Source organism: Scaptodrosophila lebanonensis, unplaced genomic scaffold (genome assembly GCF_003285725.1).
Source record: "Scaptodrosophila lebanonensis strain 11010-0011.00,11010-0021.00 unplaced genomic scaffold, SlebRS2 tig00001410-arrow-pilon, whole genome shotgun sequence".
In the NCBI taxonomy this organism is placed as follows: domain Eukaryota; kingdom Metazoa; phylum Arthropoda; class Insecta; order Diptera; family Drosophilidae; genus Scaptodrosophila; species Scaptodrosophila lebanonensis.
Window position 1 is genome coordinate 1,555,734 of NW_022060738.1, and position 72,089 is coordinate 1,627,822.

Here is a 72,089-nt window from a genome sequence, read left to right on the forward strand (position 1 = left end):
CGCTCCTATTCGACCTATCTCCACTTCGGTAGTGCTTTCGCATTGCTTCAAAGTGTGCTATTCGTCTTATCTCTGCGTCCGGAGTGGGGAATTTTCATACAAGTCTCATTTAGTAGAAGCAGGTCACCTACAAAGGCAGCGTCTAGTTTCCAGTTCTGTTCGCTGGTAATCATTTTTATAGCCTGCACCTAAAGGGTAAAAAGCTATACTAGAAATTGTGTATTTTGGAATTTCCCTCTCTCCCCCATCTCCCACACAATCAGTGTTTGTCCAAAAATTTTTGTCTTATATTCGGTAAATACCAGTTAGTGATTATGAAGCCGTATGCCAAGTTTCATAATGATAGGCCGATTTAACAGGAAGTTATAGCCATATATGTATATATGAAAAAGCAGTGCGCGCAGCTGTTGTAGTTGTTACTGCTTTGCACAGGCACACGAGACATACACAGACACACACAAGCACACACATACACGCATAATTATTCTACACATATGTATGTACAGAGTATTTCAAAGTCGGGTCACCCGACTTAAGCTTCTCTACTTGTTTTCTTGTAAACTATGTGATCAAAGATTCAACAATTTGAGCAGGACTTAGGTTTTGCTTAGTTGCCAAGGAGCGGATTAGACATTTTTGGTCTTCCCAAACGTTAGTATTGCCTTGGTTGCAGACTTTTTGCCATAACTTTCTTCAATTTCAAAAAATTTTGAATTACTTTCTCTGATCGATTGATTTTCTTTGCAATTTGACAATTTTTAAGTCCACTGTCCTTATACGCAGCAATTGACGCCTTTTCAACTTTAGTCAAATACTTCCGTTTAGACATGACTCGAAAAAAAGCAAAAAGTCTATATCATTTAAATTACGTATATAAAAGCAAAAAATCTGCAAAATAGCGCTATTCAATTAAGAATTGCAGGCAAAATTTTATTTACCACACTTTTTTCGGCTAAACGAACTTCGCAGTAAATTCAAGAATTTTTTAATGCTTCCACACAAAACGTCGCTCAGATGCAAGTTTACGCATGCATTCAAATGAATGAAAATAGAAATGCTATGTGTATATACTAAGTTGTTATATCGTAAAACATGTGCTTTGGAAGATCTGTTATACAAAAACATCGAAAATAAGCAAAGAATAACATTCGGTTAAACGAACTTCACACTGTACATACATATACATTGACCCGTCTTGTCATGCTATTCAATACTTTGTGGAGTCTGAGTGTTTTAGATACATTCGCAATAAACTAGTGTATGTAAACCATGATTGAAAGTTAAGACATAATCAAAATAAATCTTTAAAGTATGTAATAATTTTAATCAGATTTTCTTTACAAATATTGTAAAATTTGACATACACAAAAACTTAAAACAACTTGAACAAACATGAATCCTTTTTATAAGTTACTATGTTTGGGCACAATTATACATATACATACGTGAACTTTTCTGATTTTTTATAAATATACATTAGAACATCTCGCATTCTATATGTCGAACTCATATTAATCTATTTAATTCTTTTACAATTTTAGTTATACGTGGGAAAACATTATTTTGTATAAAGTATGACTTTACTCTATGTAAATTTACTTTATTATATAATGAATATTATACTTATCGGCTCGGAATATTACAAACAATTCTTAAGTTTTTTTTAAATTTTATTTTAAAATTTAACTCACACTGCTCTTGAAATAGTTTTGACTATAATTCTTCAAATTGAAATCAATAACTATGTTTCCATGGAATTACTTGCCTACACAACCAGCAGTTTAAGAATTATCGGATCGATACTAGTATGCTCCATACTCTCTGATCCAAATTTGAGATATGATCAGCAAGACTTTAGTTTGTTTGAGTTTCATATGAAAGGAGTGTATTTTTCAAGTCAATAAGATTAAGCAATCCAGACATTGATGCAATTTTAGTATGCTCTATACTTAGTGAACGAAATTCTTTATTTAAATCTGGAAAAGTACAACTTTTTTTTTTCATTCGCTTATCTGCGTTTTTTTCTGGAGAGTAATTTTTTTGTGGATCAATATAAAAATCAACGTAATTAGCTGGTTCTGCAGATAAATTAACATTATAATTCGTATTTGAAGAAGTCGATTTTTTTATATTTTTGGATAATACTTTACTTTCCACTATATTGTTAAAAAACTGCCGTGGTGAATCTTTAAAACTTAATTGGTTATCACATATACATGAGTAATCATCTTCACTATTACTCCTTGCCTTTTTTTGGCCCGACAGTGGGATAAGGTTTAGCAAATTGGTTGAAGAAATAGATTTTAAGCTCACCGAATAATTTAAATAAATGTTGCTTAAAATGTTTGGGCAGGAATGAGAATTTTTTTGGCAGCCAACAGCTGGCGTCGAGACTGATATAGATGAAGTCGCAGAGTTCGAGAAGCAGTGATCAAAATTTAAGTTCTCGGTACTATTTCGATAAATTACGCTCGATGGCACAAAACTGTGACGAAAATTGGCTGGATCCGACCTAAAGTAGCTGTGAATCGATTGCATTTGGGAAGTTTTTATTTTATGTTTTTTAAAGTTAGTTGTTTTATGCTTATGCTTTGATGTTTTAATTCTTAAGCCAGCCCATCCATTAATTTTACTTGAATTAGTATTTGTATTAAATACTTCATCGTTGTCGTTTTCTAAAGATTTTTTTTCCTTTATGACACATGGCATGATAATATGGTCCAGTTGAAGTAGCTTCGCTTTAAAAAACCAACTATCTACCGTTGAGTGATTTGTGCATTTATCACTATCTTCTGAATTAATATTATTTTTCGTATTTGTATTAAATACTTCATCGTTGTCGGTTGACCAAACATTTTGATGAAACATCTCGGATTTCTTAGATACAAAATCATCTGACCAATAGTGATCCGTTGAGGGATTTGTGCAATTATCACTATCTTCTGATTTATTATTTTTTGCTTTAGATTTCGCATTTGATTGAAAACCTTTATAATGGGAAGAATGTGAAGGAAGTATTAGTCCAGTTGGTGATAAGAGCTTTACAGTCGACTTACTGGATTCCCAATCTTCTCCTATACCATAGTTCGGTTGTTCTGGAATTAGCTGATAATAATTACATGCGCCTTGATCAATGTTTTTTTTTGATGCATCAGTGGCCTTGGGCATATTATTAAAGGCATTTGTATTGGTGCTTTTTTCGCACGAAACAGTTACACCATTTTGCCAATGCGAATCGGTTGAACTGGCGTTTTGAACGGACGGTCGACTTAAAATGTGTTGTTTTTTTATGTCATTCGACGAGGTATTATGTGCGGTTGTTAAATTTGGTCTTGTATGCAATTGTTTGCGCTTGGGCGTAGATTTGATCAATTTTGCGTTAGATAAAGAACCCCCTTCGTAACGGTTGTTTTTCTAGAAAAATTGCAATTTTAACAATCATATATTAATGAGATGTTATTTTTTTTACTTACAGAGAATTCTATGAGTCCACCACTATGAATGGATAAATACTTGGCTTTACAGCTGTTTCCATCCAATTTAAAACTTGCAGTAGGTCCGGTGTATTGATTTGAAGGTGAGCTTAATCCAGATGCTTGTAACTTGCGGTCGCTTTCATGGCCATCAGAAATATTGCAAAAATCATTAGTTCTGTCGCTGTCCTTATTATTTACATCGGAAACAGATTCAACCGTCTTGAAATTATTTTCAGCTTCGAATACAATGCATACCTAAAATATTCAGAAGTTAATTTTTAGTAGTAACAAATTGATATGTAAAAAAACATACAGACGAATTGATAACCTCCTCCTTTTTTGAAGAAGGATAAAAAGAAAGAAATGCGACAATCGAGGGTCACTTCTTAAACACCTTCAGAAATTTCCTTCCCCCTCCCCCCCTCTCCCCCGCAATTTTTGATTTTCATAACTTCCTTTTAGATATTTTTTTTTGCACTCTCATCACGAAATACCAACCATTGGCCAAAGGCCAATGATAGCATCAGTACAACGGGGTACACCAAGGTATCTGATAAACAATATTGTTCCAGAAAATCGCATAAAACTCTTGGACCGGGCGGCATCGTCCTGGCCCAACTTCAACACTCTCTAAAGTACATAGTGTCATGGCTTCAAGTAATTTTCAGGAGCTGCTTGAGCGTCAACCGCTTTTTAATCGGCTGGAGAGAATGGAAAGTGATGTTCCTAAGGCCAATCAGCCTATATTCGTTACTACAAAAAACTTTAGATACTTATCTTTGACAGTCAATCAACCCAAAATTGTTGTCAAATGCCCAGCATTCCTACTCGTTAATAGAGAAAAATGTACATTTGCAGTTTTTGCAAGACCAAGACACGCAGATTATTGCATACCAGAAGAATAATTATAGAAATTTAAAAATGTTCCACATTTAAAAAGAATAAATAAATAAATTTCTGTGATCGAATATTCCTTATTTGAGATTCAAACTTTCGTAAAGGGTGTATGTTGTCACATATAAGCATGTGCGTACAGCAGCAACAACAACTGCTGTGGGCAGAACTGGGGCAAATTGTCCTTAGCAGACAGACACAATTTCACTAACTAAAGGTGTTTGCCAAATTTGAGTTAAAAATTCCAAGAATTACGCTATTATGGACAATTTTTAATATCTATCAGAACAAAAAAAAAACACGACCTGTCTGCCTAGGGGAACCTGGATACCAAGTTTGGTAATTCTCTTATACATCCTGAGATCCTTGCGCTCATATAGAGGGACATGGGTATATCGAGTCGTCTTCTACATTGATAAAAAAATATGTATATTTTCTTCTGTGTTTTACATACATTGAATAAATAAGACATGAATAACTAGCAACAAAAATACGTAATGTGAAAGGGATATATTTTTAAAATTTCCTCAATTACCTTGAAATTCTCGGAAAAAGATCTGTGTTCCTTGTCCTTATGCGCGTCGTCGATTTCACATTTTTTTAAAGTATACAAATATCTAACAGTATTGCCATTTGATTCGCAGACTGAAAAAAAGAGTTAAAAATGTTTATACAATATATGACAATTATGGATATTAATGTGAACGATAAACGATAGAGAATGCTACAATCTAGCAAGCGCGATAGATGGATGGACTATAGTATATGTGCAAAAACTTGAATAATTCTAAGAGTTTTTCCAAAGTTTATCATATCGTATTTTTATAATTTTTATAGATTTTTATAGCCTGTACCCAAAGAGTGAAAGGCTATACTAGCTTTGTGCGAATGTATGGGAGTAGGAGGCGTGGCAGACCCCACAAAGTAGCATGCACGCATATAAACACGCATAGGCACGTGATGTAAATGTAGGCTGTTAAAACTGAACATAAACATGTCTTCTAATTTCATTTAATCGAGTAATTAATTAATTCCATTTTTTTTTTTTAATTTTTTTTGTAATTTTTTTTTTTTTTTGTGAAGTTACTGTCGGGCTTGCTTAACTGTAGCGTTCTCTCTTGTTTAAATAATCTTTGAAGCCCGTTTTGGCTGTTGATTGCCAATATATGTACATATATCATAGCGTCCCGCCCCTGGTATTTAGTAAAAAGTTAAAAATTATATATTTTATAGCACACATACACCATTCATTTTGCTATGGTTACTAAAAAACATAATTTGGATAGTAGTTTTTTAATGTTATTATACCAACATACAGTTGCCCAGGGGTAAAACATTCTATTCATAGGTCGATCCCTACTAATTCGCAGGTTTGGACTTGGGACTTGGGCGGGTGATAATGGTCGCTACGCCTCGGTGGCACAGTAATTTCTTTTTGGAGGTTTGTTTTCCTGGAGATTTGATTAAAAACATTCCTCATTAAAAATATCATCTCTATATATATATAAAACAGTTTGTCCTGACTGACTGATTGGTGAGCAAAGTACAGCCCAGACGAAAAGAGCTATGAAGCTGAAATTTGGGCTCAAGGATCCTATCATACCCACTAAGAAGGGATTTTGGAAAATTCAAGCTCCAAAAAGGGAAAACCGATCAACTTAAAATTTTTTATTTTTTATTTTTATAATCTATAAAATAATACAAACAAAACTACATACTCGGATTTTCGAAATTTGTGGTGGAGCTTGAATTATTGGGGATTTAATATTTATTCACCTTTTCAAATGAAAAGTTTGTGTTATAAATTTAGTCCGATCGATTTAAAATTTGGGTAATGTAATCTACGTTTGCGTTCAAGGATTTTGAAAATATACATTTTACAAATGCAGGCAGAACGAACAATACAAAATATCACACAGTTGGGGACTACTAAGTATGCATACACACACACACACACATACAAGCAGCTGTTCGTGTAGTTGCGTGCAAACAATTTAAATAGCCAAATCAAAATGTGAGACACTAATGTGTGAATGTACACACATACATACATACACATCTATGTACATGTACACATCTATATATGTATGTATGTATGTATAGTATGTCTTACACTGACAGAGCAAGAAATGTTAATTAATTAAAAATTTTTTAACATTTTTAAAAGTAACTATACTCTGTACATGAAAGTAAATACCCCCAATTAGTTATTATGTATCCGTATGCCAAGTTTCACTATAATAGACCGATTTAACAAGAAGTTATAGCCATAAATATATTTGCGGCTGTTGTTGATGTTGCTGTTTAGTTGACTGCTAACATGTTTACACAGACACGAATAGATGCACATAGGCATACATACACTCACACAGACGCAATTGCTATGTGAATGTGCAATTATACACCATTTAAGTGAGTTCGAATACCGAGAAAGGTAAAATTGATCAACAATTTTTTTTTATTTTCTATAATTATTGTAAACATATGTACAGAGTATTTCAAAGTCGGGACATCCGACTTTTGGTATTAGGGTTTTCATTAGTAACTTTATGCAGCAACAACAAATTACAAAGAACGCAAATATCAAATAGTTGGGGACATCATATACACACACTCACACACAGAACAAACAACAATTCGTGTCTATGTGTGCGGTTTTCTAGGTACGGTTGAAAAAGTAAAGAGAAACATGCATGCATATGTACATACATATGTATGTTGTTTGATTGTAATAAATAATGTTCTATGGTTTTAAATCAAATTTTTAAAACTAAAAAAAAAAACAACTGCAAGTCATTGGCTCGCGCTTCGTCTTTCGTTTTGATCATTTACGCCTGTTAATTTCAAAGGCAAAATGTCAAAAGCTTACAGTTACCTTCGCTAGGCAACGACTGCGTAAACGATAGTAAAGCAGAAACCGAAAGCGGACCTACGCATATTCTTCTTCACGTTGCGGGCAGATGTACATATGTATGTTTGTATATCATTTGTTCTAATTGATCTCAATAAATTATAAGATGTTATTATTTAAATTTTCTGTTAATTGCATTCAAACTTCGATGGAATTATTGATTGTATCGACGGATTCAACTATAGATAGTTTTCATGCTCTAGCACATAGAGTATCCGACACATGCCCATCTCTAGCATCTCAGCTGTTCGCATATTTACAGCGACTTATCGTTTTAGTGTTAGCTAACAACACTACAAATGTATTCTGAACAAATCTAAGAGTCATTTACCGTTAAGCCTATTTTGCGAGTGTATTCAAAAGCAGAAACACACCTTTTAAATTCACAACCATCATATTTGGAATTGAAGACACAAATTAGTGTTGTATTAAAAAATGTAATACATACTTATATATGTATGTATATAGGCGGATAACGCCTGCATGAAAAATTTAAATGTATGTACATATGAGCGAACGCTCCAATTTTAGCGGGACGTCCCGATTTATAAATCAAAATTAAATGTCCCGCGTCGGACTTTTCGGGGATAACTCTACCGTGCGTACAACGTGCTGAGGAAGCACACAGTTAAGTCAGGACTGGCATTCCGCCCGATGCGTAACGAAGATATGTACATATGTATGTATGTACGTATAAGCATACATAGCACTTATTGTACTATATTTGCTATTTGGAAAATGAACTCTTTAAAAAACTTTAGAGAGCGTCGAAAGAAGAATATCATATAGTAAATAAACTTATAATTATAAGCACATTTTACTTAGCCCAGCAAAGACGGGCAAGACCTGCTAGGAGGAATATAAACTTTTTTATTTTTCTGAACACTCTACATCAAACCAGAAAGGAATGCTAAAGTCGAGGAGGCCCAAGTTTGGTTATTCTAGCTCTTATACTTTCTGAGATCCTTGCGTTCCTACAGACAGACGGACACGGCTATATTGACTCGGCTTGTCATCCTGATCAAGAATATATATACTTTGTGGGGTCTGCCACGCCTCCTTCTGTGTGTACACTCGCATAAAACTAATATACCCTTTTACCCTTTGGGTACAGGGCATAAAAAGATTGGTATATCCTATGTAAATATTATTAAATTAGCAAATTACTGAATCTATAGTTAACACGCTAGCATTCACACACAGCATCCAAGACAACCGCACAGAGATACCCACTTGGCCCAAATAAACAAGTAAAAAAGCTAAAGTCGGGTGTCCCGACTTTGAAATACTCTGTACATATGTTTAGAATAAATATAGAAATTAAAAAAAAATAGGAGAATTAAAAAAATGTTGATCGATTTTACCTTTTTTGGTATTCGAACTCACATATACAAAGCAATTGCGTTTATGTGAGTGTATGTATGTTTATGATCGTATATTCGTGTCTGTGTAAGCATTAGTCAACATAAGCACCAGCATCAACGACAGCAGCGCTGGAGCAGCAAATATATTTATGGCTATAACTTCATGTTAAATCGGTCTATCATGATGAAACTTGACTTGGGACTCAAAAAAATTAAACACACTTGCACAGCGTACACACATAACGCATCTTTGTGCACAATTTGGTGTCTCTACCTCTTAAAGTCTTTGAGATCCCGGTGTTCATACGGACAGACAGACAGACAGGACTAGATCGACTCGTCGCGTCATGCTGATCAAGAATATATATATATATACTTTGTGGAGTCTGCCACGCCTCCTTCTGCCTGTTATGTTTTCCGCTTCCGCAAACCTAATATACTTTGTACATTTTATGTACAGAATATAAAAATATACATATATATTTTTTGTTTCTGTTTTTTCGAGTCATACCTAAAGGAAAATCTTTGACTGAAGTTGAAAAGGCGTCAATTGCTGCGTATAAGGACAGTGACCTTAATAATTGTCAAATTGCAAAGAAAATCAATCGATCAGAGAGTAATTTGGAATTTTTTGAAATTAAATGAAAATTATTGCAAAAAGTCTGCAACCAAAAGCAATACTAAAGTTTCTGAAAAAAGGTCTTACCCGGTCCTTGGCAACTAAGCAAAAATGAAATATCCGACAATGAAATATCCTGTACCAAAATTTTTGGAGTGAAGTAATATACCCTCACAGACAGCAAAAAAAAAAAAAAAAAAAAAAAAAAAAAAAAAAAAAAAAAAAAAACCAAACGCACTCTTGCAGTTTGCGGGCACTGACTTGAAATTTTATCAGTAGTCGTATCAATTGTAGTATTGATTAAATTCATGAAAAATAAAAAAAAATAATAATCTGGTGTTGTTATTAGAAGAGTCCTCTACATAGGAACTTTGATAATGTGTGAACGGCCATGGCATGCTGATCGGCATGCTGATTAAGAATACATGTATATACTTTAGGAGGTAGGAGCCTATTAAATACTGTGCCCAATCCTAAAATATACTTTTTAGCCTACACGAGAAGAAGGAGTTGTACAAGTACCACTCCTTCACAAAAGATACAGGGTGCGCCATCTTTTATGCCGGTATGTAAACATTGAATATCTTTGAAAATAAACAACCGATTTTCAAGTATGACATATTTTTAGTTAATTTGGTTCTGTACAATTTCTTCAGTGTCACTTTTTCTAGCATCTCAGGTGGTATAGCGATGATTTCTGCACGATTATTTGCCTTGAGCTCGTCAATGGTTTGAGGCTTGCTGGCGTAAACTTTGCTTTTCCAATATCCCCACAAATAGAAGTCCGGAGGCGTCAAATCTGGAGATCTGGGTGGCCAATCAATATCACCTTTTTTTGATACCAGACGTCCAGGGAATTTTCGTTGTAAAAACTGAATTGTTTTATTTGCAGTATGGCATGGTGCACCGTATTGTTGAAACCAGTAACCGTACAGACCTTTTTCACTCATTTGCGGGCAGACAAAATGAGCCAACATCCACCGATATCGATTCCCATCAACTGTTTCGCCTTCTTTGAAGAAAAATGACTCAATGATGGTTTTTGCGCAGACACCGGCCCAAACAGTCACTTTTTGATCATGCAATGGTGTTTCATGAATCTCGTGTGGATTTTCCGTTCCCCAAATGCGGCAATTTTGCTTGTTCAGGTTCAGTGTCAACCATTCGAGCAACTGTTTGGCCGTATTCCAAGCGACGTGGACAGTCTGTCGGCAAAATTCTTTGAGTTAATTGTACTTTATACAGAAACAAATGCAAATCGTCCTTTAAAATGCGCCGCAAAGTGGTTCCACTGACGTTAAAATGCTGAGCACGGTGGCGATACGACACATTTGGGTCCTGGACAACACTCTCTCTTTCAGTTCATTGGAACGTCTTGGTCGTTGATGAACATGTGGACGGTCTCCCACTGTCCCGTGCTCAACAAAATTTGAAAACAAACGACGAATAGTGTTGTCAGATGGTGCCTGTTTGTCGCGATATTTTCGACGATATGCACGTTGAGTTAACACAACTGAACGACTATTTTCCATGTAAAGCGTCACTATTTCAGCGCGTTCTTTCGGAGTGAAGCGATTCATGATTAAAATTGTGCTGAACTGAGGTTTTCAACACTGGTCTACTCAAGTCAATTGGTTCACTAATGACAAAGTTATTCAATATTTACATACCGACATAAAAGATGGCGTACCCTCTATTAACACGACATCTTTTAATACGACATCTTAACTCTAACATCTTAATTTTGAAATCAATTTTGGCAGGTACATCCAGTTAGTACTAATGTGTCCGTGTGCCAAATTTCATCATGATAGGTCAATTCTGAAGAAAGTTATAGCCATAAGTAAAATCGCTGCCTGCAGCTCTGTCGGCAGCGCTGCCCGCAGCTGTTGTTGTTGTTGCTGCTTTGGTTCAACTTTGTGCTGCATACATACACGCATAAAAACACGCATAGATACGTGATGTAAATGTATGCTGTTAAAACTGAACATAAGCATGTATTCTAATTTAATATAATTAATTAATTAATTCATTAATTTTTTTAATAATTCAATTTAAAAAAAAAAATTTTTTTAATTTTTTCTTTTTTGTGGAGAGTACAGGCTATTTTACTGTCGGGCTTGCTCGACTGTAGCGTTCTATCTTGTTTTTACTTTAATTATGATTGAAAAAAATTTGATATGCAAATACTTTGATATGCAAATATTTTACTGTCGGGCTTGCTCGACTGAAAATAAATAAATAAATGTTCAATACTTACCAGCAGTTTCCCGTACAAAATATGTGTTAAACCAAAAGTGAAATATTATTTTGCGCGACGACTTTTGTAGTAGTTCTACTTTTATATCACCAGAAATTGTTAAAGATGGATCACTTATGTCTAATACGAATGATTTATTAAAATCAATTGTCCATGCTCCCAGTTGCTGAAATAAATACAAATTAATAACATGAATAAAATAATTAGTGTAGTTGAAATAGCCAAAACAAAATGTGAGGCACTAATGTGTGAATGTACACACGTACATATGTACACATCTATGTATGTATGTATGTTCATTCGTCTTGCACTGAAAGAGCAAGAAATGTTAATTAATTAAAAATTATTTAACATTTTTAAAAGTAATTATACTCTGTACATGAAATGTACAGAAGTATATTAGGTTTGCGGGAGCTGAAAAATGAAACAGGCAGAATGAGGCATGGCAGACCCCACAAAGTATACATATTCTTGATCAGCGTGACAAGACGAGTCGATCTAGCCCTGCCTGTTTGTCTGTCCGTCCGTATGAACACCTGGATCTCAGAGACTATAAGAGATTAAGGCACCAAATTTTGCACAAAAATGCCTTATGTGTGTATATCTCAGAGGCTATAAAACCTAGGAACACCAAATTTTAGTCCCAGATGTCTTATGAGAATACGCAGAAAATGTATATTTTGGAATTTCCCTCCCTCTCCCCTCTCCCATGCAAATCGTAACTCCCGTAATTCTTGGAATTTCGAACTGAAATTTTGGAAATACCCCGATTGATTTTTTTTGTGTCCGTGTGCCAAGTTTCACAATGATAGACCGATTTAACAAGAAGTTATAGCCATAAATATATTTGCTGCTGCAGCGCTGCTCAGATGTTGTTGATGATGGGGCTTTTGTTGACTGCACACATGTTTACACAGAGACGAATAGATCCGCATAGGCATACATACACTCACACAGACGCAATTGCTATGTAAATGTGTAATTATACACCCTTTACATGAGTTCGAATACCGAGAAAGGTAAAATCGATCAAACATTTTTTTTAATATTCTTAATTTTTTTTATTTTCTATAATTATTGTAAACATATGTACAGAGTATTTCAAAGTCGGGACACACGACTTTTCCTTTTTTACTTGTTTTTTTTCTTTGTTTAGTATATTTGGCATTAGGGTTTTCATTAGTAACTTTATGCAGTAACAACAAATTACAAAGAACGCAAATATCAAATAGTTAGGGACATCATATACACACACTCCCACACAGAACAAACAACAATTCGTGTCTATGTGTGCGGTTCTCTAGGTACGGTTGAAAAAGTAAAGAGAAACATGCATGCATATGTACATACATATGTATGTATGTATGCCTGTGTACGTACACTGTTGTTTGATTGTCATCAATAATGTTCTATGGTTTTAAATCAAATTTTTAAAACGAAAAACAACAACAACTGCAAGTCATTGGCTCGCGCTTCGTCTTTCGTTTTGATCATTTAAGCCTGTTAATTTCAAATTCAATTATTGATTGTATCGACGGATTCAACTATCGATAGTTTTGATGCTCTAGCACATAGAGTATCCGACACATGCCCATCTCTAGCATCTCAGCTGATCGCATATTTACAGCGACTTACCGTTTTAGTGTTAGCTAACAACGCTACAAATGTATTCTGAACAAATCTAAGAGTCATTTACCGTTAAGCCTATTTTGTGAGTATATTCATGTGATTTACAAAAGCAGAAACACACCTTTTACATTCACAACAATCATATAGGCGGATAACGCCTGCATGAAAAATTTAAATGTATGTACATATCAGCGTTGCCGAACGCTCCAATTTTGGCGGGACGTCCCGATTTATAAATCAAAATTAAATGTCCCGCGTCGGAATTTTCGGGGATAACTCGACCGTGCGTACAACGTGCTGAGGAAGCACACAGTTAAGTCAGGACTGGCATTCCGCCCGGTGCGTAACGAAGATATGTATGTATGTACGTATAACCATAATTAGTACTTATTGTACTATATTTGCTATTTGGAAAATGAACTCTTTAAAAAGTTTAGAGAGCGTCGAACGAGGAATATCATAACTTATAATTATAAGCACATTTTACTTAGCCCAGCAAAGGCGGGCAAGACCCGCTAGTGACATATTTCTTTTTAGGTGATTATTGCCCAAACAAATTTATACTTTTTAAAAAGGTAATTGAATTACCTTTAATTTCGTAACAGTAATGCAAAAAATCAATTTAAATAAGTCAACTTTCATAATACACAAAATATTTTTGACCATTATTAAATGGAACGGCAATAATATTTACTAATTAAACCTGAGTACCATCTTTTTTATTTTGAATAAAAGTTTTAATTCTTTTTTTAATAGTATTAACTAAATTTAGGCATTCTTCAGGCGTTAATAAAGTCCAACATTTTCTGAAATTTTGATTTTAATCCAGACAGCTTTCTTTTAATGATTACCCACAAGTTTTCTATTGGGCTTAGACCTGGAATTGATGATGTCCTATCTAGGACATCAATACCATTTTCTTGAACCTAATTATCGGTTGTTTTTGCGGGATGTGTAGATACAACATCGTGTTGAAAAGTATTCCCCACAGTCATAAAGCTGTGAAATGAGGTTAATTTGTAAGATAAACTTGTATTTTTCTGCATGTACAGTATCATACACCAGCACCAAGTATTGCTAGAAACTTGGTTAAACGCCTAAGACAACCTTTGTGACATGTGTCCTGACGCTTTTGTATTACTAGTGTTTGAGCATCACCGACAAACACATAAAATGGATAAATTGGATTCCGCACTAAAAATAATAGAGTTCCTCTGGCTTAGTACCCAGTTCTGTCTTTCTCTTGTCCATAGCAGCCTAAAGACATCAAAATTATTTGTTATGTTCAACAGGAGCTGCAATCATACCTTAAAGAAGCCATATTAAGTTCGTTTCATTTTCAGTCGCGTCCATTCATGTTTTACTGTTTTCCCAATATTTTCAGACCATTTTGCAGCTGTATTTCTCATTGTGATTTTGAATTATAGTCGACAAACTTCTTTTTGTCACGTGTAGTCAGTTTCGAGACTCGGCTTTCGTTTGCTGTATTACTGTGAATATTGTCAATCTTTCTATACCTTTGCACTTTACTTTGTACCGGAGACTTAGAAAGCATACGATTTTTTCTTACTTTGCCATAGCTGGCCAAATTGAATTTTTCTATATTTGAAGCTCGACCGTACTCACAAACTGGCTTACCTCGTGCCATCGTGTTCAAAAATTAGGAATCTTATTAAAAATTAAAACTCAAAGGCAAATATTTTTTATAGGTTGAAAAAAACATAGTCGTACCAATTAATAGTGGTTAGGGCTCGTATTAGGCAATGTATCGATTGAATTCTCCTTGCGAGTGAAATAAATATATTTGTTGACGTTCCAATAAGCTCATAACAGTAGCTTTTCCCATTATAACTCTAAAAAAATTGATACCCAGGATACCCAACATAACTAGAGCCATTTATGCAAAAATCAATTTTAAAAATAAATCGAATTTTTCTTTACTCTATACACAAAAAATAAGAAAAAAAAATTAACGAACAATTTAGGAAAACGGACTACAATGGCGTAGGCAGGCGGGCCGGGGGCCGTTGCTCACTCATTATTATGGCGCACTATTTCGCCTTAAAATGGAACTGAGTTGGATGTGTTGAAGTTTTTTTTATTAATCATATGCATAAATTATTATTTAAACGCATTATTTAACCAACTTTTTAATTCGTTCGTCCTCCTTTGGAAAAAGCTGTGTTCAATGGTTTCAAATCATTAATTATAGTTTTTAAAAAGAATAGCAACAACGGCCACTGCAAGTTATTTCACTTTTTTTTTATCATATACGCATTTTAATTGCAAAAGAAAAATGCCAAAAGTTTACAGTTAGACAACGACTAAGTAAGCGCATATTCTGCTACGCATATTCTGCTTCGCATTGCTGGCATATGTACATACATATGTATATGATTTGTTCTAATTGATCTCAATAAATTATAAGATGTTATTATTTAGATATTCTATTTATTGCATTCAAACTTCGATGTATCCATAGTATCGGTGGATTCAACTATTGAAAGTTTTAGCATCGGACGGACAAACGGACATGGCTATATCGACTATATCGACTCGAATGCGGCATTCGTACACATTCTAAGTAAAAACAAGATAGAACGCTACAGTCGAGCAAGCCCGACAGTAAAATAGCCTGTACTCTCCACAAAAAAAGAAAAATTAAAAAAAAAAAAATTTTTTTTTAAAAATAATTATTAAAAAAAATTAATGAATTAATTAATTAAATTAAATTAGAATATATGTTTATGTTTAGTTTTAACAGCATACATTTACATCACGTACCTATGCGTGTTTATATGCGTGTATGTATGCAGCACAAAGTTGAACCAAAGCAGCAACAACAACAACAGCTGCGGGCAGCGCTGCCGACAGAGGCAGCGCATGAGCAGCGATTTTACTTATGGCTATAACTTTCTTCAGAATTGACCTATCATGATGAAATTTGGCACACGGACACATTAGTACTAACTGGATGTACCTACCAAAATTGATTTCAAAATTCCGAGAATTACGGAAGTTATAAGAAAAAACACGAATTGCGGGGGAGTGGGGGGGTGCTTCGAAAAAAAACTCAAACTCGTACTTTCTCGGTCTTAGGAGAATATGGAAACCAAGTTTGGTTATTCTAGCTCTTATACTTTCTGAGATCCTTGCGTTCATACGGACAGACGGACAGACAGACGGACAGACGGACGGACGGACAAGGCTATATCGACTCGGCTTCTCATCCTGATCAAGAATATATATACTTTGTGGGGTCTGCCACGCCTCCTTCTGTGTGTTACATACATGCGCACAAAACTAGTATAGCCTTTCACCCTTTGGGTACAGGCTATAAAAATATGTCAAAACATAATTTTGTTTTCTCAAAAGGAGAAAGTTTTAACTCTTGACTAGCTCTATTATTGGTGCTAAGGTGGATTTTGGGGATCGGTTAGTTTTCCAGATAATTTAAAAAAACCAAGGCATTCGCACGCGACATATATAGAAGTCGCTTTCTCGGCGAACAGTTTTTAATGATTCAAAAATATTATGTAGTTTAATTATTATTTAATTTTAATCACTGTCGCACGCGACATTTTCTTCCATCATACTTTTTATGTTTTTTTTATACTTTTATGCAATTAGAAATACATAAGATGAAGGAAAAGGAATGATTGTTATATATATATTTTTGTTTTCCAAAATAAAAATTATAACAAATTTTCTTCAATAAAGAAAAACAAAAATGTGTATTCATCTACATATACTATATAAGAATAAGAGAAACTAACTTAACTTTACTTAATAGCATTACTTATGCCACATATATATTTTTTTAATGGAATATGCAGTCCTAGCTCCTTTTACCTGAGGGCCATCGCAAATAAATGAATGTAACTGAGATATACCTAGTATACTCTTCCCTTCCTTCCATTTTTCGTTTAACTTATAATCAAGGGACAACTTTTCAATTTCAGCAGAAGGCATAAAATATATTTTAGTTCTATTAATGTTGTTTTCTGCACATTGATAAAACGAAAGAGCATCCTCTAAAACAATGTTTTTCGATTTGGTTATTTGCCACACATTTTTTTTAATTACGGCACCAAGTCCATCAACTGCTCCCTTCCCGTGAGAACTTGCAAAAAAATTCCATTCGATAAACAAGCATCCAATATCTTTAATTATGTCAGTCAAGCTTGTCAACATATATTTATTTTTGAATTGACTGCAGCTTCCATTCGAATATATTAATACTAGCAGGTATTGCCCGTCTTAACCCGGCTAAAGCTCGTTTTCCCCCCTTTGGAGCTAGAATTTTCCAAAAGCCTTTCTTAGTGTGCTCCTACACTATGATGGATACTATGAAAGGATACTTGAGTCCAAATTTAAATTCACATTAGAGTCTTTTCGTGTCATATTGAGTCAATACGGCCACGCACAAACTCGGAATATGAAACACGGCATTCGTGTCAATGCCGTGCAGCGATGAGCCACGATCAAAAACCACTGGCACCGATACCATCAAAATGTCGAAGTTTGAATGCAATAAGCAGAATATTTAAATAATAAAATCTAATTATTTATAGAGATACATCTGCCCGCAATGCGAAGCAGAATATGCGTAGCTTCGATATTCGGTTTCTGCTTTACTATCGCTTACGCAGTCGTTGCCTAGCGACAGTAACTGTAAACTTTTGGCGTTTTCCCTTTGCAATTAACATTAAATGGTCAAAACGAAAGAAGAAGAGCGAGCTAATGACTTGCAGTTGTTGTTGTTTTTAGAGCATTATTTTATTTAAAATCAAACAACTGTGTTCGATTGCCCAATGTATACATTAATACGAATGCGAATGAATACATATGTATGTTTCTCTTTACTTTTTCAACCGTACGTAGAGAACCGCACACATAGACACAAACTGTTGCTTGTTGTGTGTGTGAGTGTGTGTATGTGATGTCCCCAACTATTTGATATTTGTTGTTGCTGCATAAAGCTATTAATGAAAACCCTAATGCCAAATGCACTAAACAAAGGAAAAATTACTTTTAAAAATGTTATATAATTTTCAATTAATTAACATTTCTTGCTCTGCCAGTGCAAGACGAATGTACAAACATACACATGTAGATACATATGTACATACATAGATGTGCACATATGTATGGACATTCACACATTAGTGTCTCACATGTTGGTTTGGCTATTTCAATCGTTTGCACGCAACTACACGAACAGCTGTTTGTATGTGTGTGTATGTATACTTAGTTGTCCCCAACTGTTTGATATTTTGTATTGTTTGTTCTGCCTGCTTTTGTAAAATGCATATTTTGAGAATCCTTGAATGCAAAGTTGTAGATTTAGTTACGTAGATTACATTATCCAAATTTTAAATCGATCGGACTAAATTTATAACACAAACTTTTCATTTGAAATAGTGAATAAATATTAAAACCCCAATAATTCAAGCTCCAACACAAATTTCGAAAATCCGAGTATGCAGTTTTGTTTGTGTTCTTTAATTGATTAGAAACTAAGTTTTAAGTCGATCGGTTGAAAAATGCGGATTTTTGGAGCTACTTTTCCCCCCTTTGGAGCTCGAATTTTCCAAAATCCCTTCTTAGTGCGCATCTACACCCTGATAGGATACTTGAGCCCAAATTACAGCTTTCTAGTTCTTACCGTTTGGGCTGTGGGCTGTTGACGCGGTTTCCTTTTGTGCCCCAAGAAAACCCCAATAATTCAAGCTCCAACACAAATTTCGAAAATCCGAGTATGCAGTTTTGTTTGTATTCTTTAATTGATTTTAGAAACTAAGTTTTAAGTCCATCGGTTGAAAAAACCGATGGAGCTACTTTTCCCCCCTTTGGAGCTCGAATTTTCCAAAATCCCTTCTTAGTGCTCATCTACCATGATAGGATACTTGAGCCCAAATTTCAGCATCCTACCTTTTACCGTGTGGGCTGTGGGCTGTTCACGCAGTTTGCTTTTGTGCCCCAACATTTTTTTTACTGAAAAAAAAAATATCAAAAAACCAAGTATACAGTTTTTCTTGGAATTGTTCTGAGAGTATACAAACTAAGTTTAAAGTTAATCAGATGAAAACTGTAGATTTTTCATACAAAAGTTGGAGCCTGTTTTCCCCCCTTTGGAGCTCGAGTTTTCCAAAATCCCTTCTTAGTGGGGACCTAGACTTCGAACGGATACTTGAGTCCAATTTCCTAGCCTTTAACGTTTGGGCTGTGCGTTGATCACCAATCAGTCAGTCAGTCAATCAGTCAGTCAGGACAAACTGTTTTATATATATATAGATTTTGCCCATACAGGGTGCGCAATCTTTTATGTCGGTATACAAACATTGAATATCCTTGAAAATAAACAACCGATTTTCAAGTATGAGATATTTTTATTTAATTTGGTTCTGTACAATTTCTTGAACTGAGGTTTTCAACACTGGTCTACTCAAGTCAATCGGTTCACTAATTACAAAGTTATTCAATATCTACATACCGACGTAAAAGATGGCGCACCCTGTACACGCTTTTAATTTCGAATAAAAGGTTTAAAACAAAAAAAAAATACGTTTTAAAGTGATATTTTGTATGTATATATATAAATAAGGTTGTTTTAGATTTTTTTTTTCAATTTATACATTTTGCACTTACGATGTCGCACGCGACAAACTTTAAATAGGTTCTGCGACCAAAGCGCTTACTATTTTGCGGCAAATTATTTGAAATAAAAAACTGTGTTTGCAGCTAATATTTGACGCTCCTTGTAGAAATACCTTTGACGCTCTGATAACAAATGTACTTTTTCGATGTCGCACGCGACATCTAAATATACCTTAAAGCAAAGCTAAAATTTGATCGTAATTGGCAATCGCATCGTTCCTTTTACATTTTTCTTATATTGCTTAAATATAAACCAATATTTTATAGAGCAAATATCAATGCATAATGTCTCTGATTAAGAACAGTAATCAAAACAAAACGTGCAACAGATGTGTTCAAAACTTAACTTTTGCAGTTGTTCGACTTTGCATTTGAATTTTTCGAAATGTGTTATGAATAAATGTAAAATTTGATTACATTAGTTAAATTTGATAGATTCTCTATACAAATATGTTAAAACATCATACTTTTACAGACTTTGAATTTTTTGGCTGCGGTTGACATTTCTAGAGACATGCCCATGTATACTTTGTGGGGTCTGCCGCGCATCCTTCTTCCTGTTACATACATTCGCATAAAACTAGTGTACCCTTTCACCCTTTGGGTACAGGGTATACAAATATTTACTTCCACTTTGCAGCATGTGTCTATGTCGGTATCTCCCCTACTCCGCATGGTTTTATTAAATATCGGTCAACAACATCCAATTTGATGTACTCATCCTATCATATAACGATCCTCTCTTTCACACTCGTATGCAGGATGATCTGAACTGCATGCAGAGATGGTGCTTGGTTAACCAATTGCACCTTAACTGTTCTAAATGTAAGTTTATGTCTTTTTATCGGTCCAGACCTCATCTTGTCACCTATACGATTGACAATGAATTATTGAAACGTATTTCTACTATCGAAGATCTTGGAGTACTGTTTGATTGTAAATTGAACTTCAATCTTCACATTTCTTTTATCGTAAACAGGGCTAAGGGCGTTCTTGGATTTTGTAAACGTTGGTCCAAAGAATTTAATGATCCCTATACCACTAAACTACTTTACAGTTCACTGGTACGGCATAGAATACTGCTCATGCGTTTGGTGTCCACAGTAAAAATCGCATCAGGATCGAATTGAGTCTGTTCAAAAATAATTCCTCCCAACCTTCGTTTGCCGCCTTACTCAACCAGACTTCTGCTTATTAATCTTCCTTCAGTGCCTAATCGGAGGACTCTCCTTGGAGCTGTAATTACTCCGGTAATTCTCTCCATTCCTATTAGGTCGTCTTATCTTGGCCTTTTCCTTAGTAGATGTACAACTGATTATGCGTCACACAATCCTTTTCAACTTATTATTATTTGCACCTGCTCTCAAACGACTTGTATCTTCCATTAATAAAAACCTCCATTTTCAGTCATCTTCGGAATATCTGACCAGGAACGGCTGTGAGACGGGGCATAGATTCCATTTTAATTATTTTTATACCCTGTACCCGTAGGGTAAAAGGGTATATTAGGTTTGTGCAAAGTATGTAACATGCAGAAGGAAGCATCTCCGACCCCATAAAGTATATATATTCTGAATCAGCATGACGAGAGAAATCGATCTAGACATGTCCGTCCGTCTGTCCGTCTGTCCGTCAGAAACTATAAAAGCTAGAATAACCAAAGTTGGCATCCAGATTCTCCTAGGTCCGAGAAAGGACGAGTTTATTTTTTTTTTTTTATTTTCCCCTCCTCCCCCGCTACAGAATTTCGTCAATAGCGTCCACATTTCAAATGCTACCTAAACCAAACTTTGCACACATAATTTATATATAATTATCTACTGTTGTTTAAAATTTTCAATTCGGTGAGTTCTAAGAAAAGTTATTAGCGAAACAAATTCTCTCCAGTGCAACCCCCCTAAACTGCAACAACGAGTTCGCTCTTCTTCTTCCTCATATGACTCAGTGACGGAAGTTTACCAGGTAAACAGGGTATTACACTGTCGATATTAGATATTATTGTAATTTGATTAGATTTTTACTTCTTAGGCTTTTCTAGATTATAAGATGATTTTTATAATCCTAACATATTTTTCTCCTATGTAGACAGCCATGTTTGTTGACATAAATAAATAAATAAAATATGCGTGTATGTATGCAGGACAAAGTTGAACCAAAGCAGCAACAACAACAACAACAACAACAGCTGCAGCGGCTATAACTTTCTTCAAAATTGAAGAATTGCGTTCCAAAGTAAACAGGACTTGTGACGCCAAAATAAGATTGTTGGCTATCGAGATCGATATCAACGAGAGGCGATATCTGGGACTACCGCGTAGCGAACGAACGGCAGCATCAACGTAATTATAATAAGTTAAATACTCGTTGTATATTAAATAAATGAATTGGTAATGTTAATTGCCAAAGTGGTGACCCCGACGTGATGAATATTTGTTATTACAATAATATACAATTATAATCTGTAGCAGCGCCACAACATAACAATAATTCTCGCTTGGCAACATACACGACAGACTGACAAAAAAGTGACGCCACAAATGCAGCGATATAATTTACGCAGCGGGCAACAACATCCAAGCGAAATCGTCGACGATGATCATTTTTTTGAAACCAACGAAAACATTATGGCATCTGAGGATCTTAAAATTCAATTGGATGCCATGGAGAACATCATGCAACAAATTAGTGCTGCCGTAATGCAACAGGTAGGCTCATATTCAAATTCACAGCGTGTGCACGTTCCAAAGTTTAACAAGTCGAATCCAGAGCTTTGGTTCGCGCAACTGGATACCGCCAAAGAGGAGGTTAATTTTCTACTCGACCAAGGCATTTGTCGCCCATCCAAGAGTAGTTGGGCCAGCCCTCTTCATATGGTTTCCAAGCGAAATGGTGGTTGGCGAGCTTGTAGAGATTGTCGTAAACTTAATGCTATAACGGTGCCCGACCGCTATCCAGTAGCACATGTTCAGGATTTTGCGGAAAAGCTTCATGGCAAAACTATATTCACGACCCTTGATTTGGTACGCGCCTATTACCAAATTCCGATGGCCGATGGGGATATCAAAAAAACCGCCGTATGCACACCATTTGGGCTCATAGAGTTTCTCTATATGCCTTTCGGTCTGAAAAACGCAACGCAAACATTTCAGCGTTTTATGGACAGCATATTTAGGGGCATCGATTTTGTCTACTGTTATATAGACGACATCCTGATCATATCAGCAACTCCAGATGAACACGAACAACACTTACTGACGGTTTTCTCCATACTTCAAAATAATGGTTTGAGCATTAATGCAAAAAAATGTCGAATCGCCAAGCCAGAAGTAAAATTTTTAAGTTACACCATTGACGAAAACGGAATACGACAGAAGATCGAATCAATGCCATCATTAACTACAATCGACCCGAAACAGTCTGCAAACTTGGCCGATTCCTGGCCATCGTTAATTATTATCGACGATGAATTCGCAATGCATCTGCACCACTTAGCGAAATTTGTCGTGGTATGAAAAAGAATGACAAGAGATTAATTGATTGGACTTTGGATGCAACAAAAGCTTTTGAGATATGTAAGCGTTCCGTAGCAGAAGCCACCGTTGTATCACATCCTGCTGATAATGTATGCCTTCTCTCAGAAGCCTGCGAAAGCTTCACCCCGCCAGCTTGGACACCTCGATTTTATCTCACAATACTCCACGAATATAATGCATGTATCTGGTTCAAATAACACAGTGGCCGACGCATTATCACGCTTAAATGCCATTTCAATGCCCACAGCAATGACACTCGATAAAATAGAAGAAGCACAGAAGAACGACAGCGATCTACAGGATCTTTTACAAGGTAGCACTAGCCTTAAACTGCAGCGCATCAAATTTGATAAAAATGTTTCGGTTTATTGCGACATATCAACTGGAGAACTTAGACCGTACATTCCACAACCATTGCGCCATTGTGTCTTCGCTGCCGCCCATAATGTCTCCCATCCGAGCAGCCGATCCACTATTCAGCAGATACACCGCAAGTATGTTTGGCCCCTTATGAAGAGGGACGTATCATTGTGGACACGAAATTGCTTGCCGTGCCAACGTGCTAAAATCCATCGTCATAACAAAATGATGCCAGATAAAATCGCAATGCCTGATAACCGTTTTGACCATGTACATTTAGACATAGTCGTTATGCCTATGGTGGATGGATACCGTTATTGTTTGACGATGATCGATCGGTTCTCCAGATGGCCTGAAGCGGTCCCTTTGAAAGACATGTCTGCTGACACGGTAGTTTCGATGTCCTGGTCAAATTGGATCACACGGTTTGGCTGTCCCAAGACGATAACTTCAGACCAAGGCTCACAATTTGAGTCCGCGCTCTTTGGAGCATTATGCGATTTGGTTGGTAGTGAGCGCATACACACGACGGCATATCAATCAAATGGAATGATTGAAAGATGGCACCGTTCGTTTAAAGCTGCTCTTATGCGTACACCAGAAACATCTTGGCTTGCGCTCTTGCCAACAGTTTTACTCGGTCTTAGAACATGCTACAAAGAAAATCTGGGTACATCAACGGCTGAAATGCTCTATGGAACAAGTGTTCGTCTCCCAAACGAATTTTATGACGACATGTCAAAACCACTTCACCCAAAGGATTTTATTGAAAAATTTAGAGAGCATATGCGTTTGATTCGACCAGTTTCAGCAGCGCATCATTTGAGCAAAGACAAAAGTAAGTTCGTGCTCAAACATATGGATGATTGCTCTTACGTCATGTTGAGAACCGACTCTGTGCGAGAACCTTTGGAACCACCCTATTCGGGGCCATATGAAGTGGTCGGGCGTCCAACAGATCGTGTGTTTGTCATAAAAATTAACGGCAACGATGTGGCTATTTCAACGGAACGCCTCAAGTCGGCTTTTGTCCCGAAGACTGATGACACTACTCATATCTCACACAACCGTAAAGTGTTGCGCACATTTTCGAACACTCGCAAAGTCAGTTTCGCTCCCAACTCGGTCACTGGGGAGGGGGTAGCTGTGGTAACGCCAAAATAAGGTTGTTGGCTATCGAGATCGATATCAACGAGAGGCGATATCTGGGATTACCGCGTAGCGAACGAACGGCAGCATCAACGTAATTATAATAAGTTAAATATTCGTTGTATATTAAATAAATGAATTGGTAATGCTAATTGCCAAAGACTTTTTGAATCTAGCGCCCCCTGGTGGCGCAATCTATATGTGCAGAGTGCACGAGTGGTTTCAACGTTTTCAAAGTGGTCGTGAGGACATAAATTACGATCAACATGTGGGCCAATCAAAATTCGTGATCACCGAAAATTCCATCGAAACTGTAGGTGAATGAATCAAAAATCAGCCGAAATCATTATTGAAATTAATGGAAATTGAATTGAATATCTCCAAAACATCGATTTATCGCATTTTGACCGAACATTTGGGCTTACGAAAGGTGTGTGCACGGTTTGTTCCGCACAAATTGACTGACGACCAAAAATTGCTCAGACGATCGACGCTTGTGACCGATTAGTTGACCAAAAATCATATTTTAACCATTAACCACTCGCCGTATTCATCTGATATGGCACCGTGCGACTTCTACCTTTTCGGAAAGATGCATTTGCCCTTGTAGAGGCTTGTAGAGGCCCTTAAAAAGGCTTGCACCGGCATACTGGCGGCCATACCGGCCAACGAGCTAAAACACTCGTTCGACATGCTTTTGGATCGTGCAAAAAGCTGTATTGAAGCAGAAGGAGACTTTTTTGAATAAAATAAATTGAATTGGCCGAAAAAAACCAATTGTTCTGTTTTTTTTAAAAAGTCCGGATTTCTTTGGAACACACCTTGTATATGCCAAATTTGAGTTCAAAATTCCAAGAATTACGGGTGTTATAAAAAACACGAATTGCGGGGGAATCAGAATAAAAAAAAAAAAAAAAACTTGACCCGCCTAGGGCTCAGGGGAACCTGGATACCAAGTTTGGACATTCTAGCTCTTGTACCTTCTGAGATCTTTGCGCTCATACAGACGGATGGACAGGCGGGCATGGCTATATCGACTCGACTTGTCACCCTGATCAAGAATATATATACTTTGTGGGGTCTGCCACGCCTAATTTTGTCTGTTACATACATTCGCACAAAACTAGTATAGCCCTTCACCCTTTGGGTACAGGCTATACAAATTCGATCGATTTTACCTCTCTCGGTATTCGAACTCACATAATCAAATCGTGATTTTCTCTAACTCCTTTGATTCTTGGAATTTCGAATTAAAAATTTTTGCAAATGCACCCAGTGAGAGATTATGTGTCCGTATGCCAAGTTTCACTATGATAGATTTAACAAGAAGCTATAGCTATAAATATATTTGCTAACATGTTTACACAGACACGAATAGATGCGCATAGGCATACATACACTCACACAGACGCAATTGTGTAATTATACACCCTTTGCGTGAGTTCGAATACCGAGAGAGGTAAAATCTATCAAAATGTTTTTTTAAATTTTCTTAATTTTTTTTATTGTCTATAATTATTGTAAACATATGTACAGAGTATTTCAAAGTCGGGACATCCGACTTGTTTTTTTTAAATATGTGGTCCAAAGACCCTTGTATGGAATATTTTATATTTAATTTAATTAATTAATTAAATTAATGAAATTTTTTTTCTTTGGGTTTGTAAAGGGTATTTAAGAGTTGAGCCTGCTCGACTTTAGCATTCGTTTCTTGTTTATATAAACTATATATAGCATGTTAATAATACGTACTTGTGTCCTCACTTTTTCCGTTGTTGAGTCCACTAAAACTGATAATGAACATTGTAAGGTGCCAAGGCCATAAAGGCATCTAGCCTCCTCAAATCGAATTTGGGATACCTAAAAGTAAAACTGTTATAAAATCGTTTTCGAAAATTTCTTATTTACAGAATACGTACGTGTAGGCTAGTTTTTTTATATGGAACACTTGAACAGATTAAATGAGAAAAATACTGGACATATCTACGTTGTGAAGGAATTGTCACACCTTTACGATCTTTCGTACGTTTTTCATCATACCAAGCTAATGCTTCGTCAGCAGTTTTCTGTAGCCCACTATATAGGAGATAGGCACATATCATAGTACCTGAAAATAAAAGTTATTTAATATAACAAAAACTAACTGAATAATACATACGTGTGCTGTAAGAATGATCATATAATTTAAAAAATATAATTATAGTACATTTTGTAAAAGAGTTGCGTAGCAAACGCAGGGTGCATAGTGGTCCCTTTGTTAGAATAGAATCGGTTGTATCTTAAGAAATCAGCAAGCTAAATATAGGAATTGCATCCAGTGATGTAACTAAATTGCAAAACCCAGACAAACACAGACCTAAATTGTGTAAAGAATTTTTTTTTCCGAGTTAATTGACGTGCCCTGCCAAATGGAATTCACTATCCCTGCTGTCGGGTCAGATAAATTAATCTCCGAAATCGGAAAGCTCAAGGCGTCAAATGTTTCCAACTAGGAAATGCGCAGAAATCATCATAATAAAAAAACCTGGGATTAGCTTATTGGCGGTTTTTACCAAAGTAGTTGAGGGATTATTTTTGCGTAGAGTCCGACCAATACGGGAGGAGGCCCGTTTCATCCCGGATCACAAGTATGATTTCAGACAATATCTGGCACACCTGAACAATGCCATAGGATTGTCAAGAAAATTCAGGAAGCTTGCGATGAGAAGAAATATTGCTCGGCAGTCTTCTTGAACGTCAAGCAAGTCTTTGACAGAGTATGGCACACTGGACTGCTCTACAAGCTGATGATTGCCCAACCAGCACCATACTACAGATTGCTAAGATCTTACATCAAGAGCAGAAAGGTCTTCTTGAAGCTCTAAGATGAAGGATCCGACATAAGAGACATCAGAGCCGGAGTTCCTCAGGGAAGCGTACTGGTCCCAGTCGTCTAGACACTATTCCACCGACATGACTATCATATCGGATAAAAGACTGATGACCACCTATGCCGACAACATGGACTTAACAACATACGAAAGTTCCAAAATAAACCAAAATAATCTCCAATGTGCACCTATTTCACTCAAACGTGGATATTCATAACGATCTCGGAGACCTATGGGTTCACCAGGAGATTACCAGGCTGAGCAGAGTCCACATTGAGCGACCTATCAACCCACCACGCTAAGTCACGCAGTAAACAAAATTTTAATGCCAATGCTGTTTCATAATAATTTGCTGATTGTTCAATCGGACAGATTGCAAATAAAAACAAGTAAAAAAGCTAAAGTCGGGTGTCCCGACTTTGTCCCGCTGATCAAGAATATATATACTTTGTGGAGTCTGCCACGCCTCCTTCTGTGTGATCCATGTACACTCTCACAAAACTATTATATTATTATATAGGGTATAAATATTCCGTACATGCATACATACATTTACATTTACATCAGAATCGTGTCTATGCGTGTTTGTGTACTTGTACATATGTATGTATGCGTGCATTGGGCATGATTATATGGCTATAACTTTCTTTCTGATCAACCTATCATAATGCAACTTGGTATACGGATATATAATTACTAACTGGATGTGTCTAAAATTTTAGTTTAAAATTCCAAGAATTACGGGAGTTATAGAAAATCGTTAATAGGGGGGAGTGGGGGTCGCATCGGGAAAAGTGAACAAACTCGTCCTTTCTCGGGCTCAGGAGAATCTGTATACCAAGTTTGGTTATTCTAGCTCTTATACTTTCTGAGATCCTTGCGTTCATACAGACGGACGACGGACATACGGACATGGCTATATCGACTCGTCTTCTCGACCTGATCAAGAATATATATACTTTGTGGGGTCTGCCACGCCTCCTTCTGCCTGTAACATGCATTCGCACAAAACTAGTATACCCTTTCACCCTTTGGGTACAGGGTATAAAAAGGCAACATCATATTTAAATTTCTTAGTGTTTCCCCCTTAATATTACTTAATAATGGATCCCCTACATATTTTAGCACACACAACACATTCACTCACATAGACCTTACATTTTCGACCCCTGCTCTTGCTCTTGCTCTTGCTCTTCACTCCTTATGGAATATCGAATCATATAAATAAATAAATAATCACACTTTTCAATAACAACGATCCCCCAATAATAACACCAAAATTTACCCTTATCGAACTTAATTTGGCACTTGCCAAATTAAAAGGGAAATCGGCAAGCTTAGACCGAATCTCTTACCCAATGTTAAAAAACCTACATCCTTCAGTTAAATCTCGTCTGCTTAGGCACTTCAACTTAATACCTTCAATCCCCAAAATTACAATTTAAGCAAAATAGTCCCATTAAACAAACCAAATTCCGACAAAACCAGCTTCAATTCCTACCGCCCCATCTCGTTAATTTTTGTTGCGCCAAAACTCTCGACAAAATCATAGCCAATCGACTATGGTGGTTTTTTTTTTTTAAACAAATCAATAGATAGTCGACAGACAGGATTTAGCAAAGGGAAATCAATATCAGATAGTCTACTAGCCTTAGACTACTTGATATCATCATCTTTTTCAACTAAAAACCACATCTCCATCTATCACTGGATTTCACAATTTAGGAAAGGGAAATCAATATCAGATGTCTACTAGCCTTAGACTACTTGATATCATCATCTCTTTCAACTAAAAACCACATCTCCATCATATCACTGGATTTCACAAAAGCATTCGATAAAGTTGGGCTACATTCGGTAATCGATGAACTTTAGTCCTGGAATATTGGCCTCAAAATATTAAATTATATCATAAGCTTCATGTCTTCCATGAAAATAGTGGTTTATGCCAATAACCAGTTTTCCTCAACACAACCTCTGCAGAATGGCATTCCTCAAGGATCACCCCTTTCTGTCATACTCTTCCTAATCGCCTATAACAAACTTAATAGAACAATAAGTAGACACAAGGAATTTAACTTTCTCGCTTATGCAGATGATTACCATGTTTTTAAAAAACTTAACAAAAACTCATCCATTCAAGCCGACAATCTAATGTCAGATATTCTATCATGGTGTGATTATTCAGGCGCACAACTTTCCATATCAAAATGCAAGCACCTATATATCTGCAGGAAAAAATCATGCCACGTAAAAATTCTAGGATTAACAATAAACAATAGATACACCTGGTCCATTCACATCACCTACCTTTTAGTAGCGCTCACACTTAGATATTATTAAATGTCTCTCAAACAATACAGGGTGCGCCATCTTTTATGTCGGTATGTAAATATTGAATAACTTTGTCATTAGTGAACCGATTGACTTGAGAACACCAGTTCAGCACAATTTTAATCATGAATCGCTTCACTCCGAAAGAACGCGCTGAAATAGTGACGCTTTACATTGAAAATAGTCGTTCAGTTGTGTTAACTCAACGTGCATATCGTCGAAAATATCGCGACAAACAGGCACCATCTGACAACACTATTCGTCCACATGTTGATCATCAACGACCAAGACGTTCCAATGAACTGATTGAAATGGTAAGAGAGAGTGTTTCCCAGGACCCAAATGTGTCGTATCGCCACCGTGCTCAGCATTTTAACGTCAGTGGAACCACTTTGCGGCGCATTTTAAAGGACGATTTGCATTTGTGCAAAGTGCAATTAACTCAAAGAATTTTGCCGACAGTCTGTCCACGTCGCTTGGAATACGGCCAGTTGCTCGAATGGTTGACACTGAACCTGATTTTTGGAAGCAAATTTTGATGACTGACGAGGCCCATTTCACACTCTCTGGCGGCGTTAACAAACAAAATTGCCGCATTTGGGGAACGGAAAATCCACACAATGATCAAAAAGTGACTGTTTGGGCCGGTGTCTGCGCCAAAACCATCATTGGGTCATTTTTCTTCAAAGAAGGCGAAACAGTTGATGGGAATCGATATCGGTGGATGTTGGCTCATTATGTCTGCCCGCAAATGAGTGAAAAAGGTCTGAACGGTTACTGGTTTCAACAAGACGGTGCGCCATGCCATACTGCAAATAAAACAATTCAGTTTTTACAACGAAAATTCCCTGGACGTCTGGTATCAAAAAAAGGTGATATTGATTTGCCACCCAGATCTCCAGATTTGGCGCCTCCGGACTTCTTTTTGTGGGGATATTTGAAAAGCAAAGTTTACGCCAGCAAGCCTCAAACCATTGACGAGCTCAAGGCTCGTGCAGATTTCTGCATGATGATTTCATCGCTATACCACCTGAAATGCTAGAAAAGGCGATGGAAAACGCAGTAAAAAGGGCACATTTTGCTGTGTCCAATAAAGGCGGCCACTTGATTGATGTTGTTTTCAAAAATTAGTCTGAAGAACTTGTACAGAACCAAATTAACTAAAAATATCTCATACTTGAAAATCGGTTGTTTATTTACAAAGATATTCAATGTTTACATACCGACATAAGAGATGGCGCACCCTGTAGATACAACTGCAACCATCTCTCCATAATCACAGCGACAAAACTTTTAATAATCTCGAAAATAGACTTTGGGATTCACATTTAAGGTTACGCTCCTGCTTCCCAAATCAATAAAATCAAAACCTTTCGGAACCACACCCATACATAAATGCTCTTTGAAACCCAAACACAGCCAACAATATTGCTCTCCAAAAACTCTCCTGTTAATCACTTAATAAAAAATATAAAGAAAAAGATACCAAAAATTGCATCATCTTTATACCGATCACTTCAAATTTCTCGTGAACTCAAACTTCCAAACCAATCCCATCCCAATTTCTAAAGTCAGAGTCTCCCCTTGGCAAGAAAAAACAAACACTAACACCACTTTGCATGAGGCATTAAATTCATAAACTTCACCAACACAATACCAACAAATATTTCTCCATATCAAAGAATCATTACCCTCCCACTCCTTTATATACACCGATGGTTTCAAATCAGAAGACTCCACATCTTTTGGAATTTACTATAACAACATAACCAAACCTTTTCTACTTCCACACTACACGTCGATATTTGCAGCCGAGCTAATAGCCATTATTCAAGCTATACAAACTGCAATTTCTTACCCCAACTCGGCGCTATATGCACTGATTCCCTTTCTGCTTTAGAAGCAATTAAAAACCCTTCAAATCTATCATACTACCCCCTACAAACCAGACAGTTACTTTCATCACAATTCCCCCGTATAATATTAATTTGGGTCCCCGGCCATTGCAACATTAAAGGCAATGAAAAAGCCGATGCTGCAGATAAATGGGCAATTAAATACCTTTTAATTTTTCAAAATAATTTCCACATTCCTGACATCATTAGACTCATAAAATCCCATTTTCTACAAAAATTCCTTAACCTTTTCCCAAAAACTAATCCCCACTACCATTCCCTAAACACTGACAGGACTACTATCTATGAGTATGGTAAGTTCCAGAAAAATCTTGAACTGAACAGGCACGATTACTCAAAACTCGTACGACTCCGCCTGGGTCACACTAGCTTAACCCACAAGCACCCTGCCAAAAGTAATAACATGTTCTCCTACCTCAATAATACACATATATATAAAACTAATTAATTATCACAATTCATATTATTTTTAAGTTAAGCTTAAGGCGACGTCGCTATAGCTTAGACCATATCTTATATGTAATTTTAATTACCTTTAAGCTGTATATAAATATATAAATAAAATTTGTATTTAATTTAATTTATATAATTTTTATAAATTAATTTTTTTTTATTATTATTTAAGAGTTGAGCCTCCTCGACATTAGCAAAAATTTCTTGTTAAAGCTACGGGTATATGCGATTCCAAGGGCGTATTCATGTACAGAGTACAAAAATCCAACTTAGTTCCATTTCAAAGCAAAATAGTGCGTCATAATAATGAACGTGTGGTCGACTTAATAAGGCAAAATACTTGGAAATGCCACCTCCAAGCAGTCCACGCTCCCCAAACCATTAATATGTACAAGACTATATTAGGCAGACCCCACAAAGTATATATATTCTTGATCAGCATGACAAGACAAGTCGATTTACCTCTGTCTGTCTGTCCGTATGAACACCTGGATCTCAGAGACTATAAGAGCTAGAGGCACCAAATTTAGACAAATCTGCCCAGTTAATGATTATGGGTCCGTATGCCAAGTTTCATAATGATAGGCTGACTTTAGCTTCTCTACTTGTTTTATCCAAACAAAGATCTAAAAAAATAAAATATAAAAAATATTGCACTAAACAATAGAGAACGCTACAGTCGAACAAGCCCGAAGGTAAAATAGCCTGTACTCCACAAAAAAGGGGGAAAAAATATATATTTAACAAATATATATATATATTTAAAAAAAATTAAATTATTAAAAAAAAATGGAATTAATTAATTAAATTAATAAAAGAAAATGTATGTGTTCCAAAGTAAAGACTTTTTTTTTTTTTTAAAAGAAGGGTTTTTTCCGGCAAAATCAATTTATTTTATTCAAAATAGTCTCTTCTGCTTCAATACAGCTTTTTGCACGATCCAACGAGTGTTTTATTCAAAATAGTCTCTTCTGCTTCAATACAGCTTTTTGCACGATCCAAAAGCATGTCGAACGAGTGTTTTAGCTCGTTGGCCGGTATAGCCGCCTGTATGCCGGGGCAAGCCTTTTGAATGGCCTCTACGTCTGCATAACGCTTTCCTTTCATGGGCAAATGCATTTTTCCGAAAAGGTAGAAGTCGCACGGTGCCATATTAGGTGAATACGGCGAGTGGTTAATGGTTAAAATGTGATTTTTGGTCAAATAATCGGTCACAAGCGTCGACCAATGAGACGGCGCATTATTGGCCGGGTGGAACAAATTCTTTGTGGACATAAGAACAAAACATTGTCTTCACTTAAGACTTTTCCATGCGCGATTTTTTGGGTTTCGGCTCGTCCGGTGCCTTCCATTCAGCACTCTCGTTTCGGGATCATATTGGAAACACCACTTTTCGTCACCAGTCACAATATTGTAAAGGAAGATTTTGTCCTTTTTGACCTCTTTAATGATGTCCTTCAAATGTTGGATTCTGAGCAATTTTTGGTCGTCAGTCAATTTGTGCGGAACAAACCGTGCGTTTCGATCAGAATATCAGAATAAAAAAATAAACTTGACCTGCCTAGGACTTAGGGTAACCTCGATACCAAGTTTGGTTATTCTAGGTCTTGTACTTCCTGGGATCCTTGCGCTCGTCCAGACGGACATGGCTGTCACCCTGATTAATAATATATACTTTGTTGGGTCTGCCACGCTTCCTTCTGCCTGTTACATACCTTCGCACAAAACTAGTATAGCCTTTCACCCATTTTTTATAACTTTCGTAATTCTTGGTATTTTGAAATAAATTTTGGTAGTTACATCCAGTTAGTGCTTACATAAGCACTAACAGTGTACATACACTGCTTGTCTTAGGCTAGACGCACCAACTTCTTTTTTAAATAAACTGTTCTATTTACAATTACGCATGTTCTAATGGTCCAAAATGTTTTTCTTATCAAAGTTCAAATCTTGTTTGAAAAATGGGTACCTTTAGCTGGTTGTTTTGCGAAAGACATAACATGTATTCGAATACTCTACAAATGTCTATGCAATCACGTGGGTTTTCGATTGGTCATTGAAATAGACGCAGTTATTTTGACTGAAAAAATAATGAAATAAACAAATCAATTGTTTTCGAGCTATATTTAAGGCAAAAATGGGAAAAGCTACTGTTTTGAGCTTATTGGAACGCCAAAAAATATTTTTTTTTTCACCCGCAAGGACTATCTAATCGAAACATTGGCAAAGAGATAAAGCGTACTGTTGATAGATATTTAAAATATCCAGAGGGATGGAGAACACTTCAAACGAAACAAAAGCGCTAACTGAACAAACAGAACGCAAAATCGTTAGAATTGCTTCCAATTCGACTAAATCAGCAGCTAAGATTAAGGAATTAGCAGTAGTAAAAGCAAGCCTATCAAATATTCAGCGTACAATCAAAAATGTAGAACACCTGAAGTGTCTAAAAATCAAGTAAAAGCCCCCTCTGAATCACAAAGTAATACGGCTTCAATTTGCGAAGGAAAACATGTGGTGACTGTTTTTTCTTTTCACTTGGTTGTGAGTCGGGGTACACCTAGCCGAAAGGCAAATATTCCCCCATCGATTTGGAGGCGTATATTAGATATTATTGTAATATTATTAGATTTCTAAAACTTAGGATTTCCCCGCTTTTAAGGCTTTTTATACCCTGTACCCGTAGGGTAAAAAGGGTATATTAGGTTTGTGCAAAGTATGTAACATACAGAAGGAAGCATCTCCGACCCCATAAAGTATATATATTCTTGATCAGCATGACGAGAGAAATCGATCTAGACATGTCCGTCCGTCTGTCCGTCCGTCTGGATGAACGCAAGGATCCCAGAAACTATAAAAGCTAGAATAACCAAAGTTGGCATCCAGATTCTCCTAGGTCCGAGTAAGGACGAGTTTATTTATTTTTTTTTTAATTTTCCCCCCCTTCCCCCGCTACAGAATTTCGTCAATAGCGTCCACATTTCAAATGCTACCTAAACCAAACTTTGCACACATAATTTCTATATAATTATCTACTGTTGTTTAATCATGTAATGTAATGTTGTTTTATCAAATTCGGTCAATTCTAAGAAAAGTTATTAGCGAAACAAATTCTCGCCAGTACAACCCCCACAAACTGCAGCAACAAGTTCGCTCTTCTTCTTCCTCTTTTTGCTGCTGCTATGGGCGCATATAACCCAGTGACGGAAGTTTACCTGGGTACAGGGTATTACTCTGTCGGGCTTGCTCGACTGTAGCGTTCTCTCTTGTTATAACTTTTAATTGTTATGTCGACAGTCAAAGTTTGTTGACATATACACTGCCATGCACTTGAATAGGGACAAGATTTTCTAGCATTTGTATTGTGTTTTTCTCTTTTTTTGGCAAAGGGCTACCTTCAAATGCTTTGGTGTTTCACTTAGAATGCAGCATCAGGGAACTGTACAAATTTACAGTTAGCTTTTAATAATTAACCGCTATGGACTATCACTGTTTTGCTTTTGACAATGCTAAAAACACACAGTTTTTGCCATGCACTTGAATAGGGACAAAGAAGATAACTTTAGTGTGTGTGCAACTATGAACACAGAAGGTTGTATTTTATTAAAATACAAAGGTGGAAAAAAGTATCAAAATCTAAAACAGCTTATTTCTGCAAACTGAGAGAAGTAACGGTATCCATTCAATTTTTAAGAGAGAGACTATATTAAAAGCTTTAAGAGAGCAAAAGATTGCACTGATAACATATTGCGTTCTTTTTCTATAATTATTCTTTGGCTGGACAAAAGTATTTTGACATTGCCTTTTATATTCAGTTTCGTTGATTTGCTTGCGATGCAAAGCACGTGTTCTAATTTTTAAAGTGATTTTGCTTGTTTTTATTAATAATAATCACTGATTGATTGCTTTTTTTTGTAAATTATGTAAAACACGTGAAATAACTGAACTTATAAGAAATGAAATGGTCATTAAGTATAATGCAGGTATTTCTGTAGAATACCTTAGCAAATTATACAATGTACCAAGACAAACAATTTATTACCAAATTAACAAAAAAAAAGAGAATAATTCACTGAAAAATAAGGCCAGATCGGGAAGACCAAGGAAAACAAAGCCTATAGAAGACCGAATAATCTTGAGAAAATTTAAAGAAAATGTGCTTTTTACACCAAAAGCAGTATCAATTGAGCTCAAAGAGCACCATAAAATAGAAATAAGTAGAAAAACAGTCGAAAGACGGCTGAAGGAGGCCGGTTTTTTTTACTTATATAGCTCTCGACCAATCCCCTTAATTTCACCAAAAAATAAGCTTAAAAGGTTAACATTCGCCAAATCCTATATAAACAAGTCACAATCGTTTTGGGAAAAAGTGTTGTGGACAGATGAAAGCTCTTTCGAGTATCATGGATCGAAGAAGAAGATTTATTGCAGGTTTATAAAGAATGCTCCCTATTCAAGTGCATGGCAAAAATGGTGTGTTTTTGGCATAGTCAAAAGCAAAATAGTGATAATTGATAACTGTTAATCATTAAAAGCTAACTGTAAATTTTAACAGTTCCCTCCTGCTGCATTCTAATTGAAACACCAAAGCATCTAAAGCCAGCCCTTTCCTCAAAATAGAAAAACACAATACAAATGCTATATATATATATAAATATATATATATAAATATATATATATATATATATATATATATATATATATATATATATAAATATATCTTATGATAATTATAAAGAATATAATAACTATGTATGTTCTTCCAAGCCTTCTTGTGTTCATATATTCGAACTAGATAGTATTTCCATTGAATTGATTTATAATAATAAATACACAATTCGTAAACTCTTACTTACCAGTCCTTCCTTTACCCGCCTTGCAGTGTACAGCAACTACATTTAGCTCATCCGCCTTAAGCCATGAATCTACGTCGTGACAAAACCTTTGTATAAGCTCGATTGGGGGAGGGTTATGATCTTCAAAGGGGTAAATTGCAACTCTCTGAAATAATTGAAAATATTTAAAATAAACACAAATATATATATATATATATATAAACATGTACCCCGTGAAATTTATTTACATCGTACGCATCGGAGCGTTCAAGACATAGATTATATATTTTGTAGTGTTCAGCATGGTTCTCCTCTAAAAATTTCAAAACATCTTCCAGACGATTTCTGTACATTCCTTCGAACATATCTTCTGCTGGATATCCCATGGCAATTATATTAGGACAAATGTCTGAAAGTAAATATACATATGCGTATTTATTTATAAGGAATGTTAAAGATGGATAAAAACTTATTAAATAAAGAAAACAGGCAAAAGGAGGCGTCGCAGACGCCACAAAGAATATATATTTTTGATCAGAGTGACAAGCCGAGTCGATATAGCCATGTCCGTCTGTATGCGCAAGGACATTGTGCTGCATATAAAGACGCTTCTGATGAAAATGTTTACTGTTGAAACTGTACATGAACATGTCTCCACTTTTGTATATATGTATAAAATAATTAGTATTTAATAATTTAATTTATTAATTAATTTAATTTAATTAATATAAATTTAAAATTAATTAAATTTTTTTTCGTTTTTTCCTTTTTGGCGGGAGGTACAGAATTGAGCTCGCTCGACTTTAGCATTCCTTTCATGATTTCGTGTTATTCTTTACTAAAGATCTGTCTTGGGTTGAAAAATTATTAAATTTAAACATAACTTGTGCTAGAACTAGAACTAACATTGTGCAATTATACAATCTACCGTGTAAAAACAGAATTAGGCGTATACGGCTTTATTTCACTTTGTACACCTAATTTGTGTATATGTATGATTAATGTCTTTTTACACGGTTTACAAACCAAATGCTTATTCTAGCCTCAAGTCCGGAGAAGTAACTTATGGCCTATATATCAAGGCCAACAGCAAGTTTCTCCTGCCGGGGCGATAATTCTTAAATATTTGACCATAAAAAATTCGAAATGATCGAAAATTCATTTTAAACAAGATAGGAATGCGCGAGCGAGCTAAACTCTTAAATACCCTGTACCTCCCACAAAAAAAAAAGAAAAAATGGGGAAAAAATGTTTTCAATTAATTTAAAAAATTAAATTAAATACAAATTATTCAATACATAACATATTTATGGCTATAACTGTCTTCAGAATCGACCTATCATGATGAAACTTGGCATACGGATACATAATCACAAACTGGATGTAATTGCCAAATTTCAAGAATTACGGGAGTTATGAAATAAAAAAAACACGATTAGCGGGGGATTGGGGGATGCATAAAAAAAATGAACAAACTTGATATGCCTAGGGCTTAGGGGAACCTGGATACCAAGTTTCGTAATTCCAGCTCTTGTATCTTGTGAGATCCTTTCGTTTATACAGACGGACATACATAGCTACATCGACTCGTCATATTGATCAATAATATATGTACGTTTAGGGGTCTGCCAAGCGCCCTTACATACATTCGCACTAAACTAGTATACCCCTTTACCCTTTGGGTACACGGTATAAAAACCGGTCTAAATCTTAGGTTAAAATAATTACAATGGAATTAAATATATCAACATCAACAATTTATCGTTTTTTCATTGAAAAATTGAATATGGTTCTTGCTTTGTTTCGCACAAGTTGAATGATACAAATATTGGACAGCCAACGTGCCGTCCAATTTGTTGTTAATACAAGTGGAAAAGCTAATGTCGGGTGTCCCGACTTTTAAATACTCGATTGATTTTATCTCCTTTGGTATTCGAACTCATGTAAAGCGTGTATAACTGCGTATTTACATAGGAATTGTATGTATGCTTGTGAACATGTATGCAGTACAGAACTGAGCCAAAACAGCAAGAACAACAGCTGTGGGCATAGATAACATTTATATCTATAACTTCTTTTCAAATGAAGCTATCAAGATGGAATTTGGCATACGGACACAAATGCGAATCAAAAATTCCAAGGATTACGTTATGGAAAATTACTAATTGCGGGGGAATGGGGTGAATGATGAAATTTCTGAAATACTCATATTTTTGCATTCTTGTACTACAATTTGGCCCTGGGTTAGGTTGGGTTGGCGCGGTAGTCAGGGGTATACTCCTGACTCACTTAGCCCAACATTTTGGACCATTGTGTTGCGCTTTAGACTATTCCACAGACCTGTCCCATGGATAATGCCGATAAGATTGGGAGGAATTTCGCTATCTTTTTCCAAACAACTGCTCGCATTTTATTACTACAAATACTAAAAAGGTAACTAATTATATGTAATAAATCTTACATGTTAGGTCCAAGTTAAATCCTTTTTCTTTATATCGAATTCGCTTTTTGCTCACTGCGTTACGTATTGCGTTGGACATAATGGAAATTGTGTTAGCCATGTCTGTGGATTTATACTTTTTTGTCTATAAGACGATGTTTCTGTAGAGTGCGGTGCGTCCAAGTGAAGTGTTCCTTTAACGCACACGATCTATATCTAAAAAAAAAGTACAACAAATAATGCAAATAATTAGTAACATTAAAAGTCGGGTATAATAGTTTATATATTTTTTACAAGTGCAAGGATCTTGGAAAAACCAAACTTAGTATTAATCGTTTTAGCCCTAACACGTTTTCGTTTGTTCCCTGTGCCATCAAATGCTTTTTGTAAATCTTGTACCCACAAAATATGCTGTTCATTGAAATAGTAGTGCTGACTGACTGATTCACTGACTTGACTGATTCGCAATCAACGCACAGCTTAAGCGGTAAGAGCTAGGAAACTGAAATTTGGACAAAAGTTGTCTTTTATGGGGTAGGTGAGTACTAAGAAGCGATTTTGGGAAATTCGAACGCCAATGGGGGAAAACGGGCTCCAAAGATCACAACCCCACAGCCCAAATAAGAAAGGATTTTGGTAAATTCGAGCTCCAAGTTAGAGAAAATTAGCTCCAAAGTTTGTTCGAAAAATCCGCATTTTTCCACCTATCAACTTCAAATTTGGTTTTTAAAATATGTAAAAAAAATGCAAAAAAAACTGCATACTCGGTTTTTTTAAAGTGATTATATTTGAATTAGTGGGGTTTTAATATTTATTCACTTTTTCAAATGAAAAATTTGTGTTATAAATTTTTTCCGATCGATTTCAAAATTGGGTAATGTAATCTACGTAACTAAATCTACAACTTTGCATTCAAGGATTTCAAATTCAAATTATGGAAATACGGGGTTCACTTTACAAAGCCAGGTAAAACAAACAACATAAAATACATATCAAACAGTTGGGGACAACTTAGTATACATACATATATATACACACATACAAGCAGCTGTTCATGTAGTCGTGTGCAAACGATTGAAATAGCCAAAGCAGCAGCTGAAATTTGGACTTAAGTATCCTTTCATAGTATCCATCACAGAGTACGTGCGCACTAAGGCTTTTGGAAAATTCGAGCTCCAAAGGGGGGAAACGAGCTTAAACAAGAAAGGAATGCTAAAGTCGAGCAGGCTCAACTCTTAAATACCCTGTACCACCCCACAAAAAGTAATTAAATTAATTAAATTAATTAACTAAATTAATTTAATTAATTAACTAAATTTATTATAAAATATTCCATGCATGCATACATACATTTACATTTGCATCAGAATCGTGCCTTATGCGTGTTTGTGTACTTGTACATATGTATGTATGTGTGCATTGGGCCTGGTTATATGGCCACAACTTTCTTTCTATCATAATGAAACTTGGTATACGGATATATAATCACTAACTGGATGTGTCTACCAAATTTTATTTCAAAATTCCAAGAATTACGGGAGTTATAGAAAATCGTTAATAGGGGGGGAGTGGGGGGGGGGGGGGGGGGGTGGATCAGAAAAAATGAACAAACTCGTCCTTTCTCGGTCTCAGGAGAATCTGTATACCAAGTTTGGTTATTCTAGCTCTTATACTTTCGGAGATCCTTGCGTTCATACAGACAGACGGACAGACGGACATGGCTATATCGACTCGGCTTGTCATGCTGATCAAGAATATATATACTTTGTGGGGTCTACCAAGCCTCCTTCTGTGTGTTCCATGTGCACTCGCACAAAACTAATATACCCTTGTACCCTTTGGGTACAGGGTAGATATAGTGGTCATGTGTGTGTATGTTTAACGAAATATTTTGGCAAGAACAAAAATGTAACGGAATAATGAAACATTTTTTGTCAAGAACAGAAAATGTTCATTTCGATATCTTAAATGCCCTCCTACTGGTAATTAATTAGATGAAAATATATGGGTAGGCCATGCACACACAAAATAAATACAATTTGAAACATTATATTGAGTCGGGTTAAGACGGGCAATACCTGCTAGAAAGTAAAGACGCAATAAGTAAGTACGCTTTAGTTATTAATTATTTTAATGAAGAACATTTTTGGGAAATTACGTTAATTTTATTTTTAGTGGGTGGAAGAAAACATTACTCGGTTAAGAAAAGAAACCTGATAGTCAGCTTACAAAATTATGGTAAAACATATAAACAGATTAAAACAAGAGAGAACGCTACAGTCGAGCAAGCCCGACAGTGAAATACCCTGTACCCAGGTAAACTTTCGACACTGAGGTATATGCGCCCATAGCAGACGCAAAAATTAAAAAAAATAAAATAAACGTCATTTCTCGGACCTAGGAGAATCTGGATACCAACTTTGCTTGTTCCAGCTTTTATAGTTTCTGAGATCCTTGCGTTCATCCAGACGGGCGGACGGACATGTCTAGATCGATTTCTCTCGTCATGATGATTCAGAATATATATACTTTATGGTATCGGAGATGCTTTCTTCTGCATGTTACATACTTTGCACAAACCTAATATACAATTTTTACCCTACGGGTACAGGGTATAAATATAGATCCATACAGTGCCACTCTGGTATTCAATGCTATCAACTATAAAAACAAGGCACAGAATCGAGGTTGTGAGCTTAAACCGACTGTTTTAGAGAATAGACGTATATGTTTGTCTTCCATCAAACACAGAACACAAGCCAAGATACCTCAAAAAGACAGTTAAACATGGTGGTCTGAGCATTATGGTAAGGGTTTGTTTTTCAAATACTGGTGTCGGTCCTATTCATATGATTAATGGCATCATGGACAAAACCGTGGATGTGGAAATATGCAAGAATACATTGTTATCATATGTTACATGTTGTTACCATATTATAAAATGCCTTCAAAGAGGACATTTCAACAGGACAATTATCCAAAACACAGTAGTAAGCTCGCCAAACTCGCCTGGTTTGCGTTTGAGAAGATCGACGTAATGCGATGGCCAGGGAAGTCTCCGGATCTAAATCAAATCGAAAATTTGTGGGGAGATGTTAAAGGAATAGTAAAAACAGCAAATTCTTCAAGTTCAAGAGGCACAGGCCCGAATCCCTATGAACCGTTGCCAGGATCTCATTAATTCCATGCCCCGTCGGCTGTATTGAATAACAAAGGATTCACAAATCAATATTAAGCTCTAATAAACATGTAGAACATGAATAATGAAGATTAGTTTTGTTTGTATATAAAATCATGAAAAACAAGAAGGCGTTTAAATGTAACGGGATTTTTTCGGTTTTATAATGCTTTCATTCCAACCATTCTAAAAAGTTATCGGTTGTTTAATTTGGATGCCTGGAAGTGTCTCGAAAAGAGTTTTGAAAGAGGTGAGGTCCGGCACTGCTATTGCATTGAACACATCTGTATATATGTATGTATGACTAAGCAGTGCCTGCAGCTGTTGTTATTGTTACTGCTTTGCCCAGGTACAGGAGACATACACAGGCACTCACAAACCCACACATACACGCATACTTATTCTACACCTTACTTTAGCTTCTCTATTTGTTATTTTATTTGCCATGCACCGTTTGACATTAATACTATGGTGCATAACTATAGCCGCACATATGCTTTCAGTATTTTTGAAAGAAGTAATTGTGATACAAAAAATATACGAATACCGTCCGTTTGAAAGATCACCAAAATATCAAAAATGAAAATAGCTCATTTTGTGAGATTCACCAAAAAATTGGTCAAACTTAGTGCAAAATTTTATTAAAATTTAAACATTCATTCACGGCGACAGGCGATAGAAGTGAATCATCGTGGCTCGATTTATTTAATCGATGTTTAACATTTTTGTTTTTGGAGAGTCGATTGATCGTATAAAGTGAAATGCATACGTGAATTAGCACATTATTACTTTAAAATGTCAGTGGAATTGTCTGATCCTCTCGAAAACGACAATAAAAACAAGAGAGAACGCTACAGTCGAGCAAGCCCGACAGTAAAATAGCCTGTACTCTTCACAAAAAAGGAAAATTAAAAAAGAAAAAATTAAAAAATAAATTAAATTATTAAAAAAACAAGATAGAACGCTACAGTCGAGCAAGCCCGACAGTAAAATAGCCTGTACTCTCCACAAAAATGAAAAAATTAAACAAACAATAAAATTTAAAAAAAAATTAAATTATTAAAAAAATGAATGAATGAATTAATTAAAATAATTAATTTAATTAAATTAGAATACATGTTTATGTTCAGTTAAAACAGCATACATTTACATCACGTACCTATGCGTGTTTATATGCGTTTATGTATGCAGCACAACGTTGAACCAAAGCAGCAACAACAACAACAGCTGCGGGCAGCGCTGCCGACAGAGGCAGCGCATGAGCAGCGATTTTATTTATGGCTATAACTTTGTTCAGAATTGACCTATCATGATGATGATTTGATCAAGAATATATATATATACTTTGCGGGGTTTGCCACGCCTCATTCTGTGTGTTACATACATGCGCACAAAACTAGTATAGCCTTTCACCCTTTGGGTACAGGCTATAATTAATATTGTTCAGCTTTACGATTAATCGATTTTATTTTTTGCAAAATCTGACAGGTTCAGACAATATCGATTATTTTGACACGCTAGGTCGCAAACGAATAAATGTTCACAGACAAATGAATGAAAATAGCAAAACGTTTTTAAGCGAACAGCTGGCATTTTATCTTTGTGTTCGTTCGCCTGACCAAAAGGAGAGGACCAAGTTTGTTTACATTCCAGATTATACTGTTAGGTTCATGCACGCATCTTCATACCACAGCTGATTTTTGTTTACATACATAATTTCAATTTCGCCAGCTGGTCTACTTGCTGTGCGTTTATGTGCGCCTGTTACCGTGCTATTGGTGTACTTGAAAAACGTAGTTCAATTTGGCATCAAAAATCATCGAAAACTACGAGAAACCTACCAGGTAGTCATAAATAAGCAGAAGGCAAATCAACTGCTGACTCGCTTGCTTGTTTATTGTAATGCAGCGGTGGCCACGATATTTTTTAACGGGAGCACAACAGCTACATCGACAACGAAAATCACCGGTGAAGTTGAGTAAATTCTAAGAAAAATCTAGCAACAACACATGCACTATGTACGTGTATTTTGTTTTTGGAACAATCTGCTTGTTCGTCTCGCTGGCGTCAGCTACATGTATTTTGTTTTTGTAAGTTATCTCGGTATCAGTCTTTTGCTTGTGTGACTTATTGACGTCACTTTCGTCACACAATATCTTGCCGATCCAGCAGACAAAACCGTGAAGTAGAAGATTCACTTCAAAAAACGGGAGGGCCTAATCCGAAGATAAGTCATAATTAGCATTGATTGCTAAGCCCTGATGAGCCTAAACGAGTTAGCGACTGAGTGCGTCTCAGAGGACCGTTGCAAGAACTTTAAAAAAGTCGCAAACTATTGGGTTACAGAAATTGAAGGTGCAACATTCTTTAATGCAATGTCTTTAATAATTTATTTTTTTTTAAGATAACTGGGACACTCTTGACGTTTTTATACTCTGTACATGAAAAATGTAACAGGCAGGAGGAGGCGTGGCAGACCCCACAAAGTATATATATTCTTGATCAGCATGACAAGATGAGTCGATCTAGCCCTGTCCATAACTCCCGTATTTCATGGAACTTCGAACTCAAACTTGGCAGACTTGGCAGTTAGTGATTATAAGTCCAAATGTCAAGTTTTATAATGATAGGCCGATTTAACAGAAAGGTATAGCCATATATGTATATATGACCAAGCAGTGCCTGGAGCTGTTGTTGTTGTTACTGCTTTACACAGGCATACACAGACACACACATTCTACACATATGTACAGAGTACTTCAATGTCGGGACACCCGACTTTAGTTCCCTACTTGTTTTACACTGTTAAAGAGATTCGAGAAAGAAACACTCTAATTTTGATGTATGATCGTTATTGGTTTGGGGAGCGTTTTGCGATGTGAGATGCTTGGAGGTGGCATTTCCAAGTAATCAAATTAACTCCACCGGGTACGTGGAGATGTTAAAAATGAATCTCTTGCCTTTTCTGCGATATCGAAAGCCCAAAAGGTATATTTTTCAACAAGGACAACGTACTAATGCATGTCCGCCGTGAGATGCATTCTTGTCTCAAAGCCAATAAGGCCAATACTTTAGAGTAGCTTGAATGTTTTTCAGACATGAATCCAATTGAGAACTTTATTATTATTTAACAAGAGAGAACGCTACAGTCGAGCCTCTACTCTCCACAAAAAATTAAAAAAAATGTATTTTAAAAAATGTAGTTAATTAATTAAATTAAATACAATTTATTTAATACATACATAGAAGACATGTTTATGTAAAGTTTCATAAGCATACATTTACATTATCGCGTCTATGCGTGTATGTATGCAGCACAAAGATGAACAAAAGCAACAACAACAACAGCTGCAGGTAGCGCTTCGGGCAGAGCTACAAGCAGAACATGGGCATCGATTTTATTTATGGCAATAACTTTCTTCAAAATTGACCTATCATTATGAAACTTGGCATACAGACACCCAATCACTAACTGGAGGTATTTGCACCTGAGTACAAAATTCCAAAGTTATGGAAAAAGCACGAATTGAGAGGGAGCGGGGGGTGTATCAGGGTTTTTAAGAGTTGAGCTCGCTCGATTTTAGCATTCCTTTCTAGTTACTCTGTTTGTCAGTGTTTCATTCGTAAATAAATAAAATTATAAAATCTAATTAAAAGCAAGTAGGGAAGCTTTGAAATACTCTGTTCAGAATAATTATAGAAATTAAAACAAATAAAAAAGTTAAAGTCCGGTGTCTCGACTTTGAAATATTCTGTACATATGTTTAGAATAATTATAGAAATTAAAAAAATTAAGAAAATTAAAAAAAAATTTTGATCGATTTTACCTCTCATTATTCGAAATCACGTAAAGGGTGTATAATTGCACATGTACAAAGAAATTGCGTCTATGTGAGCATGTGAATGTCTATGCGCGTCTAATCGAGTGGGTATGATCATGTTTGCAGTCAACCAAAGCACCAGCATCAACAGCAGCTGCGGGCAGCAAATATATTTATGGCTATAACTTCTTGTATCAGCCAGTATCGGCATATCATAGTGAAACTTGGGGGTATTTGCAAAATTTATCGACTGGAAGTGAAGTTATTGCGTTTTAAGTGTCAGTATGTTTGTGTTATCGTAGCCTCGAACAAAGAGCCAACATTAAATTTTGTTTTAAAATTGGTAAAACTTTTACCGTAACGTTTCAATTGATGGAACAAGTATATGGCTATTATTGCCTATCCCGTAGCAGAGTGCACGAGTGGTTTCAACGTTTTCAGAGTGGTCGTGAGGACATAAATTACGATCAACATGTGGGCCAATCAAAATTCGTGATCACCGAAAATTCCATCGAAACTGTAGGTGAATTAATCAAAAATCAGCCGAAATCATTATTGAAATTAATGGAAATTGAATTGAATATCTCCAAAACATCGATTTATCGCATTTTGACAGAACATTTGGGCTTACGAAAGGTGTGTGCACGGTTTGTTCCGCACAAATTGACTGACGACCAAAAATTGCTCAGACGATCGACGCTTGTGACCGATTATTTGACCAAAAATTACATTTTAACCATTAACCACTCGCCGTATTCACCTGATATGGCACCGTGCGACTTCTACCTTTTCGGAAAAATGCATTTGCCATGAAAGGAAATCGTTATGCAGACGTAGAGGCCATTCAAAAGGCTTGCACCGGCATACTGGCGGCCATACCGGCCAACGAGCTAAAACACTCGTTCGACATGCTTTTGGAGCGTGCAAAAAGCTGTATTGAAGTGGAGACTATTTTGAATAAAATAAGTTGATTTTGCCGAAAAACCCATTTCTTCTGTTTTTTTTTTTAATTCCTGCTTGGAACACACCTTGTATATATACTTTGTGGGGTCTGCCACGCCTCCTTCTGCCGGTTATATTTTTCAGTTTGCGCAAACCTAATATACTCTTTTACATTTCATGTACAGAGTATAAAGAATCGCCAAACAACTGCTGTGAAAATAGCCAAAAAAAAAAGTTGGTATGGATTTCAATGGTCATGTCAGAATCAATAAAAAATCAGCTTTTACGTTTAAATTTCGCTAAAAAGCCATTCGGATTTTGGGAAAGGGTCATTTTTGCAGACGAAAGTAAGTTCAATCTTTTTGGTTACGATGGAAGAGTGCTGGTGTAGAGAAAACCAAGAACTGAACTCGAAGAACGAAACATGGTACCGACTGTAAAGCATGGTGGTTGAAGAGTTTGGGGGTGTATGGCAGCAACTGGAGTCGGCGACTTGGTATCTTTTGATACTGAAATGGATCATAAATATTATATTCAAATTTTAAATGACCATTTAAGACAAAGTGCCGAGAAATTGTGCCCAAACATACAGCCCTGATAGAAGGCTGTGATTGTTATACAATTGCCCTAAAGTCATCAAAACGCCACTACAATCAACTGATCTCAATCCTACTGAACAATTGTGGGACCGTCTTGAGAAACAGTTGGGGGCCCGATGCTTTTCATACAGAAACGAAATGAGAGACGTATTATTAGATGAATGGTCCAAAATCTACCCTAATTACATAAAAACCTTACTTAACTCAATACCCAGGCGCTTGGAAGGTGTTATTAAACAAAACGGAAAGGCGGCAAAGTATTAAAATAATTTTTTCTTTTCTTTATTTTTTTTAAATTAATTCAAACCCCAATTGTAGCTAAATGGTATATAATACACTAGCAGGTCTTGCCCGTCTTTGCTGGGCTAAGTAATATGTGCTTATAATTATAAGTTTATTTACTATATGATAGTCTTCTTTCGACACTCTCTAAAGTTTTTTAAAGAGTTTATATTCCAAATAGCAAATATAGTACAATGAGTACTATGTATGGTTATACGTACATACATACATACATACATACATACATATGTACATATCTTCGTTACGCACCGGGCGGAATGCCAGTCCTCACTTAACTGTGTGCTTCCTCAGCACGTTGTACGCACGGTCGAGTTATCCCCGAAAAGTCCGACGCGGGACATTTAATTTTGATTTATAAATCGGGACGTCCCGCCAAAATTAGAGCGTTCGGCAACGCTGATATGTACATACATTTAAATTTTTCATGCAGGCGTTATCCGCCTATATGATTGTTGTGAATGTAAAAGGTGTGTTTCTGCTTTTGTAAATCACATGAATACACTCACAAAATAGGCTTAACGGTAAATGACTCTTAGATTTGTTCAGAATACATTTGTAGCGTTGTTAGCTAACACTAAAACGGTAAGTCGCTGTAAATATGCGATCAGCTGAGATGCTAGAGATGGGCATGTGTCGGATGCTCTATGTGCTAGAGCATCAAAATTATCGATAGTTGAATCCGTCGATACAATGAATACTTCCATCGAAGTTTGGATGCAATTCACAGAAAATTTAAATAATTTCTTATAATTTATTGAGATCAATTAGAACAAATCATATACAAACATACATATGTACCTCTGCCCGCAACGCGAAGCAGAATATGCGTAGGTCCGCTTTCGGTTTCAGCTTTATTATCGCTTACGCAGTCGTTGCCTAGCGACGATAACTGTAAATTTTTGGCATTTTTCTTTTGAAATTAACAGGCGTAAATGATCAAAACGAAAGAAGAAGCGCGAGCCAATGACTTGTTTTGTTTGTATTCTTTTATAGATTAAAAAAATAAAAAAGGTGATTGGTGGAAAACTGAAGATTTTTCAAACAAACTTTGGAGCTTGAATTTTCCAAAATACCTTAGTGCGCACCTACACTGTGATAGGATACTTGAGCCCAAATTTCAGCTTCTTAGCTTTTACCGTTTGGGCTGTTGACGCGGTTTCCTTTTGTGCCCCAACAATTTTTTTACAGGAAAACTCCCATATTTCAGGCCCCAAGAAAAATGTCAAAAAACAAAGTAACCAGTTTTACTTGGTTTTTTTCTGGGTGTATACAAAGTTGAAGATAATTAGATGTAAATTGTAGATTTTTATAGCCTGTACCCAAAGGGTGAAAGGCTATACTAGTTTTGTGCGCATGTATGTAACACACAGAAGGAGGCGTGGCAGACCCCACAAAGTATATATATTCTTGATCAGGATGAGAAGACGAGTCGATATAGCCATGTCCGTCTGACCGTCTGTCTGTATGAGCGCAAGGATCTCAGTAAGTACAAGAGCTAGGATAACCAAAATTGGTATCAAGGTTCCTATAAGCCCTAGGCAGAACGAGTTTGTTTATTTTTTCTGATACACCCCCCCACTCCCCCGCAATTCGTATTTTTAGGTACATCCAGTTAGTACTAATGTGTCCGTGTGCCAAATTTCATCATGATAGGTCAATTCTGAAGAAAGTTATAGCCATAAGTAAAATCGCTGCTCATGCGCTGCCTGCAGCTCTGTCGGCAGCGCTGCCCGCAGCTGTTGTTGTTGTTGCTGCTTTTGTTCAACTTTGTGCTGCATACATACACGCATATGAACACGCATAGGTACGTGATGTAAATGTATGCTGTTTAAACTGAACATAAACATGTATTCTAATTTAATTAAATTAATTCATTCATTTTTTTTAATAATTTAATTTTTTTTTAATTTTTCCTTTTTGTGGAGAGTACAGGCTATTTTACTGTCGGGCTTGCTCGACTGTAGCGTTCTATCTTGTTCATACAAACTTTGGAGCTCGATTTCCATTGAGTCCAAATTTCAGCTTTCTAGCTTTTACCGTTTGGGCTGTGCGTTGATCACCAATCAGTCAGTCAGGACAAACTGTTTTATATATATAGATTAGACAATTTTCAATGCAATTTCAAAGATTAAACATGGTGCACTGCAGAAATATATAATTTTAATTATCTATTTCCTCTTTGAAATATAACGGAAAGTTGATTTCCGTCCCATGTGAACGATTTAAAATTTTGCTCTGTGTATCTAAAATGTTTCCATGTGTTCGAGAAGATTCTCATGACATGACATACATACATATGTACAAATGTATGAAGATTACCATTTTTTACATGAGTAGTGTGTTTTTTGTTCGGCATTTGAATGGAAACAATTTTAAACTTTGTTGATTCTTTTTAGTTTTTATACCCTGTACCCAAAGGGTACAAGGGTATATTAGTTTTGTGCGAGTGCACATGGAAATCACAGAAGGAGGCTTGGTAGACCCCACAAAGTATATATATTCTTGATCAGCATGACAAGCCGAATCGATATAGCCATGTCCGTCTGTCCGTCTGTATGAACGCAAGGATCTCCGAAAGTATAAGAGCTAGAATAACCAAACTTGGTATACAGATTCTCCTGAGCCCAAGAAAGGATGAGTTTGTTCATTTTTTCTGATCCACCCCCCCACTCCCCCCTATTAACGATTTTCTATAACTCCCGTAATTCTTGGAATTTTAAACTAAAATTTGGTAGACACATCCAGTTAGTAATTATATATCCGTATACCAAGTTTCATTATGATAGGTTGATCAGAAAGTTATAGCCATATAACCAGGCTCAATGTACACATACATACATATGTACAAGTACACAAACACGCATAAGGCACGATTCTGATGTAAATGTATGTATGCATGCATGGAATATTTTATATTTTAGTTAATTAATTAAATTAATTTAGTTAATTAATTTAATTAAATTAATTTAGTTAATTAATTAATTAATTTAATTTCTTTTTTGTGGGGTGGTACAGGGTATTTGAGAGTTGAGCCTGCTCGACTTTAGCATTCCTTTCTTGTTTAAAATTATTTTTCCAAAATTAAAGTAAGATTTTACTGTTTTTGCTTAATAAACAATATTTCGATTCAATTTGTTCAGAAGAGCATTCTAAACAACTATAGGTAATTGCAAAAGCTATTTAAACTTGGCTATGTTGCTCTAAACAGATGGTTCTTAATGCTCTGAACCTGCGGTGGGCACGAAATTTCAAATCGAGAGCCCTATACTAACACCTACAACAAAAATCACCGGTAGAGTTCTGAGTAAATGCTATTGAAAATCGAGCAACAACAGACGCACTACGTGTATTTTGATTTTGCATCAATCTGCTTGTGCCTTTGTATTTTGTTTTTTTAAGCTCGCTCGCGATCGATCTTCTACTTGTGCGTCTGGATGGATGGCTCAGTGGACAATCTTATGCATCCAACCAATGTGAAATTTATGCAAGAAATTTTGGTTGTTTTCACTTATTAACCAGACATGGCATGTCACCCATAATATATATTTTGTGGGGTCTGCCACGCCTCCTTAAAAATGGCATAGATATAATAAAGTTTAATAATTGCCCAACATAGGACAGATCTTAAATAAAGATTAAAGATTTACAAAAAACAAGTATAGAAGCTAAAGTCAGGTGTCCCAACTCGGAAATACTCTGTACATATGTGTAGAATAATTATAGAAATAAAAAATATTTAGTTTCAGTTAGAAATTCCAAGAATTACGTAAGGTTTGTGCGGGAGAGGGGGAGGGAGGAAAATTCCAAAATACACATTTTCTGCGTATTCACATAGTTCATCTGGGACTAAAATTTGATGCTCCTAGGTCTTATAGTCTCCGAGATAAATAAGATTATACGAATGGTATTTGCGAACATCCCCCGTAGGGGGATTGTACTTGTATGTCTGATTGATTTTGCCCCACTTCCCCCTATTGAGGTTTTCCGGATTTTCCATTCGTATAATCACCTATATCCCGGAGACTATAAGACCTAGGGAGACCCTCAAGCTGGTCGCATAGGAATATATCACAGCAATTGATGAACTAGCTGATGACTAAGTCGCCATCCGTCTAAGTCAACGGCTGGTTTTAATTGAGTTTAACGCGTGGGCGATAGATTGATTGGATCAATCGTTGACATTTGAATTCATATCCAGTCAACCAGAATACTTGGACGTATACACGGCCAGTAAAAATGTTGCGATGTTTTGCACGATTGAGAAGAAGCCTACATTATCCCATTTTCTGGTGGAGATATGAAATCGCAAGAGTCTGCTCCAAAATTAAACAAGAGAAAACGCTACAGTCGAGCAAGCCCGACAGTAAAATAGCCTGTACACTTGACCTGCCTAGGACTTAAGGGAACCTCGATACCTAGTTTGGTTATTCTAGCACTTGTACTTCCTGAGATCCTTGCGCTCATACAGACAAACGGACGGACGGGCATGGCTATATCGACTTGTCTTGTCATCCTGATCAATAATATATATACTTTGTGGGGTCTCCCACGCCTCCATGTGTGTGTTACATACATTAGTATAGCCTTTCACCCTTTGGGTACAAGCTATAAAAATACATTCATGTACAGTTTCAATAGAATACATTTACTCCAATATTGTGCATTTGTGGAGTGCAGAGCTAAACTAAAGCAGCAACAACAACAGGTGGAGGCAGAGATTAACTTATATAACTTCTTTTATATTTGACCTATCATGATGAAAACGAGGACGCATAAGCACTAACGGGATGTAATTACCAAATTTGTTAAAAACTCCAAGAATTACGGGAGTTATGGAAAATCACTAACAGTGGGGGAGTAAAAGGTGCGGCAGAAAAAATTCACAGTGTATTTTCTCAGGCTTAGGAGAATCGGGATATAAAGTTTAGTTATTCTGCTTCTATAAATTAATTTACTCTCTCTTTAGTACATTTCCAATGTAGCCTTTTAATTATCTATTAATATCGTGTAGATTAGTACTATGAAAATTCATATTGGTTTCGACTTTGTTAATTTACATTCTGCGGGAAAAACATAATAGGCAAATATACAAGTAGATTATAGCTCAAGTTTACGGTAGCATTTGCTATTTTAGGTTTCATCTGATTTTGCTGGGTCAAAAGTACGAATATACAAAAATGGTGAACAAGCCGTGTTATGATTAGGCTTTTACAGCCGCAAAGCTTTCAATTGTGGGGTACATCGTTGGACAAACTTTTAATTTCTGCGTAAACCTATAAAGACTATGACACCTAGGACCTCCACATAAAAGGCAATAAAAATAAATATAAGGAGCAGAAATAGTAACCAAATTTACTGAAAATCCAAGAACTATGAATACAAATATACTATTCCATTCGAGATATAAACATCACCTTAATTAAAACCAACTGTCAGGTCCTTGTCGCGTTATTCAAGCTCAAGCTCACCGTATAAACATATATTTTCATAAGTTAAAGGAGAAAATTCTGCGCTATATTTGACAAACCCACATACAAGCAATAATACTCCCAGCATTAAAGTTTTCGAGAACTGTTGGCATTCTTTCGGGAAATAGGTGTTAAAAAAGGGGGAAAAAAATTAAGTCCACTTATATAAATACTGTAGTGTATTGCCAATAAAGAAAACCACACCAAAAATTTCGAATTTCTCTCATTGCTTCATACAGTATATACTTGAAACTTCGATTAAATTCAAAATTGATATAAATTAGGTATATGTAAATAATATACAGATATACACATACATGTATTGAAAACATTTGTTATAATATAACTATGTATATGTTTGCTAGTACATATGAATATAAACGATAATATTAGTATTGCATTCCATTTTAATTTCTTTACTGGAGGGCACATACGACACTGTTTTAAGCAAATTTTCTTACATCTAAACCAAATCTCAGATAGAGGGACACTTTGGTGACAGTTGGAACACGGAAAATTAAAAGTTTATGCTAAGGCCTTATAATGAATGGAACATGGATGTAGTGTTTACGAATGTACTTCGACTTTATTGAAACCAAATTTAAAGTATATAAAACCACTTTTCCCCGGTATGAATATTACAACAAACATTTAAATTTTTATCAACTATCAAGAATTTAAAGTGTTCATAAAATCAGAATATAATTCCACGCATTTATTTTTTTACATAAAAACCTTTTTACATACCAAGTCTAAGTATCCACTTTTGGGTCTTCATGTTTACCATACCATATTAAATACATACATACTATATGTACGTACATTGACATGCACGGCAAGTCCCAAACTTCACATTATTTTTTCATTAGACGACGCTAAACTCTCCGCGCGTACGGTGTCGAATTAAATAATTTGTATGTTTCAGTTAAATCAGTTCTAAACACACCCTGATTTTATTCGGACCGAAGTATAGTAATAGTTATAGAACACATTTAATAAAGAACAACCTAACTTAATTTGATTCAATGATACCTATCGTCCAGGGATGGATTAGATTCCAATGCCAGAGTTGCTTCTAAGTAAATAGAAAAAGTCTATCGCTTTATACTTATGTACACATTAATTCTATCTTGCTTCTACCTGCAAATATAATCTAGATATATATAAGAGCAAGACAAATTATAGTATTATATAATTATTGGACACTAGTCTTAAATATGAAAAAGTATAGCATATGATCGTATGTCACTGTTCCCCGGAAAATATCTGCGACATTTTTCCCCAGTTTAAAACATGAAAATTTTAGTATATTATATATATTTATATATAAGTTTGTAATTGAAAGAATAAAGAAAAAAGGATTTTATGTATAAAAGCACTTAATAATAAAATAAAAATTGTTTTCGAATATTAAATTAATAATTCAATGATTGATAGATCGTCTGATGATTATGATAAATCGAAATGAAATTGAGGTGCGAACTTCAACTAATCCATATTTACAAGGGGGTTTTCAGCTGACTGATACACAATTTGTATTATTTTAAACAGAGTGAAAACGAAGATCATTGGGATTAATCGATTGTATACTGTACAATTAGAACTACACGCTGAATCGACTCAGAATCGATGTTCTACATATATTCAGTTTGTTTGGAGAATCGATTAATCTAATAAAACTTATAGAAAAAATAGCAAGCAATATCGCAATTTCGCAGGTCTGGTACCAGTTGCATCGTCCATCAGTAGACGAGATTGTAGAAAATTATTCCTTTCTTTATTTATAATAGATTACAGTTTATGTGGTGCATAAATACATATGAAATAAAGCGACAAATGGTAAAAAGTTGTTCCATATATATAAAAGTAAAACTCTATTTCTCATTAAACTTAAGAATAAATAGCGCAAAGAAAGATGAAGATGTTGTGCGTGTTCGATCTCGGTATTCGATATGTGCTTTATTGGCCTGATCTTTAGAGATAACATGAATTAATTTTTTATTTATTTATTTATTTTAAATATTGAAGTCATCAAGCGAGCTTTATAAATTTATCGCGGATACTTAAGTCTCTTAGTGCTACGTGGCGCTGTTTTTGCTTAATTCGTTCATCTCAATATCATTATTTTGCTTGCAACGCTTGTAAACGCGTTTTTTTTTTTGTTTATATTGGCGACATATTTTTCTTAGTCACAAAAACTAAATTACTTTAAAACAAAAATTATAATAATTTTAGGTGTAAACTGTGTTCCTGCTTAAATGAAATCATAATAAATATTGGTCACACTGATTAATGCTATTTGTTTTGTAATTTGCTGGTATTTAATACCTATAATGGATATAAAAGTGGCGGGCCTGAATAGAGCATAATAGCTTTCGATAGCTAATCGGTGTTTTCGACAGTTTTGTATGAATCCATCAATAGTTTCATCGAAGTTTGAATCCAATATAAAGAATAATTAAAATATAACATATTTTTATTTATGAAGGGTTAAGACAACAAGTGATTAGAAATTAATTGTGTGCTGAATAGCATTGGGCGCATTCACCACGAACAACTGATTTCTGTTATTCTTTGCTGAATGCACTGATACTGTTGTTGTTTAAGCCACGGCGCCGTAAAAATTGCTAAACCTACGAGTCAATTTATTGGTAGGGCTAGATTGATAGTGCAACTTTCCATGACTTATGTATGTATATTTCTGTTTAAGGGATGATTACACATACATATGTACATGTTTGTACTTTTACAAAAATGATCATTTACCTGCCTTTAATTTAATATCTAAAAATTCACATGTTTCACATAAAATATTCAAAAAATTAATTTAAAAAGAAAACTTCCTTAATAAACAAGTTTCCTTTAAGTTTCAGATACATTTTCTAATTTTACGTACGAAATATAGTTGAAAGCTATAAAATAATTGCAATATTTACAATATTACAGCAAACCGAGGTGGTCGCTAACAAACAGACCTTCCCAATCGGCGACACACAATTTTTCCCAACTTTGTTTAATAAATACACAGTTTTTTGGTACTTATTTGAATAAAGAATTTCGTCAAATATAAATTATATTTTTGAATTTTGTTTGACGCACAAAACAAGACTTTACTCAGCAAAATGTTATGTTCGAAAAATTTAATTTTGTATTTGAGCCAAAGGGGCATCCCTATTGTGCGGATTTTTCGGATGCTGGGTGTGAATGCTAGTGTTTTAAGTATACATTTAGTAATTTGCTAATTTAATAGTATTTACATATAGGATATGCAAAGTAACTTTGATGAAGATTGTTCAGAAAAACCACAAAGTTTTGATTTTTTTATGATGAAAAATGTCTTTGTTAGCGTTCTTAATCTAAACTCATCACTGATAAAAAAGTTGTATAGTGCAGATGAATATTTTCATATCAAATTTAATGTTCTGCTATTTCATATTGAAATCAAATATAAACATCGTAAATTTTTACTAAAAACATGTTCAATTGGTGATTTTATGAATATTCAAAACAAAGTGTAACACTTCGTTATTAAAGTGTGTCATATATAATTTAATTGTTTATTCGCACACGTGCAGTAGTGCGAATCGGCAGGACGATTGTGGTCCTGACGAGTTAAGCTAAAGGACGCTTATTGTCCTTCTGTTGATCAAGGCGGGATCCTAGTGGTCCGGCTTGATGTTTGGGTGGACACTCGTGGTCCGTTTAATTAACGGCACTTGTGGCCCTGCTGCTTCAAGGGACCCTCGTTGTCCAGTAGATGCGAGTAACACCGGTTGTCCTGGTTGCGCTTGAGTAAAACGACGCAGCACGTTTGTAGTGACCAAGGATACCGGATGGCAATCCTTGGGAGCATGTAGTCAACGTGGTAGTCGGCGTGATAAAGATCAGCGGTTCCTGACCCAAAGTAATAGGCCGTTCGCTTATAATTTGCATAATGATTTTAATCATACAAATCATGGCTTATATAGCCATGCTTAAAACTAGCTTATGACTATTTACATTTACTATTTCTATGTGTTGGCGGTTTCACAATAATGATGCCCAATCATATATTATGAGGTTACGTATGCTGGTGTCAGCCCAATTTGGTTCATAAACTATGACCTGATTGTTGGTCTTATGCTGAGGTAGCAGAATAATATGTGTCTTATTCTTGTTTATTATTGCTTATGTTGGCTGGCCAGTGTCAATGCACCTGTAATTCGTATGCGCGAGTAGACTATGGTGCCAATATTATCTATGCTAAAACAATATGGGTGTACAGGTTTATATGTATGATATGTGTTGCCAAGCTATTTTATTGAATGTTTGTTTGCGTCGCGTTGATGAGATGTAATATACTCATCCGCGTCGCAACATTAATGTTGAACCATATTAAATATTAATATGCACACACTTCAAAAAACAAATAGTTAAATTTACTATATTCCATAGTAAACTATAATAATTTTCTCAACTATAATTTGAAGTTTTTTGTAGTTTATTTAAATATACTAGAAATATATTAAATTTCAATTGACTAGAATTCTCAATTCGATTTACAGCTGTTGTGTGGTATATGGTCGTAAAGTATGTGTAAAGTAAGCGTTATTCAATCAACTGCTCCTCACTCTTAATATTACTATTGATCCAAACTATATCCGTACTAAAAAGCATAAAAAAGCATCCAGAAAATTAACTCAAAATAACAGTGGAATGTTAAAATTACTTTCTATTAAAAGTGATTCTATAGAAAAAACAGAAATAAAATATAATATATGTAATATAAAATAATTCATAGGAGCTAAAAAACCAATAGAGTAGACAAAAAATAAACCTTTGGCGTGAATCAAACCCACGTCTCCACATCATCACTTGTGATTTAATATCGTCAAACTTCAAATTTAATATCTTAATATTAGACTTAAAATTTAAGTGTACAAACTTCATATTTACTAAAACACACGGTGGTGCAAAATCGATGGTAAAAATAGTTAAATCTACGTGTAAATATTGAAATGTCCGTTGTTCTTTTTATCAGTGCTGATAAAAAAAGCTAGATTTGATACACCCTAAAGTTTGAGGCGAATCTTGGGCGGAAGAGATTTGGCACCCCTGTATAACTTCCTTTCAACTTGACCTCTCATACGGACACATAATCACTAACGGGATATAATTGACAAATTTAAGGTTAAAATTCCAGTTAGGGAGTAATGGAAAATTACCAATAGCGGGAGTGGGGGGGCATATATCAGGGCTTAGGGGAACCTGCATGACAAGTTTGATAATTCTAGCTCTTGCACTTTCGTTCATAAATTTGTAGATGGGCAGACAGACAGACGGACATGGCTATATCGACTCGGCTTGTCACCCTGATCAAGAATACAAGTATATATATACATTGTGAGATCCTTCTGTGTGTTACATCTGAACATTGGCGCTGAATTGGGTACAAAGCGATATTTTTACCGATGAATCCAAATTGTCTGTGTTTGTCGGAGATGTCTGGAACAAGTAATACGGAGGCATATTACAAAAGGTATTGATTGTACTGATTGTAAGTAACCATTAAGCATAATGTTGGGGATGCATGAAACTTTACTTTATATATGGAACTGTAAATGCATAAAAATACAAGTTTTTCTTATAAAGTATCCTCATTCCAAAGCTTTCTGAATGTGTGGGAAAATACTTTTCAAAACGCTAAATATTGTTGCCGTATTAATCGAGTTGAGAATTCTCAGCATTATTATACTCTGTGCATGAAATGTACAAGAGTATATTAGGTTTTCGGCAGGTGAAAAATGAAAGAGGCAGACCCCACAAAGTGTATATATTTTTGATCAGCATGACTAGTCGAATCGATCTATGTCTGTATGTACGTATGAATACCCGGATCTCAGAGACTATATAGTCCAGGTGCCTCATATGAATACGCAGAAAATTTGTATTTTTGAAATTAACTCTCACATTCTTGGAATTCAACTCTAAAATCTGGCAAAAACTGGAACGCAAATTGGATACGATGGAATCGACGTGCCGGCCGAATGGGGCCCAGCTCCTTCTCAACATCAGAAATGTTTCCAACTAGGAAATACGCCAAAATCAGCAAAAGAAGCTTTCGATGAGAAGAAATACTGCTCGGCAGTCTTCTTGAACGTCAAGCAAGTCTTTGACAGGTATGGCACACTAGACTGCTCTACAAGCTGATGGTTGCCCAACCAGCACCATACTACAGATTGCTAAGATCTTACATCAAGAGAAGAAAGGTCTTCTTGAAGTTGAAGGAAGGAAGATGAAGGATCCGACATAAGAGACATCAGAGCCGGAGTTCCTCAGAGAAGCGTACTGGGCCCAGTCCTCTAAACACTATACACCGCCGACATGCCTAAGCTAAGTATTTGAGTCTGGTGCTAGACAGATGACTCACCAGGATACTTCACCTACTCAGTAAAAGGTCACAGCTGAACGAATGGCTGAAAAAGCATCTCTAGCTTGCTGGCAAAAGGTTCACCCTGATGTTGCGCGTCAAGCTTTTAATATATAAGGCTATAATGAAACCCATGTGGACCAATGGGATTCCGATCTGGGGCACTACCAGCCGAAGCAACTGTAACAACATACAAAAGTTCCATATCAAACTGTTCCAATATCCAATGCACACTTATTCCACTGAAACGCGGAGATTCACAACGAGCACGGAGTCCCATGGATTCACCAGGAGATTGCCAAGCAGAGCCCACAACAGCATCCAAAAAGATAACACCATCTAAAAAGATAACACCCGTTTGACCCGACAAGTGTCCCGACTTTGAAATACTCAGTACATATGTGTAGAATAAATTTGCGTGTCTATGCGTGTTTGTGTATGTCTCGTGTGCCTGTCAACAACAACAACAACAGCTGCTAGCATAGCAAATATTAAATTTATGGCTATAACTGATAAATGGGCCTATCATGATGAAACTGGGCATACGGACACATAGGTACTAATAGTAGGTAAATGCTAATTCTAAAAATTCTAAGAATTAAATGAAAATCAGTGATTGTGGGGGAGATGTGGGAGGGAGGAAAATTCCAAAATATACATTTTGGGCGTGTTCATATAAGGTATCTAGGAATTATAATAACAACGTAATTATAATGAGTAAAATATTCCTTTTTTATCAAAAAAATAAATTGGTTATGGCAATTGCCAAAATGGTGACCCCGACGTGATGAATTTTCGTTGTTATAATTATATGCACATATACGACATATATATGCAAAAAAAAGAGCTCATACTCAAATCTGCAGCGCGTGCACGTATCAAATTTTAACAAGTCGAATCCAGAGCTTCGGGTAGAAAAACTCGCGTTCAAGGACCGGCGACGCCAAGTTTTGATGGTTCCTCAAAGAGTTTGGCATGGCCGCGCGCAAATCCGTCCTAATTGCTCGTATGCGAATTCGTCAAACTAAAACAGATGAGGGCACCGCTGGTTGGCGGCAGCTTTATGACAACCAGTAACACGACTGACTCATCATTGCACGGCACAACACAAAGTCTTCCAATTTACAATAACCTCTTTCAGGTAGTCATTTATCAGCGCTGACTTACAATCACCGATTATTGGAGCTGATTTCCTATCCAACTACACCTTACTTATGGACCTTCTTTGGTTGTCTCAAAACGATAACTACAGATAAAGGCTCACAATTTGAGTCCGCGCTCTTTGGAGCATTTTTATAGCCTGTACCCAAAGGGTGAAAGGCTATACTAGTTTTTTGCGCATGTATGTAACACACAGAAGGAGGCGTGGCAGACCCCACAAAGTATATATATTCTTGATCAGCATGACAAGCCGAGTCGATATAGCCATGTCCGTCTGTCTGTCCGTCTGTATGAGCGCAAGGATCTCAGAAGGTAGAAGAGCTAGAATAACCAAACTCGGTATCCAGATTCCCATAAGCCCTAGGCAGGTCAAGTTTATTTTTTTATTCTGATACACTCTCCACTCCCCCGCAATTCGTGTTTTTTTCCAAAACTCCCGTAGTTCTTGGAATTTCAAAATAGGTAGCTACATCCCCTTAGTGATTATGTGTCTGTATACCAAGTTTCATCATGATAGGTCAATTCTAAAGAAAGTTATAGCCATAAATAAAATCGCTGCCCATGCTCTGCTTGTACCGCTGCCGGCAGCGCTGCAGGCAGCTGTTGTTGTTGCTGATGCTTGGGTTCCACTTTGTGCTGCATACATGGTTAGGTTAGGTTACCAATGAGATATCCGTTCGCCTCAGTTTTACAAGCTTGTACGTCCTTCTTGCGGCAAGGACTGACCAGGTGAGCTTTGCTCGAACACATATGTTGGTGTTCTCCCAGCATTGCTGTGCCATAGACCGCGCATGGTTGCGTGTCATAAGCCGGAAGGAGGCTAACGGCATACCCATTCCTTCCCTGTCTGAAGGGATGCATGCGGTAGTTCCCTTCCTTTCCAGCTCATCTGCAATGCAATTTCCCTCGATGTCACGGTGCTCTGACACCCATGTGAGGGTGATACTGTATTGCAGCGACTTCCGCCTGGTAGACCCTGCAGTGATCTGGGATGCGAAAGGACAATCGTATGTCCAAGTCCGGAGAGTAGACGCCTCCACCTACTCTCTGATCTAGATTGGAGCCATCCGTGTAGAAGTTGATGGCGTTGTTTCTCCTGTGTGGGAGGGTTTCCCTATCTGTCCGAATGGGAATTTTGACTACGGATTCTTTTTCAAAAATAAGTGTGGTGCAGACGGAGTATGCTGGGATGTCCTCTTGTTGAGCTCTTCCAAGCAGAGGTTTCTCTCAGCCGTAGGGCCGAGTTCGTGGCTAGTTCTTTCCCTGCGATGTCCAATGGGAGAGGATTAAGAAATATATTAAGGACTTCTGTTGGTGTAGTTCGGAGCGCCCCGTTGATACTCACTTCCGCCGATCTCTGCACCCTGCTGAGTAGGGTGAGGGCGGTCGATTTATTTAGCGCAGGCCACCATACCAAGATCCCGTAAAGCAGAATCGGTCGGATGATGGCCGTGTAAATCCAATGCACTATGCCTGGTGAGAACCCCCAACTGGTGCTCATGGCTCTCTTGCAAGTGTAGAGTGCTTTCTTCACTCGCTCTGTTATGTTGTCGCTCCAGTGCAATTTGCTATCCAGGATGACTCCCAGATACTTAGCACTGCGACTGAATTTAAGGGGGACCCCCCTTTAGAGTGAATGCCTCAAGTTCCGGGATCATGTACTTTCTAGTGAAGAGTTGTTGTGGGATTTACTCCCAGACCACAAGGGGACGCCCTTTGCGAGAGCGTCGATAGTGCCGCCTTCATTAGGTAACACAGTGTCTGCGGGTATTTACCGTTGCATATTATGGCCACATCATCGGCATAGGCTATGACCGTATGGCCTTCCGCCTCCATACGCCGAAGCAACTGGTTGACTGTTAGCAACCATAGTAGTGGGGAGAGGACTCCACCCTGTAGAGTGCCCCTGCTTACAAAGTTTCTACAGGACTGTCCACCCAGTTCGGCATTCACAGCCCTGCTAGTGAGCAGCTGGCTGATGAAATCGATTAGGAAGACGTCTACCCCAAGATCCGCCATAGATTGGGTGATTTCCGAGGGTAGTATATTGTTGAAGGCGCCCTCGATGTCCAGAAAGGCTACTAGTGAATACTCCTTAGCCGAAAGTGAGTTCTCTATTTTAGAGACCAGAGAGTGGAGGGCCGTATCCGTGGACCTGCCTTTGCTGTACGCGTGCTGCGAATTCGACATTAGAACCGGATTGATTGTCTGCCTAAGGTATATTTCTATAAGTCTCTCCAGAGTTTTTAATAGGAAAGACGATAGGCTGATAGGCCTGAAATCTTTAGGTTTGACGTGTGATGCCTTTCCCGCTTTGGGATGAACACCACTCTAACTTCTTTCCAGCTGGCTGGAATGTGTTTCAGGTATGATGTGCGTCAGGGAGTGTTGGAGTTGGGCCGGGACGATGCGGTCTGGCCCAGGAGATTTATAAGGCTGGAATGTTTTTATAGCCCAGCTTATGCGCTGTTCAGTGACGATAGCATCTATCATATACCTAGGTATCTCCCCTGTTCTAGGAGTAGGGATTGTGCTGGTAACATCAGTACAACCAGGAAAATGCGTATTTATGAGAAGATCGAGCGAGTCTCTGCCGGAGTCTGTCCAACTGCTGTCATCCCTTTGCAAAAGGGATGGCGGAGAGGAAGACTTGGCCACCACCTTCCGCAGTCTTGAAGCTGCGGATGTGGACTCAATGTTCGTGCAGAAGTTAGCCCAAGAGGCGCGTTTGGCTTTTCTAATGGCCAACTTGAAAGTAGCGAGTTTGCGCTTGTTGTGTTGCTTCTCCTGGCTTCGTTAAATTGCCTCCTGCACTCAACTCGAAGGTTGTCTAACTCAGTGGACCACCAAGGTGGTTTGCGTTTGGTTTTGTAGACCGTGCTCGGACAGGCTTTATTAACCGAGTCTGAGCACGTTCTGGTGAAGATGTCTACAAGCCTGTCCAGCTCGTCCCCCGTAGTGGGTTTAGAGTTATGCAGGGAGGGTAAATTTTTGGTAATCAATCTGAGATAATACCCCCAATTGCTCTTCCTCGGGTTTTTTCTTTTGATAACAGCTGGGACTTGATACCCTAGCCTGAATTGGGTGAGTCTATGGTCCGAGAACCATCATCTATGACCCTCCAGGCAAGAACCCTGTGAGCAAGGCAGTCAGACGCTAGTGTGACATCTAACACCTCCCTACGACTCTTAGTGACAAAGGTGGGGTCGTTCCCTATGTTACAAATTAGCAAATTGCTACTTACTATGTAGTCGTATACTGACTCACCTCTTTCGTTAATATCACTGCTCCCCCATTGGGTATGGTGAGCATTGGCATCTCCTCCCAGGGTCGTGCCTATTTTGCATCTGCTGCTATAGCCGACTAGGCCTCTTAGCAGCTTAGAGGGGGGGTCACCTTGGTGGTCGTGCCCCAGATAGTAGGATGCTATCCTTATCGAAGTAGTCTCCCCAGTTTGGTCCCCTAGTCTTAGACCGATCGTCGTGAGGTCGCCATCGCTAAATTGGGGAAGTAGAATAGCGTTAAGTTGTTTTTTCGCTAAAATGCAGGTTCTATGTCTACCCTTACCGTTCTTGGAGAACAGGGTGAAACTTGGTGATCCAAGGCCCCGGATTGAGTTGTTGTTCACCCAGGGTTCTTGAATCAAGACTAGTTCTATTTCGCCTGTTGCCAGGCGAAGCATTAGGGCATTTTTTCCTTTTTTGTGGGAGGTACAGGATATTTAAGAGTTGAGAGCTTGCTCGACTTTAGCATACTTTTCTTGTTCAATTTGGTTGGTAGCAAGCTCATACACACGACGGCATATCACCCCCAATCAAATGGAATGATTGAAAAATGGCATCGTTCTTTTAAAACTCCCCTTATGTGTACATCAGAAACGTCTTGGCTTGCGCTCTTGCCAACAGTATTACTCGAGCTTAGAACATGCTACAAAGAAGATCTGGGTACATCAACGGCTGAAATGCTCTATGGAACAAGTGTTCGTCTTCTAAACGAATTTTATGACGATATGTTAAACCAGTTCACCCAAAGGATTTCATTGATAAAATTCAGGCAGGACATGCGTTTGGTTCGACCAGTTTCAGCAGCGCATCATTTAAGCAAAGACAAAAGAAGGTTCGTGCTCAAACAGAGAGAGCTTTCTCTTGTGTGCTATCAGACGCGTTTTTTTGTGCTCCGCATTTAGATTTATTTTTGGTTGTTCTTTTTGAACTTGAATTAATAATTGTGGCATAAAAATCTTGTTTTTATATGCTCTACGCTGTGTTGTGCTTGGTATCAAACCTTGTGCAGCGCTACGTATTAAATTTATTATTTAATGTATTCTTCACCTGTTGCTGTGTTTTTTGTTAGTGTTGTTATATTTTTTTCTGCCTTGTTGTTGTACTCCCGCTCTTATAAATTTGTCTTAGAGCTTTCGCGGCGTGGTAAATGGTCTTGTCCTACGTGTATTGAAATTCAATTTGATTTCTGCACAAGTTGGGAAGAAGCTGTCGGCCAACATGGCATTAAGACTGCGAGAAACATTAACTTGGAGAGATTCAGCCAAGGGACACGCAAGCATACTCCGTCTTCACCCCGGGATGCCCTCCCACACGGACTATTGCACACCAAACGTGACCTTTGAGAAGGACTACTCTGTAAGTATTTCCTCTTGATTAGTATGGGAATGCCAACCTTATGCTAGAAGCAACGCTGTCAACGTCTAGTCAGATGGCTTCAAACTTTATGGTAAGGTTGGTGGGTTGAGGCTATTTTTCCGCATTTCCTGACTACTGTAGTGTGTATCAGGGAGAAGTTGCTGCTTTAATAGATGCTGCGCGACTCCTATCACTATATTTTCGGACAATGAAGCGGCACTCAAAGCACTTAACTCCAATCTGGATAACTTCAAGATCATCACAGACTGCCGCAGATCGCTCAATGAGATGACTCAGCATGTCAGTGTCAGCCACATATGGGTCCCGGGACACCGGATCATTCCGGGTAACTGCGTTGCAGATGAGCTGGCAAGGGAGGGAACCACCGTCAACATCCTTCCTTTCAGACCTATCAGGGTTAGAGGTCACGAAAATTGTCAGGTTCATTAATAGCACCGGGTGGCTAAAGAGTATGGGTGATTGAGATTATATCGTATCACAATGGGCCATTTTGGCCTAAGTGAGGGGTGCATACCAGCGCCCCTACCAGTCTAACCTAACCTAACAAGTTGACTAAGCTGCTGGTGAGTGATTTCGCTCAGGCGCTAAGTTACTTAGTAAGTATAAATTTGACGCTCCACCTAAAAAGAGGTTGGAGACTCAATTTATGAATGTACCTCTTAGTCGCCCCAATGGCTTGCTCCTCTTTAATCAACTCATCAGAACATTAACTGCTCTCCAATGTTGTCTCCCTCAAACTCTCTAGGTATTCTGTTTGAAACTTCCCCTTTACCCTCACCAACTACCATTTCAACGGCCCCTATTGTTGTCCCACCCGCGCGCATCGAAACGGCAGCGCCATCTCAAACTTTCCGAGCCTGTTTCTCGCGCTCGTAAGAATAAATGTGGACCCCAATCTGGTGTAATGATCGACACTGCTTTTACCTCACCTACATGCCCACCTTCCCTTACAGTCGTAGCGCCTCGGAAGCCAGTATTTTTTTCAAGGTTTTATGCTGCCTTTGTTTTAAAAAGATAAGATAATAACTCTATAATCTATAGATAGGGAAGGCCGTGATAATGATATAATTGCTGAGGAATTTTTATTTACCAAACATTTCTTGGTCATTCCTTAATGATTCCCTTCACCTTATTCCTTCGTCACAGCACGACTTTTTAGACTATCTTCATGAATTCTCTTTTGTTTATATTTTTGGCTTTTTACCATTACTTTAATACACAAATTTCTGGATCAACAGCACAACATAAACAGTTATATATTTCAAAATCTATTCCTGACCTTCCCAGAAAAATTATTTTCATTATTAGGGCCAACAGCTAAGAAGTTTTTGGGGGAAGAACATCGATTTATCGATGCGTCGAACCTCTACTAATGAATTTTCAATAAGACTGTATTGCCTATACATAGGGCACTATGACATAAAAAAAAATTCAAAACAAACGATATGTTCACAAATTCAAAGAATATAACAAAAACCAAAGAAAGTATAACATACAAAAATACAAATTCAGTGATGGATAAAGAACATCGACCATCGGGAATAAAACATCGATGTTTAAAAACAAGTAGTGAAGCTGAAGTCGGATGTCCCAACTTTGAAATACCCTGTACATATATTTAGACTAATTATAAAAACTAAAACAAGTAGGGAAGCTAAAGTCGGGTGTCCCGACTTTGAAATACTCTGTAAATACAAGGTGCCTTCGAAAGTAAACAGGACTTTTTGAATCTAGAGCCTAGGCGTTATCTATATGTCGACTGGTGCGTTAGAATTTGCGATCTTTTTCGATTGTCCAATGAGAATTTCATGACATTTCATCAATTATAAGTGAAGTTATTGCGTTTTAAGTGTCAGTATGTTTGTGTTATCGGTGCGAAAATGAGCTTCGAACAAAGAGCCAATATTAAATTTTGTTTTAAAATTGGTAAAACTTTTACCGTAACGTTTCAATTAATGGAACAAGTTTATGACGATGATTGCCTGTCCCGTAGCAGAGTGCACGAGTGGTTTCAACGTTTTCAAAGTGGTCGTGAGGACATAAATTACGATCAACATGTGGGCCAACCAAAATTCGTGATCACCGAAAATTCCATCGAAACTGTGCGTGAATTAATCAAAAATCAGCCGAAATCATCATTGAAATTGATGGAAATGGAATTAAACATCTCCAAAACATCGATTTATCGCATTTCGACCGAACATTTGGGCTTACGAAAGGTGTGTGCACGGTTTGTTCCGCACAAATTGACTGACGACCAAAAATTGCTCAGACGATCGACGCTTGTGACCGATTAGTTGACCAAAAATCATATTTTAACCATTAACCACTCGCCGTATTCATCTGATGTGGCACCGTGCGACTTCTACCTTTTCGGAAAGATGCATTTGCCCTTGTAGAGGCTTGTAGAGGCCCTTAAAAAGGCTTGCACCGGCATACTGGCGGCCATACCGGCCAACGAGCTAAAACACTCGTTCGACATGCTTTTGGATCGTGCAAAAAGCTGTATTGAAGCAGAAAGAGACTTTTTTGAATAAAATTGAATTGGCCGAAAAAAAACCAATTGTTCTGTTTTTTTTTTTTAAAGTCCGGTTTACTTTGGAACACACCTTGTATATACCAAATTTGAGTTAAAAATTCTAAGAATTACGGGTGTTATAAAAAACACGAATTGCAGGGGAGTGAATCAGAATAAAAAAAACAAACTTGACCCGCCTAGGGCTCAGGGGAACCTTTTTTTTTTTTTTTTTTTGATTAAACTTTATTTTTACTGTTATTATTCGAACGATTTTGCAAATATCCCCAGTTAATAATTATGTGTCCGTATGCCAAGTTTCATCATGATAGACTAATTTAGCAGGAAGTTATAGCCATAAATATATTTGCTGCCCAAGCGCTGCCCGCAGCTGTTGTTGATACTGATGCTTTGGTTGACTGCGAACATGCTTACACAGACACGAATAGACAGCGTGAACATACATACATTCACATAGACGCACCTGCTATGTAAATGTGCCCTTTACGTGAGTTCGAATACCAAAAGAGGTAAAATCGATTCATTTTTATTTTTAAATTCTCTTACTTTTTTGCATTTCTATAATTATTCTAAACATATGTACAGAGTATTTCAAAGTCGGGATATCCGACATTAGCTTTTTTGTTGAAAAATGTAACAGGCAGAAGGAGGCGTGGCAGACCCCACAAAGTATATATATTCTTGATCAGCGTGACAAGACGAGTCGATCTAGCCCTGTCTGTCTGTCTGTGCGTCTGTCCGTCCGTATGAACACCTGGATCTCAGAGACTTTAAGAGATAGAGACACCAAATCTTGCACAAAGATGCGTTATGTGTGTATTCTATACGAGTTTGTTTTATTTTTTTGATTTTCCCCCACTTCCCCCCTATGGGGGTTTTCCCGATTTTCCATTCGTATAATCGCCTATATCTCGGAGACTATAAGACCTAGGCACACCAAATTTTAGTCCAAGATGCCTTGTGTGAATACGCAGAATATGTATATTTTTGAATTTCCCTCCCTTCCCCCTCTCCCACGCAAATGCGATTTTCTCTAACTCCCGTAATTCTTGGAATTTCGAACTAAAATACCCCCAGTTGGTCATTATGTGTCCGTATGCCAAGTTTCACTATGATAGACCGATTTAACGAGAAGTTATAGCCATAAATATATTTGCTGCTGCAGCGCTGCTCAAGCGCTGCCCGCGGCTGTTGTTGATATTGCTGTTTGGTTGACTGCGAAAATGCTTACACAGACACGAATTGATGCGCATAGGCATACATACATTCACACAGACGCAATTGCTATGTAAATGTGCAATTATAACCACTGATATTAAGAGCACCAAATTGATTGATTGGTCCGACTTTCCATTTTATAAGCTGGTCGAAACCGGCATGGATTCCGACTTTGTCAAAAGCCTTGCAGAAATCAAGGGCAACAATGGATAGGTGATTTTTGGTGGTCAGAGCTTTGTTAATAAGGTAGTCTGTAAACAGAAGACTGTCCATAACTGATTCTCCCTTCCTGAACCCGGTTTGGCTATTGTGTATAAGTTTGTATGTAGTAACAAACCACCTAAGCCTTTTTGCAACTATTTAATCAAGTAATTACATACATTACATGGTAAGACGAGGGGTCGGTTTTATCCTCTTCGGTCTTTAATATAGGAATGATGACGGTAGTTTTGTATTGTTGGGGTATATGTCCTTGTCGTATTGAGTACTATAATTATATTAGTCTGGTCTTTATATTTGTCGGCAGAGCTTTAATCATGGCATAGTTAATTCTGTCGTAACCTGGAGTTTTCCCTTTAAGGGTGTCTAAGGCAGAAGAAAATTTAACAAAGTTAATGCTTAAGTCTATTGAAGCGGACATTTAGGCTGGTATGTGAGGCAGTGACACTATCCAGCCGAGAAGCGTTTTTTGTAATATGGGAGACCTCAGGGCCTTGCTTTATTTGGCCTATCGATAATAAGTCGAACAATGACTCTCCTTCAATTAACATGTCAATTTTTTGCGGTTTATGGAATTGATGATCGGCCAATTGAATATTTTTGGGGACCCTCCACCCGCTGGTGTTCACCGCTTGATCGGGATGATAACCAGAAATCGATCCCAAGATCTAAAAATCGGGGGAAAACTTGCTACAATAGACGCGCGACGTCACCACTGTATGAATTCTTGAATCCAATGCCGCGCAAAATCATACACGTATCCTCTCGTCTGAGCTGGAGCTTTTTAGCTAGATCCTCAGTCACAAAGAATCTAACAACGCTCTTGCTACAACAAAATCGCCACACGGTTGCAAGAACCACTCTGTCCGAAGCAGTCGCATGCATGGCATGCGAAGTTCAAGAGCTTGAAAATGTGGTAGCTGAGAGGGTAGTGGTAACGCAAGATTTGTGCTAGCAGTATAAATATGTAGCAGTGTGTGATGAAAACGTTGACACACGCTTTCTTCGCGTTACAATATACGCCTGTCAAATGCCAATCGAATGATCAGCTGAATTGCAAAATTAACAAAGGTTATTCTGTTCGTTTTTTGGCAGCAACGAAGGAATGGTTTATTCTGCTAGCGTTTTTGACTTTTTGAGTTTGAGCATTATTACTTGACTGACTGCCCTTCGCTTGAGCTTTACTAGCTTCTTCAGCAACAATATGCTGGCAGCGTCTGTTGAAAGCATCCTCACAATCGTGCCGGACTGGGAGCTTTGTGTAGTGGAGCTGCTCTTCCCACTTCTTCTTTGTGGTGGGATCGACTTTGCCCATAACTAGTTAAATTAAGATGGCAGTAGCGATTTTCTTGTCGTCACCAATTGACAGAAGTGAGACATAGGTGGCTGACAATGTGTCGATCAGGCATCTCAAAGCTGACGCAGATGGCTGGGAAATCTTTTGCAGATTGAAAAGTGTCGATATGTTATCGAAAAATATTAAGCAGTCAATATCGTACACCCGCTTTAGACTTTCAATGGCTTTGCTGTAATTGTTTTCCCTACCTTGGAAGGCGGGAACTGTGCCTAAAGCGTCACCAGCCAAGCATGATATTAAATGATTGAACTTTTCAATAGCATGCAGTGTGTCATCATTGTCAACAAAAGTTTCTAAAAGACTCATGAAATTTTGAAATTCAGAATGCTTGCTGCTAAAGGTTGGAAGAGCGACCGCTGGTAATCGACGCCTTGAACTTGAGCTGTCGATGCTTTGCCTTCTTAGTTTTTCCAGCTGGCCTTTTAATAATGATTTGATCATAATGCAAATTTCTTCATGCTTGCCTTGCAATGTATTAGCTAAGTTATGTACATACATATGTATGTGAGTATGT

The 72,089-nt window shown here is 36.9% G+C and overlaps 1 protein-coding gene across 3 annotated transcripts; it reads right to left on the reverse strand.

Moving 5' to 3' along the window:
• Positions 1-1,297: 1,297 nt before the first annotated feature.
• Positions 1,298-55,002, reverse strand: LOC115630404. 3 transcript variants are annotated; one of them, XM_030526934.1, is made up of 11 exons: positions 54,762-55,002; positions 39,725-39,919; positions 37,494-37,672; positions 37,285-37,429; positions 26,775-26,962; positions 26,608-26,715; positions 11,525-11,690; positions 4,906-5,015; positions 3,474-3,662; positions 3,057-3,414; positions 1,298-2,987 (listed from the first exon to the last, which is right to left on the reverse strand). In XM_030526934.1, exons 2-11 carry the CDS (start codon positions 39,822-39,824, stop codon positions 1,855-1,857), a joined length of 2,676 nt encoding a protein of 891 aa, XP_030382794.1. In that variant the 5' UTR covers positions 39,825-39,919; positions 54,762-55,002; the 3' UTR covers positions 1,298-1,854. The 3 variants fall into 3 exon arrangements, with proteins under 3 accessions (XP_030382794.1, XP_030382793.1, XP_030382792.1); XM_030526933.1 differs by having other exon boundaries at positions 3,474-3,731; positions 54,837-55,001; XM_030526932.1 differs by having other exon boundaries at positions 3,474-3,731; positions 54,762-55,001.
• Between the last annotated feature and the right edge of the window lie 17,087 nt (positions 55,003-72,089).

Excerpts from the sequence above, each read along its gene's own strand:
- LOC115630404 (XM_030526933.1), bottom strand. The coding sequence starts at position 39,824 with ATGGCTAACACAATTTCCATTATGTCCAACGCAATACGTAACGCAGTG. Across the intron at positions 26,716-26,774 it reads ATAAAAAAACTAGCCTACAC|GTATCCCAAATTCGATTTGA; the intron begins GTACGTATTCTG and ends TTTTACTTTTAG. Across the intron at positions 3,732-4,905 it reads CTTTTTCCGAGAATTTCAAG|GTATGCATTGTATTCGAAGC; the intron begins GTAATTGAGGAA and ends TGAATATTTTAG.